The sequence below is a fragment of the Nicotiana tabacum genome, chromosome 15, assembly GCF_000715075.1.
Source record: "Nicotiana tabacum cultivar K326 chromosome 15, ASM71507v2, whole genome shotgun sequence".
Classification (NCBI taxonomy): Eukaryota; Viridiplantae; Streptophyta; class Magnoliopsida; order Solanales; family Solanaceae; genus Nicotiana; species Nicotiana tabacum.
In genome coordinates this window covers 94,367,500-94,439,588 of record NC_134094.1, presented here as the reverse complement: position 1 = coordinate 94,439,588, position 72,089 = coordinate 94,367,500, and the positions used below count along the sequence as shown (strand labels likewise).

At 39.2% G+C, this 72,089-nt stretch overlaps 3 protein-coding genes across 3 annotated transcripts; 2 read left to right on the top strand and 1 right to left on the bottom strand.

The window, feature by feature from the left end:
* Positions 1-19,706: 19,706 nt before the first annotated feature.
* Positions 19,707-23,902, top strand: LOC107779737 (mechanosensitive ion channel protein 8-like). Its single transcript, XM_016600217.2, has 5 exons — positions 19,707-21,466; positions 21,801-21,924; positions 22,425-22,718; positions 22,804-23,006; positions 23,336-23,902. Exons 1-5 carry the CDS (start codon positions 20,085-20,087, stop codon positions 23,619-23,621), a joined length of 2,289 nt encoding a protein of 762 aa, XP_016455703.1. The 5' UTR covers positions 19,707-20,084; the 3' UTR covers positions 23,622-23,902.
* Positions 23,903-25,116: 1,214 nt separating this feature from the next.
* Positions 25,117-28,439, top strand: LOC107779739 (glutathione S-transferase). The gene is made up of 3 exons (XM_016600219.2): positions 25,117-25,332; positions 25,412-25,460; positions 27,773-28,439. The coding sequence occupies exons 1-3, from the start codon at positions 25,180-25,182 to the stop codon at positions 28,234-28,236; spliced, it is 666 nt and encodes a 221-aa protein (XP_016455705.1). The 5' UTR covers positions 25,117-25,179; the 3' UTR covers positions 28,237-28,439.
* Positions 28,440-28,539: 100 nt separating this feature from the next.
* LOC107779738 (high mobility group B protein 9) lies at positions 28,540-52,117 on the bottom strand. Its single transcript, XM_016600218.2, has 5 exons — positions 51,426-52,117; positions 51,031-51,109; positions 50,774-50,939; positions 29,025-29,407; positions 28,540-28,847 (listed from the first exon to the last, which is right to left on the bottom strand). The coding sequence occupies exons 1-5, from the start codon at positions 51,581-51,583 to the stop codon at positions 28,755-28,757; spliced, it is 879 nt and encodes a 292-aa protein (XP_016455704.1). The 5' UTR covers positions 51,584-52,117; the 3' UTR covers positions 28,540-28,754.
* Between the last annotated feature and the right edge of the window lie 19,972 nt (positions 52,118-72,089).

Genomic DNA, 72,089 nt, shown 5'->3' with positions numbered 1-72,089 from the left:
CAACAATTCATCTCACCCCTCACACAACTGGATTATTAAAGAGGACAGAGTCGAGGGCCCACAACGACAACATTCAAATTTAAAGATCACTATGGTCCAATTAAACCACTCGATGATTGCCAAAGTCAACACAAGAGTCACAAAGTCACTAACTAGAGCTATTTCTTTCAAAAACCTTGTTTCTAACCATAAGCACGTAGTTAAGTGTGTTGGTACCAATTGAAGCATGGTTGACTCTTTGAGCATGACTTAATTAGCTAGGTATTTTTTTCATTACTACTTCTATTATTACCTAAACACAAAAATGGACTTATTCCCTTAAGAAGGTTCTCACGACATCGATCGTTGGGACGAGTCACCCGGTTCACACAACAACTACTTTTGGAAAGAACCGTGGAGTTAAGAAAACCAAAGACTTATTATCTACTAAAATAGAAGAAAAAAAACTATTGAATCAAACAAAGAAGCTACTAACTTAAACAAAGAACTAATAAGGAAACAAAAATAAAGAAGTTAATAAGCAAAAACTACTGACGATATAATGAATATACATAAAGAGAGAAAGAGAGAGAATATATACATAATAATAAAAGAGAAAATAATATCAAGTTATTACAGACCAAATATCTCAAAATGTATCAAATATGATAAATAAACTCCAGCCCCGAATAATGATAAGAATTGTCCCTAATGCTTAATAAAATAAAAGTAAAAGAGGGGAAAGAGTGAAGAAAACTCCCTATGGCTCCTTGGACATCTCTGTGTCCCCAACAATGTCATTGCCCACAGGCTCAGCCAACTGAATCTCATCATCCTCAACTCTGGGTATGGCTGGGTTGGCGAACATCTAACGCACTACCTCAGTAGTGTCGGCAGCAAGGTCTGGCTCTCTAGACTGGCCAACTGGTGCCATCGGTACAGATTGTGTTGTAGGATTTGGGACAGAATGGTCGGGGTCAAGTAGCATGTCAAAGGGGAGATCTCCGGCTGTAGCAAGCTTGGTTACCTGTATCCGAAGCTTGTCCACTGACTTCTTGTTGGCCTGGGACTTTCTCATCTTTTTTACTTCTTTTCTCAACTCTTCGATCACTGACCCGTGTTGTACTAAGGTAGTCATAATAGTGTTCTAGTTCTCTAGGAGCTTATTCAATGTATCTTCAACTGTCGGGGGAAATTGAGGTGCCTGAACAGAAGACAATGCTGCAACAGTACTGGATAAGTCACACAACTTTACAGTGGCTGTTTGCAGCCATTTGTTGAGGCTCGCCAATGTTTGGGAGACTCGCAGCGTAGAAAGTAGGACAGTAGGCTTAGAAACTGGCTTCAAAGCCGAGGTGGGAGCTGTGAAGGGAGTTGTAAAGGGAGCTGCAGTAGGGGCTATGGAGGAAGGCGGAGGCATAGCTACGGCACTGGAGGAAGGTTCGGCTAAAGTGGATGGGACATCAATTGCCTCGGCAGCTACTATAACTGGCTCATCAAACTGGCCCGTTGTGGTAGGAGGCGGAGCTTTCTCTTTCGGATTGTTCGCATCCATCAATGAATACCAAGTAAAAGGCTTCTTCGGCTTCACTTTCGTGTCATAATCCCTCGGCTCTACCCTTGCATCCGTGAGATATTTTGTGATAGTGTTGGGATATAGGTAGGACGAGTCATCTTGCTGAGCAATCACTGAGATGTTGGCCGATATCACAACCCTCACATTGATAGGGTACCCGGCCATAATAGAAGCAACCAGAACTGCCCGAGGAATCGGAAGGTAAGTCTCATTCTGGCTTAGGTCTAGTCTGTTGACGAAGGTTTGCCACCCCTTCGCTTTGAAACTCAGAGTGCTCTGGTGGATAGGAACCCCAGCGACAATCCATGGAGGTGATGGCCTTGGTACTGTTAGAATTTCTTCTAATCAAGGACGAGTTACGTCTCCCAATGCATACTTCTCCAAATATTCCTTTGGCTCAATATCTTCGAAGCCCAAGTACGTGTTGAGTGTATATTGATCAAATCTCACTTTTAAGTTACGTACTTTAGTCACTTTTGTTCCCTTTTTTATGGGAGCCACATTTGCATAGAATTCCCGGACCAGTTACTCTTTGGTGTCCACTACACTTTGAGTGAACCACATCTACCCATTGTGTTCCCTGAACTGTCTCAATACAGTTGGGTTGTACCTTTTTAAATCTTTCAATAAAAACTATCGCTCTAGAGTTAGTGACCTCACTGGCCACCATGTATGAAAGTTGGTGAAGGCAGCCAAGCTAACAAATCGGTCCTCCCAAACCTCTTTCTTCTTTGACCTTTCAAGGCTGGCAGCTGTAGCATCTCCCCCTCTGCCATCATCGGGGATATCCTGAACTAGTGTATCCTGTGCCTCAGGGACAGGTGTAGCCGATGGCTCAGAAGCCTGACTAGCACTCTTCGAGTCCTCGGATGTGCTATGAGATGAGGATGGCTCATTCCTGAGCTGGTATCTCCCTGGAAGCATCGACTGTACGGCTGGCTGCTCATAAACAGATGCTGAGTTGCCCTTTGATACTTCCCTAGACGGGACATATGAGCTCGTCTCAGAGAGATCTGCACCTCTCCCTCTGCCAGTTGTAGCTTTCTTTGTAATTGTCTTTTGTTAGCCAAGGGGTAGACTCTTGCCTCGACCCCGAGAAGGTTCACCCCTCCCTTTAGATGTGTCACCTCGTCCCCTAGATCGAACCATTGTCTGTATCAAGCAAAGGCGATTGTTAGTTACAATTCAATATTCAAACATACCCAGGAGACATGCAAGTAAGATTTAAACCAGAAAAAACACTGAGGGTACACAGTCAAAGCATGCTTGCAGGAAACCAGATCTGCGGTCCGCACAATATTCTTGTGGCCAATGTTTGGACTTGCGGACCACACAATTTTGTCTTGTGGCCGTAAAAGTGAAGTGCGGTCCGCACAATTTCACTTGCGGTCGCACCTCTGAATCCCAAAAAGTACTAACTCTCTGATGACAGAAAATCGGCTGATGTACGGCCGCAACCTATTTTCTGTGGTCCGTACAATTAGACCTGCGACTGCACATTTGAGTCAAAAAAGTGTAGACCTCACGTTTTATCTTGCAGCCGCAGATCCCTTCTTTCACTATGTTTCTCTAAAATAACAATATGTGGACTGCATAATTTCAGGCGCGACCGTAGAATTCACAAACTACGAATAGTCCAGTTATTTCTATATAGATTTTGGAATTTTGTGCAAATTTTGACATGGCAATAGCATAGAGGCATGAAATTATGTTGACCCAATCCCCATAGAGCACGTCTTAGTTAACCCATTACAAATTTATCCCCACATGAATGCACAATTGAATTCTATTGACAAATGTCCTAAAAATGACAAAACATATACAAATTAAAAGAAAAAGATTAACAAGAAATTGAAGCATACCATATGAATGAGTGTGATGAGTGACTGAACAAAGATGTTGTGTATGGACAGATAGATTCACCAAGAATGTTCAAGAGAGTGATATTTTTGTGCTTAGAGAGTGAAAGTCGTAACTCTTGCTCCTGCTCTTCTATTTATACTTATGATCTATGAAGGGGGAAGAAGGTCAAGTGCGGCTGCACATTTTCATGTGTGGTCCGCACTCTGTTACCTGGGGCATTATCTTCAGCATCTCATATGCGGTCCACACAATTTTGTGTGTGGCCGCAGATCTCATGCGCGGTCACAGATTTCCATTGTGGTCGCACATTGACCTCTTCTCTGACAGGCTCAAACTTCAAAGAGTTTGTATTTTCCATTTCTCATTTGTGCGATCCGCAAGATAATTGTGCGTCCACATTGCTCTTTTTCTACAACATTCCAAATTGTGCGGTCCAAACTTCTTTCAACACTTAGCCACATTTTTCTCCACAGTTCCTGTAAGTCACACTCAGTCCTGTAGCACACTTCAAATCAAGTTAGAATAAAAATAACACCTAACTACCAAAGGAAAAAGAAAAGAAACATTGGTTGCCTCCTAAGAAGCGCCTAATTTAACGTCGCAACACGACGGAGAATACCATTAATTGAAATGAATGACCGCCACGACGTGGCTATCTCAAACCTTTTCCAAGTAGTTCTTCTCCCGGTGACCATTGACTCGGAATACTTCATTGTTTTTGTTCTTCAAGTCCAATGCACCAAAAGGTGTCACACCCACAATTTCAAAAGGACCACTTAATTTAGACTTTAGCTTCCCGGGAAACATCCTCAACCTTGAGTTAAAGAACAATACAAGATCGCCCACCTTGAACTCTTTGTTCCAAATGTATTTGTCATGAAGATATTTCATATTTTCTTTGTACAAGGACGAACTTGCATAAGCATGGTACCAGAACTCATCCAATTCATTCAAATGTGCAACCCTCAAGTTAGCGGTTACATCCCAATCAAGATTCAACTTCTTTACAGCCCACATGGCCTTGTGCTCAAGTTCCACTGGAAGGTGACAAGCTTTCCCGAACACTAACCGGTATGGTGACATTCCGATAGGTGTTTTGTAAGCCATCTGATAAGCCCATAGTGCATCATCAAGCTTCTTGGCCCAATCCGTCCGATTAGAATTCACCATTTTTGACAAAATACTCTTTATCTCCTTGTTGTAAACTTTCACTTGACTGCTAGCTTATGGATGATAGGGAGTAGTGACTTTATGATTAATACCATACTTGCTAAGTAAAGTGTTGAAAGCCGTGTTGCAAAAATATGACTCCACATCACTTATAATTGCCTGCGGAGTACCATACCTTGTGAAAATATTCTTCTTCAAGAACGCCACCACACTTCTTGCCTCATTGTTGGGTAGAGCAACGGCCTCAACCCATTTGGACACATAATCCACCGCGACCAATATGTAGGTGTTTTCACAAGAACTCACAAAAGGACCCATGAAGTCAATACCCCACACATTAAAAATATCAATCTCCAAAATGGTAGTGAGAGGCATTTTATTTTTCTTTGAGATTCCACCGTCTCGTTGACATTAATCACATCTTTTCACTAGATCACTAGCATCCTTGTAAAGAGTGGGCCAATAGAAACCAAAACTTAGCACTTTGGCCGTCGTTCTTGCTCCACCATGATGACCACCATATGGCGAAGAATGACAAGCCCCAAGAATTTCATCTTGCTCTTCTTCTGGTACACATCTTCTAATCACCCCATCCGTACAAATCTGGAAGAGGTATGGTTCATCCCAATAATAATCTTGACAATCCCATTTGAGCTTCTTCTTTTGGTTTGAAGAGAACTCATCTAGGATGATTCCACACACAAGGAAATTTGCTATATCTGCGAACCATGGCACTTCTTTCATTGAAATAGCCAAGAGTTGCTCATCGGGGAAAGAGTCATTGATTTCAAGGCCATTATGCGGCCTCCCCTCCTCCTCCAAACGAGACAAGCGGTCCGCCACTTGGTTTTCACTCCCTTTTCTATCTTGGATGTCAATATCAAACTCTTGCAACAAAAGTACCCATTTCATCAACCGAGCTTTGGAGTCCTTCTTGCTCATAAGATAACGAAGCACCATATGATCCATGTGGACAATGACTTTTGCACCCATCAAGTACGGGCGGAACTTCTCAATTGCAAACACAATGGCAATGAGCTCTTTCTCCATAATGGTATAGTTAACTTGAGCACTATTCATGGTCTTACTAGCATAGTAGATCGGATGAAAATTTTTGTTGATGTGTTTCCACAAAACAACCCCAACTGCTACGTCACTTGCATCACACATGAGTTCAAAAGGGCCACTCTAATTTGGAGCGGTGATGATGGGAGTAGTTGTCAGCTTGAACTTTAATAATTCAAAATATCTCATGCACTCATCATTTAAGTTGAACTTAGCATCCTTCTCAAGAAGCTTGCACACCGGATTCACCACCTTAGAGAAATCTTTGATGAAGCGCCCGTAGAAACCCGCGTGGCCTATAAAACTCCGCACACCCTTTACCAAATTTGGAGGTGGAAGTTTAGAAATCACCTCAATCTTTGCCTTGTCAACTTCAATTCCATTCTATGAGATTTTGTGGCCAAGGACAATGCCTTCCTCAGCCATGAAATGACACTTCTCCCAATTGAGCACCAAATTTGTTTCGTCACATCTTGCCAACACTTTATCTAGATTTGTAAGACAATCATCAAAAGAATCTCCAACCACCGAGAAGTCATACATGAAAACTTCAAGGTAGTCCTCCACCATGTCCGTGAAAATAGCCATCATACACCTTTGAAAAGTCATCGGTGCATTGCACAAACCAAATGGCATCCTTTTGAAGTCGAAAGTACCAAAGGGACGTGTAAAGGTTGTCTTCTCTTGATCCTCCGAATCAATAAGAATTGGTTGTAGCCCAAATACCCATCAAGAAAGCAATAGAAAGCATGGCCGGCCAATCTACCAAGCATTTGATCTAAGAAAGGAAGTGAAAAATGATCCTTCCTTGTGACTTTGTTGAACTTGCGATAGTCCATACAAACCCTCCATCCGGTCACCGTTCTTATAGAAATCAACTCATTCTTGTCATTGGTGACCACCGTTATGCCCTTTTTCTTTGGGACACATTGAACCGCGGAAGTCTACGAACTATCGGAGATGGGGTAGACAACCCCGGCATCCAACCACTTGATAATCTCCTTCTTGAAAACTTCTTGCATAGCCTCATTGAATCTCCTTTGATGTTAAATAGATGCTTTAGCGCCTTCCTCCAAGTTGATCTTATGCATGCAAAATACGGGGTTTATCCCCCGAATATCCACAAAAGTCCACCCAATAGCCTTCTTCCTCTTTTGTAGCACCGCCAAAGTGGAGTCTACCTGCACGTTGGTCAAACAAGTGGAAAGAATAACCGGTAAAGTTGAACAAGGACCAATAAATTCATACCGAATATATGGAGGCAATGGCTTCAAATCCAAGATAGGAGGCTCTTCAATAAAAGGCTTTGTAGGAGGAGTTGTCCTATTTTCAACATCCAAGGACAATTTTTGGGATGCATAGTTATACGACCCCATTCCTTGCAAAGAGTTCACACATTTCATGAAGCCATCCATCTCGTCATCATCAAAGTTGAGCAAGATGGCCTCCAACATATCACCAACATTGATCATAGCACTTGATTCATCAACAATAACATCGATCATCAAGTCCACAAAAGAGCACACCTCATTGCTATTTGGGGTCCGCGTGAACTTACACACATGGAAGACCACCTTTTCATCACCAACTTGGAATATAAGTTCATCGGCTTCAACATCACGAAGAGCCTTCCCCGTAGCAAGTAAAGGTCTCCCAAGAATAATTGGCACCTCATAATCAACTTCACAATCTAGAATGACAACATCCGCTGGAAGAAAGAATTTATCAACACGAACCAAGACATCTTCAATCACTCCCAAAGGTCTCTTCATAGTATAATCGGTCATTTGCAAATCTCATAGAGGTGTTTCTTGGTTTCCTAATTCCCAAGGTCTTGAAGATCGAATAGGGCATCAAATTGATACTTTCCCCAAGATCACAAAGAGCTTTTGCAAACTCAGCACTTTCAATTGTACAAGGAATTGTGAAAGCACTGAGATCCTCCAACTTAGAAGCCATTGAATGCACAATTGCACTCACTTGATGAGTGACTTTGATTGTTTCAAAATTCATTGACCGCTTCTTTGTCACGAGATCCTTCAAAAACTTTGCATAGCCGGGCATTTATTCCAAAGCTTTAACTAATGGTACATTTATTGAGAGACTCTTCATCATTTGAATGAACTCCTTGAATTGATTCTCGCCATTTTGCTTGGCAAGTCTTTGAGGATATGGAGGTGGAGGCATAGGCAATGGTTCCTTATCCTTTTGCACTACCGGCTCCGGTATGCCAATAATGTGATCCCTAAACGGGTTCACCTCCTCTTGAGTCTCTTCCACATTATCATCAATATCAATCCGAACTTCATCCTTTGATTGCACCACATTGTTCGGGACCTCTTCTTCTTGTACGACTTGCTCATCATCCACAAGTTGCCTTTGACTTCAGGTGGGTGCATTTCCACATCTTCCAGTTCTTATAGTAAAGGCCATGGCATGCCCCATGTTTTTTTTCACCCTTTGGGTTTAATACTATGTCACTTAGTAGTGGCCCCTAAGGACAAGAATTTAGATCTTGAGAGATTTTCCCCATTTGAACTTCTAAGTTGCAGATTGATGTGGTGTGAGAGGCAAGTTGGTCATCCGAATCGGCATTCTTTTCCAACATTTGCTTGAACATATTTTCAATATGCCTCATCTTATTGCTTGAAGAACTTGGACCATGGGAAGGATAAAGAGGCTGGTTGCTCGGTTGTTAATACATCGGGGGCCTTTGAAAACCCGACCCCCGGTTTCCTTGATTATTGTTCCATATGCCTTGATTGTTCCCCCCCCCCCCCCAATTTTCTTGATTATTTCCACTCAAATTTCCTTGATTATCGTTTTTATTCCAATTTCCTTGATTGTTGCCACCACTCCAATATCCTTGGTTGTTAGAATTCCAATTGCCTTGATTATTTTGAGGTCACCATTGTTGTTGGTTTGGGCCTTGGAAGTTGTTTCTTTGCCCTTGTAAGTTGTTCACATATTGCACCTCCTCTTATTGTTCATTATAAGAATTATCTTGATCAAAACCACTATCTTCTTGCACATAATTCTCCACTCGATTTTGCACTTGTATACCTTTGGACCTCCTCTTGTTCACCATCATGTTCACTCCCTCCATGGAATTGACTTTCTTGGTATTTTGCACTTGATTTAGTTGGGCCTTTGCTAGTTGCGTCATGATGGTTGTCAACTCGGCAATGGCTTGCCCATGGTCTTGCAATTCTTTGTGAAGGTGAATCATATTTGGGTCACCTTGTGGAACATTTGCACATGATTGCCAAGCCGATAATGTTTCTGCCATCTCACACGCTTCCGCATAAGGTGTAGTCATGAAATTCTCACCGGCAAGTTGATTTACTACACATTGGTTGGTTGTGTTAATCCCAAAATAGAAAATTTGTTGAATCAAATTCTCCGTCATATCATTATTGGGACATTGCTTAACCATTATTCTATAGTGTTCCCATATCTCGTGTAGTGGTTCATTTTCCACTTGCTTGAATGCCAAAATTTCATCCCGAAGTGTAGCCATGTGCCTTGGAGAGAAGAACTTAGAAATAAACTTTTCTGCCAACTCATCCCAAGTGTGAATGGAATGGTTTGGCAATCGTTCTAACCAATCTAAAGCTTTTCCCCGTAAATAGAAGGGAAAAAGCCTTAGCCTCAATCTATCCTCGAAGACATTTGTTTGTTTACTCTCCTAACAAGTGTCCACAAACCCCTTCAAATGTTTGTACGCATTTTGAGTTGGAGCACCGGTGAAGAAACCTCATTGCTCAAGCAAAGTGAGCATCATATTGGTGATTTGAAAGTTGTCCGCCCTAATATGGGGAGGGACTATTGCACTTGTATATCCTTCATTGAGTAATATCCGGTGTGGAGCCACTTGTGGTAGAGGTGGGGGTAGAGCGGGGACATTGTCATGAGGCACTCGACCTCTTCTATTGTCTTGAAGTTCAAGAGGAACCTCATCAACTTGATCATCCTCGACATCCACATCCCCCAAAGGTAAATTTTCGAACTCATTATTTGCCATGGTTGTACCTACGATTTCTCAAATAAGTTAGTAACACTGAAGGAAAAGAAGATATTCCAAAAACACACTCAAATATATAGCTAACACCATTTTAACTCCCCGGCAACAGTGCCAAAAATTGATCACATCCACAACACACCTCAATAAGAGATTTGACACGGTCGTATGCAATAATAACTACCCAACTAGGAGTCGGGGTCGAATCCACTGAGAGTTATGATGGGAGTTAGGACTATATATTTGAAGCAAGAAAATGGGTTATCTAAGATTGCACTTCCACAACAAGGTTTTGTTTTCTATTTCTACTGTTACTCTAATGAATACAAGATAAAAAAAATATATCATAAATAAATGTTTTTGAGGTTTTTCCAATTGGATTAAAGGCCTAGGGATGTGACCATAACCTAGGTATTTTCCTAATGGGATAAAGACGTTAATTCTTATTTTGTTGATTGGGGTATCTTATAGCTCTCAACTCTATGTTACTCACTCAATACCTCTCGGTCAGAGAGTGATTTTTCCCAATTTGGCTTTCTTAAATCCAAATGGGTATCAACCAAAACAGTTGATAAGAGCTCAAGTCTGATTATTACTATCTCTAGTTTGAACACTCAATCATAAACAAGCACTAAATTAGATACCCATAAAGTTTACACACTAGGGTTGGGTCACAATCCTAGTAAAAGTCTAGCTACTCATAATGGAAATTGCAGAAAATAGAGAAGAAAAGCTAATTAAACTCATAATGGAAGATTAAAATGATGCAATTTTATGTTAAAACTCCAAAATAATGTAAACCTTCCTAAAATAGTAAAGAAAAACAGCTACAACAGCTTCAGATGTTCAAACTTGACCTAATTTTGTGAAACTCGTCTATTTATACAGGGCTGAAAATTACGGTAAAAAACGCCCCTGAGAGGTTTTGCGGCCACACAATTCTATATGCGGTCCGCAGATTTCTTCAGCTGGCAAAAAGTGGAGTTTTGCGGCCATACATTTCTGAACTGCATGCGCGAGGCAATCTTTTATGGCCGCACATTTATGAACTGCAGCCACGAGGCAATCTTCCGCAACGTTATAACAATAGGTATCGTATTTAGTGATGAAGGAATTTTTTCTTTATCGCCCAGGTCCATCGAGATTTTGTTGTACCCGGAATAGGCATCGAGAAAGCTGAGTATCTCGTGGTCGGTCGTCGCATCGATCATGCGATCGATATTCAGCAAAGGAAAAGAGTCCTTAGGGCATGCCTTGTTCAAGTCTTTGTAGTCTATAAACATTCTTAATTTATTTCCCTTTTTAGGCACTACCGCTATGTTAGATAACCAATCCGGCTACTTAACTTCCTGAATGGAACCTATTTTAAGGAGTTTGGATACCTCGTCTTTGATGAATGCGTGCTTGACTTCGGACTGAGGCCTCCTCTTTTATTTAACCGGGTGGAACTTCAGATCCAAGCTCAGCTTGTGAGTAGTTATTTCTGGCGGGATCCCTATCATATTAAGATGGGACCAAGCGAAACAATCTATGTTAGCCATAAGGAATTCAATGAGTTTTTTCTGAGGTCGGGAGTTAATCTCGTGCCCAGGTATACCTTCGATCGGGTAAGTGTTCGATAAATATGACTTGCTCCAGCTCCTCAACCATTGACTTGGTGGCATCAGAATCGTCAGGGGCAATGAACGACCTGAGAACTCCATAATCATAATCCTCGCCTACTTTTTGCTTTTCTGGTTCGGTTAGGGCCGGTGTCGGGGATTGTTATTTAGTTTCTTCTTTCCTAACTGAATCTGGGTTCTTTGATATCGAGAGGGCAGACACCGAGATCACATCATTGACCTCGAACCTTTCTTTTACGGCCGACTGTTCTCCATAAACTCTTTTAATCCCTCATGGTGTGGGGAACTTCAACGCTTGATGCAAAGCCGAGGGTATTGCCCTCATGTTGTGAATCCATGGCCTTCTGAACAGAGCGGTGTACCTCATATCCCCCTCGAGGACGTAGAACTTTGTTTCCTGAATGGTTCCGGCGGTGTTCACCGATAGGGTTATCTCCCTTTAGTAGTTTCACACACCATGTTAAATCTGTTTAAAACTCGGACTGCATGCACTATTTGGTCTTGTAAACCCAGCTATTCCACGACCCTCGATCTGATGATATTGGCTGAGCTACCTGGATCAATCAACACACGCTTAACTCGAGATTTATTTATGAGTGCAGAAATTACCAAGGAATCGTTATGTGGTTGCACGATGCCTTCGGTGTCTTCATCATTGAAAGAGATAGTGCCCTCCGACATGTAATTTCGGGTTCGCTTTTCCCATGTAATGGACACCTTATTGCGCTTCAGCATTGGCCCCTATGGGATGTCGACTCCACCGATGATCATATTGATGACGTGTTGAGGTTCCTCTTGCTCGGTCTGCTTGTTGAAGTCCCTTTTCCTGAAGTGATTTTTAGCTCGATCACTCAGAAACTCCCAGAGGTGTCCGTTAATGAATAATCAGGCCACTTCTCCTCTCAACTGTCGGCAGTCTTTGGTCCTGTGACCATGGGAGACATGATACTTACACATTAGGTTGGGGTCTCTTTGGGCAGGATCAGACTGCAACGGCCGAGGCCCTTAGTATCTTTGATACGTCCGATGGCTGATACGATGCTGGCAGCATCGACGCTGAAGTTGTACTTTGATAACCTCGGTTCCTCCCTAGACCCGATTGGTCTGTCGAAACAGTTTTTGGTCATGGGTCCCTGGTTATTATGACCTCGATCGCTTTTTTTTTTTCATTCCTCGATGAGTTACGTCTGGATCCACTGCCCCTTCAATCTTCGCTATATGGTTGGTACTGATCTCTGCTCGGTCTTGGATCATGATCGATGGCTCTTTTAGACGTATCATTAGTTCTGATGGGATATACGGACCCAAAGGGGGCCCCAAACTGATCATCCTCTACTCTGATTTTTGATTGGTACCTGTTATGGACGTCAGCCCAAGTTACCACCGGGTACTCTATCAAATTCTGTTTCAGTTGATGTGAAGCAAAATAGCTTCGGGGGTTGAGTCCTTGAGTGAATGCTTGAACAACCCAATCGTCCGCAACCGGGGGAAAATCCATCTTTTCCATTTGAAACCTCGACACGAACTCCCTGAGCATTTTGTTATCTCTTTGCTTGACTTTGAAGAGGTCTAATTTTCTGGTCTCAACTTTGATGGCCTCAGCGCTTTTACGAAGTCATCCGCAAGCATGGCAAACAAATCAATGGAATTAGGGGGTAGGTTGTGATACCATATCATTGCTCTTTTAGACAGGGTTTCCCCGAACTTTTTCAGGAGAACCGATTTAATTTCGTCATCTTCCACATCATTTCCCTTAATGGCACACGTGTATGAGGTCACGTGTTCATTCGGATCCGTGGTCCAGTTATACTTTGGAATTTCGAGCATACGTAACTTCTTCGGGATCAGTTTCGGAGCTGCGCTCGGAGGGAAAGATTTTTGGACGAACTTCTTGGAATCCAAGCCTTTCAATATTGGGGGTGCTCCTCGGATTTAATCAACCTGGAGTTATAGGTCTCCACTTTTTTGTCATTGGCTTAGATTTTATTTTCTCCTGATTCCACCCATTTTGTCAGTTCCTCAAGCATATTTATTATCTCAGGGTTGGTTCCGGGTTCAACTTCACCCGGGCTTTCTATGGCCGATTCATTTCTGCAAGTATTTTCCCGGGATGGATCAAGCTCGACTCTACTGGGGGCACGGCTTTGGTTCTGTAACTGGGCTATCGTTTCATGTTGAGCCTGTAACATTTCGAAGATCACCCGCAAATTGATCCCATCACCTTCGTCGTCAATGTGTACTCCGAGTCATCGATCGGTCTTCCCAACGAATGTTGTTTTCGGGGTCGGTAGGCAAGTTTGCATCGATAGCTACATGTGAGTTAACATCGATCGGGTTCGCGACTGGAACCCTGTTGGGGTCAATAGGGGGGACCTTGTTGCTGGGTACTACATTATTGTTCTCGTACTGGTGGCCAGACTCAACACCAGCGTTCAAAGGAGCAGATTGAGAGTTCGACAATTTTAATTTGACCTGAAATTAAAATCTCAAAAAATAAGTGTAAAATTGAGTGTGTTATGAAAATTTATATCAAATTACCACTATTATCCCTAGCCCTATTATGGGCGCCAAACTGTTTACCCTAAAAAAAGAATAACAATTGAATTTGTATGTGGTTTTAAGGATATGCAGATTAATTCAATATAAATGATAAATGGCGTTAGATTAAACAAGTAAAAGACGTAATAAATTGTCAAACCAATATAGAGAATGGTCCCGAACTCAGTAACGGCTCAACAAAGTGCTTGCCTTCGATCCCGGGCTCACACTAATGAAAAACTGATGAACAAAAGTAAGAATTTTGGACAATAGAGAGAATAATAGTATATTGTCTTGATATGCGTGTAACAATATCCTTTATGAATAATAATCTTTCCCCTTTATATAGTAGGAGAGTTATACCCTAAGTACAATTCTAAAAAAAGATAAAAATCTTCTGTTTCGATGATCACTGATTTTCTGCCGATACGAGCCGAGATTCACGTCGTGATATCCGGTTAGGTATGGATATCACGTCCCTTTGTTAGTCATGTGCAGCTGCTTCGTAATGCTCTCCGAAGTCTCAATCCTTAAATCGGACCTCGAGGATATGGCCCCGATATCCCCAAGGGTAGGTGTTTGCCCGAGCCCTGATATGACGCGTTCTTCATTCTGACTCCGATACATTACGGTCACCTTCCTTCTCCGCTTGGCTCACCGGGAAGTCGAGTTATGTAGCGGGCTCGGTTTTACCCGTATACAAAATTTATTTACATGTGATAATTTTGAAAAGAATTGAATTGAATTATTTTCTAATTAGAAGTTTAATTAGTTTTTCTCAACAATAAAGAAAATAATCTATTCTTTCACTGTTAGGGCTTAATGATTTTATAATAATGTAGAAATAGATAATTTTTATACTCCTTTGTTCCAATAATATTTTTCTTTTTATCGACTTTTTATGTAATATTTGAAAAGTACATGTTTTAATTTAAATAAATATTTAATTTAGTACAAACATCTCACCTTTGTTAGTAACATTTAGAAGCTTACTTTTAGAGCTATAAACGCTATACAAGAAGAACGAATGTAACTAGGAGTGTCAACGGATCTTTTAAAACCGATTAAAATGATTGAATCGAACTGTACCGAACCGATTATTAGGTTTCTTTTAATAAAACTGTAAGTTTTCATATAAATTTATAATTGTACCGAATAATAGATAGGTTTTTAAATTTATAAAAAAAATTAAAAAAATACTGAACCGTACCGAACAAATTTATATATGAAAAATATATTTTATATAGTACTAAGTTTAAAACTAACAAAGTATTAAGTTTTTTTTTTCTTAGGTCTTGGGATTATGGAAATGGCTACAAGTGACTAGATAATTAATATTCAAAGTTCCAACTTCCATACCTATTCTACTATCCATATCGAAACTAAATTAGTTCTAACATCTTGAGTAGCAAGACACTAGGTATTCTAGCGATCTTCAATAGGAAACCACAAAATATTGTATATCTTTCCTCTCGTATGATTTGAGTTTCTCTTGTTGGATATTAATCTTCTAATAAGCTCTATTCTTGAGTCCCAACTTGATTAGTATCCACTCCTATAATTTATATTTCTCTTGTCTTTGCTTAATTTGTATTACGCTATCATAGAATAGTGGAATGAATCTCTATTCTGGACATCTTTTATGTTCATTTGATCATCACTTTTAATATAGTAAAAATATCTAGAGAGTTTTTCTAAAATCCTATGCAAGTACACATTTATTGCATACTAACTTCGACTTGAGACTCTTGATTGTCGTTTTGAAAAAATTACCAAAAAATTAACTGATCCATACCGATATTGAAGAAAAATCAAAATGATTGGCACAATTTTAAAAAATCTAATTTTGATTATACAAAATGTGATAACCGAAAAATTGATATGGTATAAATTTAATAAAATAACCAATCGAACTGAACCATTAACACCCCTAAATGTAACATATTCCAAATAGAAATTATCGTGAACAAATATAAGGAAACAAAGTAGTACTCCTACTTCTCCCAAATAATATTATTAATTTTAAAATCCTAAATATTATGATTTTTTACGTAATTCATATAAGTAAAGATTAAATAATTAAAAAAATGACTTCAAGTACTAAATATTAGGATTTTCTTCCTAATTCAATAAGGAATGATTTAATAACTAAAATTTTAGTTGATTCAAAGTACTAAATATTAGAAAAATAATTAAATTACGATTTTTTCTAATGTGAAGTTTATTTTTTAAAAGCAAAAAAGACGAACAATATTTAAATAATTTCGTGCTATATATATATATATATATATATATATATATATATATATATGGATAATAACACCTTATAAAAACTAGATGACATGGTTAACAACCACATATAAAATTATCACTTTTAAATATGGTAATTATATGTCAATTTTATGATAAAAATTACGTATTATAAAAAACCTGAAAAAAAATTGATTAGTAACATGTTATCATAAGTTGGAATATGATAAATGATGATTGATGATAATAATGTAATAACTTAAATTTATCCTTTATCAAATTTGGCAATTATGAATGGATGATGTTGTGGGGTCATGTAGAGACAAACTATGGATATCCTCAAATTTCAGACCATGCTCCTATGCTATTATCCACATGGAAAGGTAGAGTGCCTTTCAGATTCTTTAGCATATGGGAAGAACATGATGAGTTTTCACAAATAGTTGATAGCATATGGAGTTCACATAGTCCACAGGGTACTCTGAAATCAGTTTGGGCAAGATTGAAAGATTTGAAACCTGCTTTGAAAGCTCTAAACTCTAAGGAATTCAGGGGCATTACTCAGAAAATTAAGAAGGCTAGAATAAAGCATCCAAGGGAAAATTTCACAGGGCTGCACTGATGCTTTACATGATATGGAGAAAAAAGTACTACTGAACTTTGAGAAGTAGTCTTTAATTGAAGAGAGTGTCTTTTAGAAGAAAGCTAAAGCAAAATGGATACAACTTGGAGATTCAAACTCTAAGTATTTCACAGCAGTGATGAAGGATATAATTCAAAAGAAGCAAATCACAGAAATTATAACTTTGCTAGGAGACAAGGAGATTGACCCTGATGCTATCAAAAGAGAGATTGTTGATTTCTATAAAAGCTTAATGGGAACAACTGTCAATACCTTGCCTACCATCAACAGAATGTACATGAAGAATGATCCTACACTATCTCACCAACAAAGGGTTGATCTTTGTGCAGAAGTAACCAACCAAGAGATTGTTGAGAGCCTCAAAGCAATTGGTGATGATAAAGCTCCAGGTATTGATGGCTTTAATGCAGTTTTCTTCAAGAAAGCCTGGGACATTATCAATATTTAGATCATAGATGTTGTGAAAGAGTTCTTCTCGACTGGAAAACTCTATAAGGCTATACATTGCACTACTGTTACATTGATACCTAAAGTGAATAAACCCACCATAGTCAAAGAGTACAGACCAATAGCCTGATGTTCGATCCTATTGGTCTGTACTCTTTGACTATGGTGGGTTTATTCACTTTAGGTATCATTATTCACTTTAGGCTCAAGCAGGCTTCATTCTTGGTAGAAAGATTGCTAATAATGTCATTCTAGCTCATGAGCTAGTCAAATCTTACACTAGAGCCTAGATATCCCCTAGATGTATGATAAAGGTTGATCTCCAGAAAGCTTATGACTCAGTAGAATGGATCTTCTTACAACAGGTGATAGAGGAGCTTAGATTCCCTGACAGATTTATCAGATGGATAATGGAATATATTAAGACTGTCAACTATACTATTCTTGTGAATGGAGAAACCACATAACCTTTCAATGCTGCCAAGGGTCTTCGACAAGGAGATCTCATATCCCCTTTTCTCTTTGCAATAAAGATGGAGTACTTGAGTAGATCACTGCATCAACTTAAGAAGGAGCCTCACTTCCAATATCATCCCAGATGTAGGAAGCTGGGCATTATTTATGAGTTTTGCTGATGATCTTCTGTTATTTACTAAGGGTAATCTATCCTCAGTGGCCACATTCTATAAATGCTTTTCTCAATTCTCTCAGGCATCAGGCTTACAGACTAATCTAGGAAAAAGCTATGTATATTGTGGTGGGGTGAAGCAGGCTATGAAGGTCCAGATATTGACACACCTGGGTTTTGAAAGTGGAACATTACCCTTCAAGTACCTAGGCATTCCTTTGTCTACAAAGAAAATAGCTCTCATATAGTGGTAACCATTTATTGAAAAGATCACAGCCAAGATTTCTTCGTGGACTGCTAAAATTCTTTCTTATGCTGGCCGTGTGCAGCGCTGGTCACGTCTGTAATCTTTGGCATACAAGCATACTAGGCTCAATTGTTTATCTTACCTGCTAAGGTACTGAAAATGATAGAAATATTCTGTAGAAGCTACATCTGGTCTGGAACTAACACAATAACCAAGAAGTCCTTAGTAGCATGGGAAAAAATCTGTTCTCCCAAGTCAGCTGGCGGACTTAACCTCATTAACCTTCCTTTGTGGAACAAAGCAGCAATTGCCAAAACTTGTTGGGATTTAGAAAACAAACAAGACATGCTATGGATAAGGTGGATCAATGCATATTATATCAAACAACAATAGCTATAACAAATGTCAATACCACGGCAAGGAAGTTGGATGGTGAGACGAATAATTGGATCTAGAGCAACTCTGCTGCAGACACAGAGTATAAATGATAACAACAAAAGCATTATTAGACAAATATACTTGCAGCTCCTAGGTGATTTATCAAGAGTAAGCTGGAAATGCCTGATTTTCTAGAATACTGCTAGGCCAAAGGCAGTCTTTACTATGTGGTTGTTGCTCCATGAACGATTGCCAACTAAAGATAGGCTAGCCAGCTGGGGTATAACTATTATCCCTCAATGTGTTATGTGTCAAGATCAAGATGAATTAAGGGAGCACCTCTTTGTTACATGCCCATACACTAGAGAAATGTGAAAAAAAGTAATGACTTGGGTTCAAAGATCACATATGTCTACCACTTGTTGGGATCAACATCTTCAGTGGATCATCAAGCAGGGAAAAGAAAAATCCAAGAAGGCTAGCATCTTCAAAATGATCTATGCTGAGATTTCACATGCAATATGGATTGAAAGAAACACACGTATATTTGAGCAAAGGTACCGAGGGAGTGATGTCCTTGTGCGGGAGATAGCATACATATGCAATGTTAGAGTAGCTACTCGAGCTAGGAGCTACATACAACAGAGTAGATTCATTAGTTTTGTTTGTAAATAGGTATCCTTTGTTTTGTCTTTCAGCTTTGAGATAGTCAGCTGAGTTAGCATGACTATGGTTTGTACAGTTTCTCTTTGGTGATTAATACAAAAGAAAGTTAATTACCCAAAAAAAAATACTATCATGAAAATGAAACAGTAAATAACAAAGCTCTATAACTTGTTTGATCAAGCTTCTAAAATCAGCTTATTTTGAAATGTGCTATTTTTAAAAATATTTTTCAAAAAAGTATTTTTTATGAAAAGCAATTTGTGTTTGGTTAATTAATTTAAAAAATATTTTTTAGTAGCAATTAGCATTTGGCCAAACTTTTAAAAAATACTTCTAAATATTAATTACTTTTTTCTACTTCTCAAAAACTACTCCTAATTGTATTCAAAAGTTTTTTATTCTAAAAGCTTGCCAAATATCTAAATTTTGAAAAATATTTTTGACCAAAAACAAGCTTGGTCAAACAGTCTGTTAGTCCGAGAAAAGGGAAGCAACCGATGCCGGATATGTCATTGAACAGCAGGAGTCTTCCCTGATCTTTTGCTTTTTTCTTTTCTTCGAGAATCTTCCTCCATGTTCGTAACCACAAAAAAAATGACGAAATAATAGTAGTAGTACATTTCGTTCAAACACTACAAAGAGAACATTTGCCTCACTGTTTCTGTACAAAAATCCCGCTTTATTCACAGCCAACTTTTCAACATGTCATTAGCTTGTTCTTTTATCAGTTATCACCCCCTTTAAAGTACTATTCCTTCTTCTTTAACTTTTGTAATTATTCTTTCTGGTCATAAGTAGTGAATCATCCAGAACAAGCCAAGAATCACCTTCCCCTTTTTATTAACTTCTTGAAACTAAACACCACTTCTCTAAATGGAAAAAAAAAACTAACCCCACTTCTCTTAAGTACAATACAGTTGTAATCCTACTTCATACCCTGAAGAATAACACCAAATTACCTTACACCAAACTCAAAATACCCATTCTTGCCATGGGTACATCCGAACCAGAGGACTCTATTCTGAAAATAAATAGCAGAGAATCCCCCAAAACACCTAAAGAAACTGAATTGTCCTTTTCTTCAAAACCCCATTTCAACAAGAATGACAGCAACAACAGTAATAAAGATTTAAACATAGTGAATGAGTCACCAGTTTCACAACATTCACCATTACACATTGCCCAGGAAGAAGCTTTACACTGCAGTTCCAGCTCTTCTTTAAGGAAAAAATCTAGTCTTTTGGTGAGTAGGACCAAATCAAGGCTATTGGACCCACACCCACCTGAGCAAGATCAGAGGTCTCAGAATGTTGTAATGAAATCTGGAGCTTTATTAAGAGATAGTGAAATTGAAGATGATGACGCTTTTTCAGATGAGGATTTGCCCGAGGAGTACAAGAAACTGAAATTTAGTCCATTAACTGTACTTCAGCTGGTGAGTTTGATTGTAATTATTGCAGCTTTAGTTTGTGGTGTTATATTTAAAGTATTGAGGGGAAAAAAGGGTTTTGGGCTTGAATTGTGGAAATGGGAAGTAATGATTTTGGTGTTGATTTGTGGAAGATTGGTTTCTGGTTGGGGGATAAGGTTAGTGGTTTTCTTGATTGAGTGTAACTTTTTGTTGAGGAAAAGGGTTTTGTATTTTGTGTATGGGTTGAGAAATTCAGTGCAGAATTGCATTTGGTTGAGTCTGGTTTTGATTGCTTGGCAATGTATTTTTGACAAGAAGGTTGATAAAATGACTGGTGGGAAGGTTCTACCTTATGTATCAAGTATTTGGGTTTGTCTTTTGGTTGGTGCATACATTTGGTTACTGAAAACACTTCTTGTGAAGGTGCTGGCCATGTCATTTCATGTTAGTACATTCTTTGACCGGATTCAAGAATCTTTGTTCAATCAATATGTGATTGAGACGTTGTCTGGGCCGCCGTTGATTGAGATTGATCAGCAGGAGCAAGAGGAGGGAGAGAAGGTTATGGCTGAAGTGCAGAAACTTCAGAGTGCTGGGGCTACATTGCCTGCTGATCTAAAGGCGAGCATATTTGCAAAGAGACCGATTCGAACACCACGCAAGACACCTACGTCTGCTACTCCGAGGAGTTCTGCATTTTCGAGGGTTATTTCTGAGAAGGTGAAAGAAGAGGAGGGAGGAATCACTATAGATCATTTGCATAAACTGAATCAGAAGAACATTTCTGCTTGGAATATGAAAAGGCTGATGAATATGGTTCGAAATGGTGTGCTGTCAACTTTGGATGAGAAGCTACCACAGTCGACTCATGAGGATGAATCGGCTGTGCAGATCACTAGTGAAAAAAAGGCTAAAGCTGCAGCCAAGAAGATATTTAACAATGTGGCCAAACCTGGCTCCAAGTAAGTTAATTTCCTTAAAAAGACAAGTTCAGTTTCCTTATTGTACCTTACCTATCTCTTTGGACTGCTGATGTTAACAACAATTAGTTGTTGCCTTTAAATTCCTATGTTATCATAGCTCTGCAGTTGATATCTGATATCTCTGCTACTATTTCTGAAACTTATCGTGTTAGTAAAATACAATAGGATAATATTAAGTGCCCGCTTCACCGAAAGCTGGACCAGCATTTATAGTCCACAATTCTTTTATATTCTTAGATCTTGTGTTGTTCTATAATCTATTGTTTTCCAAGCTCATTGGTTTACTTAACTAGTGATCTGTGACTGCCATCAGGTTCATCTATCTGGAGGACTTGATGCGCTTTATGAGAGAAGATGAGGCTGTGAAAACAATGCGCCTTATTGAAGGTGGAACTGAAACCAGCGGCATAAGTAAAGGGGCTTTAAAAAACTGGGTGGTGAGTATGTAAGGCCAATTTGCCTCTTCTTTCCTACATTTTCTGTACTCAGTTTTTTGCTGATGCAGAATATGCAAGTTGTCCTTGAATAGTCAACCTTTTTTCTTGGATAAATTAGTACGAACCCATCTTAAAATGTAGCAAACAAAAAATTTTGGTATTCATTTCAAATCATAGCTACAAAATGAAGAAAGATGGCTAGTTTCAAGAAAACATTCTTTTTTCACTTTCACATTTCACTTTCACATGGAGATTAGCATGTGAAGTAAGAGTGCCCGGGTATGAAAAGATGTGTTCTAGCTGAATGTAGCCCAACGAATTTAAAGCAAAAGTAAATGAAAGACTTTGAAATATTGATATCCGATGAGAATGCGAGCTTTAATCGAAAACCTAGACTTGAGGCGGAATTTGGCCTTTCTTGCAATTTTTTATTTTTGGATATCCTAAATTAGCACAAGATTTATAGGATTATAATGTTTTACTTTATATTTCCCTTCCAGGTTAATGCATTTAGAGAACGAAGGGCTCTTGCTCTGTCTTTGAATGACACTAAGACTGCTGTAAACAAACTTCATCAAATCTTGAACGTCCTTGTTGCAATTATCATATTGGTCATCTGGCTCCTTATTCTCAGAGTTGCCACTACACATTTCTTGGTCTTTTTGAGTTCCCAGTTTCTTCTGGTAGTATTCATCTTCGGTAACTCAGCCAAGACAACATTCGAGGCAATCATCTTTTTATTTGTGATGCACCCATTTGATGTAGGCGATCGTGTTGAAGTTGATGGAGTTCAGGCAAGAAATTCTTGCGTTTCAAAGCATATGTTTGATTGTGTTCTAACTTGTATACTAAAGAATTTCTTTAATGCTTGTGTTTCAGTTGGTAGTTGAAGAGATGAATATACTGACAACAGTTTTCCTAAGATACGATAACCAGAAGATCATATATCCAAACAGTGTCCTATCGACAAAGCCCATAAGTAATTATTACCGTAGTCCAGACATGGGAGATTCAGTTGATTTCTGCATTCATATCTCAACTCCCATGGAAAAGATTGCTATGATGAAAGACAGAATAACAAGGTATATCTACAGATATGTGTGGAACTTCGAGCTATTGTAGTCTCACTTGCTTTTTCACTTAGCTAAGCATTAGAAAAACATGCTCATCATAATAGTGTGGAAAGGACTCTGATTCGTCATATTCGTCCATAGAATTCTTACTCTTATAGGTGCATATATGAGAATCAAGATTGCTGTTATAACTAGTAATAATATAATTGGCTTGGCATGCTAATGGTAAACTGCACAAAGCGATAGTACTTTTGACTTTCTTCTTAAGCTTGATCACGAGGAGTTGTTAATATTCTTGAAGTTTTGATTAGTTATGGTTATGGCTTCTGCACTGGCAGGTATATTGAGAACAGGAGTGATCATTGGCACCCAGCTCCATTGATTGTAATGAGGGACGTGGAGAACTTGAACGGAATAAAATGGTCAGTGTGGCCCTCACACACAATGAATCACCAAGATATGGGAGAGAGATGGGCGAGGAGAGCTCTTCTGCTTGAAGAAATGGTAAAAATATTCAGGGAGCTGGATATCCAATACCGTATGCTACCTCTTGATGTCAACATTCGTACCCTGCCACCATTGTCATCAAGCAGAGCTCCCTCTAACTGGACACTTTGTGCTTAATTGATCGAAAAGGTCACACATTTGAGAATCATTATAGATCATTCAAGAGGGTTGTGATGGTTTGTTGCTGGAGCAATTTTCCACAAATGCTCAAGAAGGGTGTAGGCCGAAAAGTATTAATCCAACTGTGAATGATCCAGTATTTTTGTTTCTAATCTAATACTAATAGCCAATGGTTGTGTACATAGTTAATTTGATGTCTTTTTTCTGTTGAAAATGTTGTAATATGAACCTGAGACCCTTTACTAATTTATAAGTCCGAACTGTAATTAGATGTTCAAGAGGCCACAAGCTCATTGTCACTAGTTGATTGTAAGTAGTAGATGTTATAAGGCCATAAGATCATCGTAATAAGATATTGTTGGGGCGAGTATTCACTGTCCTAATTAATTAAAATTTGTGCCGCAAGGCTAACTTAAGGGGAATCCTTCTAATAAGAAATCATGACTCAATTCAATACCTTTAATTAAAGACGAAAAAATCTCATTCATTCCCTCACAATGTTGGTAAAATTAACAAAGGTTGTTGATGGTATTCCTTTACTAAATATTAAGCGATTGACTTGGTCGATTTTAGCATACGAAATTACAATTACCGTGGTGAGCTCAGAGCCACAAAGTTTAACTATAGCTTTCTTTGACAAAATGGACACGAGGAGCACTTACAATCCACAATGTTAGTTGTATCACCCTCTGTTTTAAAAGGCGTTTTTGGGACGAGGCGTACCAAAAACGCCCCGGGGCGAAAGTCTCAAGAGGCGTATGTCCGGGCATTCGGGGCATACGCCCTTACGTTCGGGGCGCATTGTTTTAGTAAGGAGTAAGCCCCAGAGACTTTTTCAAATTAAAATAAAATTTGGTTAATTAGTCTTTCATATAATACCCAAATTCTCAAAAGTCATTTTAATAATTACTCAAAAGGTTTAAAAAGGAACTCAAAAGTAATAAATTTAAAATTAAAGACCTTTTTTATTGATTTAAGCACTAATTCATGATTTTCCCAAATTTTTATCTTGTCCACTAGTCTGCTAATATCTCCCAAAAGCAACGAATATTTAATTTTTTTTACAAATAGAAAGAGAACTACATTTTTTTTCATAGCAGCAAACTCAAAGTTCAAATTGCAGGTTAATCATCTTTTTTGTTCCTCCATATAGAAAACTTTATTCTTTTAGACTCAAATTACTTGTGCTTGTAAATAACGTATAATAAATTATTTTGATTAGTTTTGTGTGGGGATGGAGCACACATATATATAGTTTTCTTCAATTTTTATATAATTTTACATATTTATAAATATTAATTGGGGCTTACGCCCCGCTGAGACATATGTAAAACGGGTCGCCGTAAGCCTTACGGCCACGCATAAAAACGCTGGTATCACCTTAATATTTTAGCGTAACCAGACCTATCACCTATATCGCTTTAAAAAATTAAAATTGGTGGTCCCCGCTCGTAAAGAAAAGGATAAAGTGCAAGGAATGTAGCCCACTGAAGAGTATAAGAGCATAACATAATTCACAAAACTCACTACTTTCTTGATTTTATAGCTTTTTCAGATGGCTAGTCCAGTGAAAGTATATGGACCGACCTTGTCAACTGCAGTTTCAAGAGTTCTAGCTTGTCTTCTTGAAAAAGATGTCCAGTTTCAGCTTCTCCCAGTTAATATGGCCAAAGGGGAACACAAGAAACCTGACTATCTCAAAATTCAGGTAAGTGTTTAGACTCATTTTTTTCTTAAAACAATTTGTCTACTCTATTTATCTCTTATTTTATCCTAATTTTAAACAGCCCTTTGGACAAGTCCCAGCTTTTCAAGACGAGAACATCACTCTGTTTGGTAATTACACTTCTAGTCCTTTATCTTCCCCATTTTCTAAAATACCCATGTCCTCCCAAACTTGCAGCATACACTCCTGGAAGTAGGGGTGGAAAATTCTTTTGGTAGTTCCAGTCTAAAATTTGGATTTTTAAACTGCATTTGCCAAGAATTCTTCGATTATATGGTAGTATGTACTGGTGCACAATTTGGGTCTTGTTCTTTTTGTATGGTTATACTAAGAAGGAATTTGGGTCTTACACTGTTGTTGATGATGCTTATTCTAACAAGCAGGGGCGGCTCAAGGATATGCGGGCTTAAGGCCAAAGTTTAATATGTGACCTAAATTTTTAAAAGATAATTATAATATACGTTTTATTTGAAATATATTCTTCTAACTTTTTGAAATACAAAGTTGTTAATAATCTTTTTTATAATCGATTTTCTCTAATTATCTTTATTCAATTGATAATATAGTCAGCTCATTTAATTTTTCTTGAGATATTATTGATATTAGATAATATTTTATAGAACAATAGAAGTATAGAATTATTGGAAGCTTAAAAGTATTGTTGAACAGTGGAGCTAATGAAATCTTGTAGAAAGAAAGTGAGTAGTAAAATATTGGAGAAAGAAGGTGAGTAAGAATATTAAAGAGAAAGACAGAAAATATATAGGGGTTTCTGAAATATAAAGAGATTGGAGAAAAGAAAGATTGACTTGGACATATTAAGAAAGGGAGAGTGAATTTTTGTATACATTATCTAATGAAGGAGTAAAACTGAAACGTTGCGAAAACTATTCATCTATCCATTTTTAAATATGTCAAATTATTACTTTATTCACATATCTAAAGAGTTTTATTTTCTTTTATATTAAAAACTCTAATTTTGTATTAAAAAGTACTAAATATTATTTTTTAAATACCTATAAACCTATTCTTTTTAAAAAATAGGCCCTCCCAAACCCCAAATTTGGGGGCCTAAGGCACATGCCTTACCCCTCGTCACATTAGAGCCGGCCCTGCTAATAAGCAATAATGTTTTATACTTCAGTACGACACAAGAGTGGTGATTTGTGTTGTATCCAATTTTCGCATTGAAGAACCTGATTTTTCTATGTATTTCTTATACTACAATTGCGGAATAAAGTAATGCAGAAAGTAAAGAACACAATGATTTTTACGTGAAAAATACCCCGCTCAAAAGGTGAAAAAATCGCTATCTATTACCCTGTAGGATTTTTCCCAAACACTTCATTAAACTCACTAAACACTAAGTTAAAACAAAGTTTATAAAACTCTTGCAAACCCAAGGATTAAACTCTAACCTTGTAGCAACACACCGGAGGTTGTTGCGTCTACTTCAAGTTAATTCTAACTCGAATGTAACAACTCAAGTACCTAGTACACTTGCTTCTAAAGAAAGCTGAAAGGTACAACTTGAAACACCTACTACACTTTGAACTAGAAATAAAGACAGACACAACTCTTTACGAAACTGATTCTTCAATCTGGTTCGTGTAGCTTAAGGATCGCACCCTAGAATCTCACAAGAATTGATCACAAAATGCCTTGCTATTTTGCTTTCAATTCTTGGTTTGCTTCAGTATGTGATCGTAAAAGATAACACCACTTCTGTTGCTTTCAATTCTTGGTTTGCTTTCGTATGTGTTCGTAAAAGAGAACATCACTTATGTATATGGAGTTAGTAAATAAAAGCCTATTGTCTTACACTTCCTTGGTGGAAGAGTTCTAGTTAACTTTAACCTCTTACCCTTTCCTTATTTTGGGTAAAGTTCTCTTCAAATAAGAAGTCTTGCTCCTTATCACATATGCAATCTTTTGGTTTAGGGTTTATCAGAAATAACCACTTATACTTCTCCCTTTCACGTGCATACCTTTTGCTTGTTTACAACTATAATCTGTATACTGGGGTTCATGCATGTGTTCCTTTGTCAGATCATCAAAACCTATAATGCCCAAGTCAACAAGAAATTTGGGTTTACTTTCCAAAACATGATACTACTTGATGATGGTTATCCTATATAGCTTATACTAGTATGAATGGCCCGGTCTTGCATTGTTGTTCATGATGCTTACACATACTAGTATGCAAATTTGGGTATTTAAACTGTTTTATAACGCTTATATATGGAATTTAGTTCTTTCGTTGTTGCTCAAGATGCTTATGCTAGTGTGGAATTTGGGTCTTAATTGCTGTTCATGATGTTTATTAATATAGAATTAAGGTCTTATAAAGTATTGACGATGATTATAATGTTATGGAGTTTGTTTTTTACATTGTTTTCTGTCTTGTGTTTGGTAAACCCAGAATCCAGATCTATAAATAGGTACATATGTGACAAATATGGACATCAAGGGAACAAGGGGCTGTACGGAACAAACCCGTTAGAGAAAGCATCTATAGATCAATGGATAGAAGCAGAAGGACAAAGCTTCAATCCGCCAAGTTCAATTCTCGTATTCCAATTGGCTTTTGCACCGCGAATGAAGATCAAACAAGACGAGAACTTGATCAGACAGAATGAAGAGAAGCTCAAAAAAGTGCTTGATGTGTATGAAAAGAGGCTCGGAGAGAGTCAGTACTTGGCCGGAGATGCATTCACATTGGCTGATCTCTCTCACCTTCCAAACATCCAATATTTGGTGAACGGGACAGACAGAGCAGAGCTCTTCACTGCAAGAAAGAACGTGGGAAGGTGGTGGGATGAGATATCTAGCCGAGAATCGTGGAAGAAGGTAGTTGATATGCAGACCTCACCCCCTCCCTCCTAAGGCTTGTTGAAATCGTTTGTTTTCATGGATTGTATTGTTCTGTTGTTTGTGATGTTGAGAGTTTTATTTTCTCCAATTAGACTAACTACATCCCCATCTATGGGTTGAATAATGATTAATAGTTTAGACTACCTACAGCTACATTTGTCATTTGTGAGTTTAATAATCTTTTGTGGATATATAAAAGACTCCATTTTCTTTTATATAAGTGTCAAAATGTGGACATCAGGTGGCATCCTAATGCTAAAAAAGATCTATTTTTGCTATAAGTTGTAGAACTTTAGAATTTTATGATGCCTCAAGTTTGATAAACAAGATCATCTTATAAGCATGAGGTTAGTCTAGGAAAACACATGCAAAAAGCTGCATTTTTCAAAATAGTACTGGACTAGTTTACATCACAGCTATAACAATGTTTGATCCACGGAAAAGCTGCACTTTTGAACTACGTTGGAATGCAAAATTTACATGTTGATCTCTTCATGCAAAATGAAGTATACCTTGCTTCTTTTCTACCTTTAGTAGCAAGATGTAATCTGCATTCTTTCCTTATACTCTTTCATCTCCTTCTGGTACCTCTCCTTGTCTTTCACCCCATAGTCTTGATATACCTGTATAAACTAACAATCAGCATCAAACTCTCTCAATGCTCCTAGGTAGTGAAAATTCCAAGGAAATTGGAGTCGGCTATATGAATTCTCATTGTCCATGTCACTTCATTTAAGCACGTTTGAGTCCAATATTATAAAATTTTAGTTTCTCTAATGATCGAGTTTGAGTATGCTTACCCTTTTTTCTTCGGGAGAGAGATTGTTCCAAGATTCTCCTATCATCTTTGTGAATTCCCTCTCTCTACTTGGATAGAGAGATTTGAGCATGGAATGTTTTTCAGCAAAGAAGAAGTTGTATCCACTCCTATTAGGTTTCGGGCGATTTGGATCTCCTCCCTTCCTCCTCCTGTTCCTCCGTCCCGAGTGGTGGTGAGGTGGTGGATTGTAAGGTACAATTGCACTGCAATTTTGTGCAGTTGATTTAGAAGAAGAGGGAGCAGCAGGTTGGTTTGGATGGTAAAGTACTCCATTGAGAACCTCAGATCCCATTTTGATGGACACCAAATAACCACAGTCAAATTTGCCATCAATTGTCCCTTCGGCTTGGAAACTCTGTGAAACTAAATACACAAGAAAATTCAGGATATCCAATGTGATCAACCATTGAATATTGTAATAGTAACATTTTCCCCCCCAAAAAACAAGATATTCTATTAATTTGAAAGACCAAGGAAGGTGATTGTAAAATTTTGAATCTACACCCGCAAATACTATTAGGGGTCCTTTGGACTGTAGACAAGTTATGTTGAGATTATTTATGCTGGAATTAGTTATACTATCATTAGTTATGCTTTAGTTATCCTGATATTATTTTTTTATCCTGGGATAACTTGTCCTGGGATTAGTATTCCATCATCTGACAGTTATAAGTTATTCATGTACTATTTTTAATCCTGGGATATCTTATCCTAAAATTAGTAACCAAATAAGGGATAAGGAGATACTAAATTTTTATATCAGGATTATTTTTGCTTATCCATCATACCAAACGACCCCTTCGGTTAAAAGTCTTTGTTTTGCTTAGTTGTTTTAACAAGCACTCCATTCCAGCAGACTTTGTGATCCTTGATTGTGAGGTTGACTACGAGGTGCCTATTATCTTGGGTAGACATTTCCTTGCTACGGGGAAGGCTCTTGTTGATGTGGAAGCCGGTGAGCTCACTTTCCAAGTGGGTGACGAAAAGGTAATTTTCCGTGTGTGCAAATCGATGAGGCAGCCAAATAGCAACGAAGTTTGTTCATTCGTGGGTTTAGTGACCGAAGTAATTGTTGATGATGCTAATGCCACAATGAATGTTAAGGATAATTTGAAAGCCGTATTGCTCAACTTTGATGATGATGAGGAGAAAGAAGGCTATGTGGAGTGTGTCAATGCATTGCAAGGAATGGGGTCGTACACTTATGAGGCCCGCAAGCTATCTTTGGATATTGACAACCGGAAGAATTCTCCAACAAAGCCCTCAATCGAGGAGCCTCCCACTTTGGAGTTAAAGTCATTGCCTCCGCATCTTAGGTATGAATTACTTGGCCCTTCTTCTACTTTACCGGTTATCCTTTCTTCTTGTTTGACTAGCATGCAGGTAGAGTCCACATTGGAGGTGCTACAAAGGAGGAAAAGAGTAATCAGATAGACCTTGGCAGATATCTGGGGCATAAGCCACGCCTTTTGCATGCACAAGATTATATTGGAGGAGGGTGCCAAACCCTCCGTTGAACATCAAAGGAGGCTAAATGAAGTAATACAAGAGGTGGTCAATAATGAGATCATAAAGTGGTTGGATGCCGAGGTTGTTTAGCCAATTTCCGATAGCTCATGGACTTCTCCGGTGCAATGTGTCCCAAAGAAAGGGAGCATGACTGTGATAACAAATGACAAGAATGAATTGATCCCCACAAGATCTGTTACCGGGTGGAGAGTGTGCATGGACTATAGGAAGCTCAACAAAGTCACTCGGAAAGATCATTTTCCGCTTCCATTTCTTGATCAAATGTTGGATAGATTGGCCGGACGTGCTTTTTATTGCTTCCTGGATGGATACTCCGGCTACAACCAGATTCTTATTGCTCCTGAGGACCAAGAGAAGACTAATTTCACTTGTCCATATGGTACCTTTACATTCTTGAGGATGCCATTTGGGTTATGTAATGCACCAGCGACTTTTCAACGGTGTATGATGGTCGGTCCTTCCATCGGGATAACACCCATGCCACCACTGTCGTCTTCTATACCACCAGCTTCATTCTCAGTGCCATTATCAGTGCCAGCTTTATCCACTTATCCACAGACTGCGCTGCGAGTCTCAACAACTAGATGCAGGCAGCTACTTCAAAGCTGCCTGACATATCCAGTGTTGTTCAGTCAGCAGCCCCAGCAGCACCAAAGGTACCTCTGTCAGTGAAGGAAACATTGAAGAAGATTCTGGACAACCAGAAGACTATTATGGAGACTCTAGTGGCACATGGGGAGGTCATTGAGGAGTTGGGAAAGCAAACAAAGAAGATGCTCTCAGGCATCGAAGAGATCAGTGGACAAGTTGAGGAAAGTGGTTGCCAAAATTGCATCTGCGAGAGATCTACCACTGGACTTACTTATGGAGGGAGCACCTTCAGCACCAGCAGTACTAGAGGCATCACATATAGCAGTCGGCCAATCTGAGGAGCCGGTTGCGACTGCCCACACCGCTGAGGAGATGATCCAGATGCTCAAAAACCCTGTTGTCCCTCAGCCAGGTGATGATGAGATACAGCTAGAGGAGACAGAGGGTGTTGCGGATCCCATGCAGACTGAGATCACATAGGGAGTTATCTTAACTCTCTAGCCTTCCTTGTTTTTATTTTTATTAAGCATTGGGGACAATGCTTATTTTTATTCGGGGGTGGTCTATTTTGATTGATTGACATGTGGCCTGTAATAACTCTTATACTATTTTTCCTTTATCTTTATTTTCTCTTTGGTATGTATATATTCTCCCCCTTCGTTTGGTGTATATATTCAGTCTCTATTATGTATATATTCATTTTACTTCGGTTTGTATATTCATTTATCTTGCTTTCCGTAGTTTATTTCATAGCTTCTTTACTTTGTCTTTCTTAGTAGTATAACTTCTTATTTACTTTAATAATTTCTTTTTGATTTGTTAGCTTTTTTTTATGTCTGAGTGATCAATAAGCCTTTGGTTTTCTTAATGCCATGGTTCTTTCCAAAGGTGGGTTTTGTGTGAACCGGGTGGCTCTTCCCAAACGATGGATGACGTGACAACCTTCTTAAGGGATTGAGTCCATTTTCTTTTATGTTTAGGCAAATATAGTAGTAATGAATAAAAAAGTCTCAAGCATGCTTCACTTGGTACCAACATATTTACCTCCGACCTTATTGTTAAAAACAGAGTTGTTAGCATAAAATAGCTCTAGTTCTGACTTTTTGACTCTTGTGTTGACTTAAACAGTCGAGTGGTTCAGCCGAGCCATTTGTGATTCTCAACCTTAACTAGGGTTGTTGTGGGCCCTCGACTCCATTCTCTTTAGCAATCCAGCAGCGTGAAAGGGGATGTATTGAATTGCAAGTCCAAGTTCCCGTGCTAATAGTCTAGAACTTGCCCCGAATGTTTTTTTAGGCGAAATTCTAAGTGTAGCTTGGCTTGAGAAATGATTGTAGGCTCTCCTTGATCCGATTTGAAGTTTGAAATCAACCATAGCCTACCAATGTGATATCCCTAGTCAACCCATTTGAGCCTAAGCCTTCTTTATTTCAATAACCACGTTACAAGCCTTTATGGCACCCAATCTTTCCTTAGCATTCTTGAGAAATAATTGTCAAAAATATAAGTTTGGGGGAGAGACGAAGAGTTTGAAAGTGAAAATAAAAGGTACCAAGAAGAGAAAGGAAGAAAAGAGAAGGAAAAGAAAAGAAAGAAAGAATAAAAAGAAAAATGCCAAAAAGAAAGTGAATAAGGTAGAAAGTTGAAGGGATTCAAAGAAAACAATGATGAAAGGCATGGAGTAAATAGAAAAGGAGAAAAATGAATGTCATTACCAAGAAAGAGTGACATTACATCTCTCTAGTTCCCCTGAGGAAAAAGGAATTGACTCAAAGAGACGACAAAGTATGAGCCAAAAAGAGAATATGCAGTGCTAAAGAGAAGCTGAACCAATTCCATTCCGATATTTCCCTCCCTAGTCCAAAAGCCTTCATTACATGTCGAAATAGCCCTACGTGATTTCAAGCCGAGCGAGCTTTCATTAGTGGTGATCTACATGAGGAGCAAGTTTATGGTACTTAGAACTAGACTTGTGACATTCTTTTGAGATAGATGAACAAACTTTTCACAATTTTTGCATTGAGTGTTACATTCTAAAGTGAGATATGTTAATGGAGAGTAGAGGAGGAGGAGTTTGGAATCCACAATGACCTAAATGAAAGAGCGAGCTTCCTTGATGAATAAAGTCAACTCTTGATGCTCTAGTGTCACATTAGAACTATTGTACTCAAAAGGTCAAATCATTGCATTGTTGATAATTCATGCGTGTTGTCGGTAATTGTTGGTCCCAATTGATGTGTGATTGATTCATCTTAGGCCAGCTGAAATATCCATTTTTCTAGTAGAGATGGGAATTGCCTTAATTGCTTGAGGACAAGCAAAAGCTTAAGTTTGGGGGAGTTAATAAATATGGATTTTGACCGCTTATTTATTCTCTTTCACTTGCGTTTTAGCTCAAAAATGCTTAAAGGTATTCTCGAGAACTAATGAAATGAGCTTTCTTACAGGAATATTGGGAAACGAGCCGAAAAAGTAAAAATTAACTCAAAAAAAAGTCAAAATTGGACAAAGACCAAAATAAGGCAAAAATGCTTACAGTGCGGACCTCACAATACTGTGTGCGGCTGCACACAATGAATAAGCCCTGTCAGATTAGCTTCATAGTATGCGGACCGTATAATTTTGGTGCGGCTACAGAAGAGAGATGCAGAGAGTTGGAATTTTGGGCAAGCTGAAGAAATGCGGACTGCACCATTATTGTGCGGCCGCACTCACTATTATGCGGCCCGCAAATGACCAGAATCAGAGAGCCTTGATTGAAGCTATGCGGATCGCACTATTATTGTGCGACCGCGGGATTCAAAGGTGCGGCCACATTCATAAGTATGCAATCCGCAGAAGAAGGCCCAAGTCAAGTGTGCGGCCGCACTCAGAAATGTGCAGTTCGCATAATTAGATAAAGTGCGGTCGCATCCCACTTTTATGCAACCGCAGAAGGCCCAGTTGACCAGTCAAGCTCAGAGTGCGAAGCGCACTCAGAATTATGCGGCCGCACAACCTCCACAGGGGCATTTTTGTCAGATATTTTCAGCTTAGTATAAATAGAACTTTTTGTCATTTTTAGGGCAAGTTTTGTTTTGGGAGAGCACCTGAGCCGTTTTTCTTTACTGTTTTGAGTAATATTGTACTAGATTAGCTTCTAAACATTTGATTTTCTTTCCCTAATCAATTATTATGCATTCTATCTTAATTTCTTCTTGTATTTCTTCATTTTGCATGAGTAGCTAAATTTCTAGCTAAGGTTGTGGCCCAACCCTAAAGTGAGTACTTAATGGGTGTTTGATTTAGGACATGTTTGTGATTTAGGACCGTATACATATAGTCCCCTCGTTTCTCGGAAAGAATGTAGCGAGAAACGATATGATTTTTCAACCTCTGACTAGATACACACTGACGTCTGCGTCGAGCCCGATTATGACGTATGTGACAAATGTCTCGTCGGTTCAGTTACCAAGGCATTAAATATGCGTCAGACGATGGTCGGCCACTGTTGATTTTGAACCGTCATTGTCAAATATATAAATAGCCCCCCTTCTTTGTTATTTTAAACCTTTACCTTCAACTCTTCTCATTCCAACCTTCACAGTTCCTCGCCTTCTCCAAAGTTCTCTATTTCCAGCTTTAAGAATTTCTTTGCTTGTTCTTCGTCAAACACCAAAATATTTCAATTTCCCATCTTCTTTGTTCTTGAAAATTTAGATGGCCAAGATATCTAAAACCATTCCTCATAAAGAGGCTGCTTTCTCATCTCGGTCGGCCGGTGAGAAACCGATGGTGGAACCACGCCTCGAAGAACTCATTCCCGGGGGATGTGTTATCGATTCTGACTTTAAGGTCGAGAAACCTTCGTCGGTTGTTAGTCGATGTGAGCCAGTATCGAGATATATATGCTCGATACCTCAAAGCCTTGTTGATTTGGTGAATAAAGACTGTGGTTGGGAGAACAAAGAGGTTGTGATACCGGTATCGGAGGAAGCGATCACTACCCACGTGGAAGGGTACTTGAGTGTTTATACTTATCCTTTCGCGCTAGGTCCCCTCAATCCAATCATCATCGGCTTCTGCAGAAAGTACCAAGTAACCCTCGGCCAAATACATTATTCTTTCTGGAGGATTTTAATACTATTCTGTTTCTTTGTGAGCAAAATCGACGAGCTCCCCTTCACCCTCGACCTCCTTGTAAGATTATATAGCCCTCGTCTTTACCGAGGTGGGCTGATAAAGCTTCAACGCCGGGCCACCAAGGCGTTCACCTCGAGCATAGATGAAGATAAATATCGGGGTTAGATGAGCCGGTTTGTTTGAGTGAAGACCTCGGACTTAATCCCGGCTGAGAGTATGCCATTTCCCGAGAAATAGAATATGAACCGTGAGTGTGATTTCGTTTTTAGCTTTTGTTGTTTTTACTTCTTCATCTTTACTTATTAGTGCTTTTCTTGATACAGTCGTTGCTTGGATACTAGGAGAGGTTCCCATCTCTAGAACTGGGTCAGGAGCCTGGTTTCGACGTCGACATATGCCGAGCGCGCATGGAACAATTTGTTAAAGGTCCGGTGGGAAGCTCGTACTCACGGTAAACCTTCTTCTTGACTCACCAATTTGCTTATTGTTCAATATGTTTTCAAGCATAACTTTTACTTACTTTTCTTTCTTCGTAGGTATCGGAAAAGATGCGGTTGTGAGACCCCCATCAGGTGATGAAAAGGTTTTACCGCCTTTCTCAAAACCGGAGAAGGCGATTAATAGAAAAATGGCCTCGGACTTTGAGGGTCAAAAACCCAAAAAGAGAGCGGCTCGTAAACCCAAGGTGAACGTAATCCCTTTGACCATAGAGTCAGTCCTGAGTCAAAGGGATGACGAAGAAGAAAATGATTCCGAGCTGTTGGGCCGTGCTCGGGCTAGTACCAATACTCAGAATCGCCTTGATGAGGTCGAGGAGGGATGACGAAGAAGAAAATGCTCCGACCAGGCTTGATGAGATCGAGGAGGGGGCTTCGACCCAAGTTACCGAGCCGAGGGAGACCGAGGATGTTTTACCTCGGGGTAAAGAGACCGTCAAAGAGGCGGTGAATGCTGGTGCACAAACTGATCTTGGGGACCCCGAAGACGGAAGTGGTGCCCCAAAAGACCTACTCGGGATGATAGAGATCGGGAATTCCCCCTATTTCCCTTATTTTTTCCAATCGATGATACGTGATGCTCAAGCTGTTGATATGTGTCACGGGGAAGGGACCCATGGAGGGGAGGATCCTTTCCGTGGTTATTTTATCGGGGTAGAAGATGTCACCAGCCCGAGTGACTTGGAGGCTCCGGAAAAGCTCGAGCGAGCTGGGAGTGCCTTGCCTATTTAACGAAGCCCAACAGGCTCTGAATCGGGTAAGTTCATACTTTCTTTACCAAATTTCATACTTGTGTTTTCTTTTCCTTGTATAATCCCTTCTTATTTTGGCAGGCTTTTGTGCTTCATCGCGAGGCATTTTTCCAATCCTGAGGGGAGCTGAGCCGGTACGAGGCCGAAGTTCGAAAGCTTACTGAGGAGAGAGATGCCTTAAAGCTTCTCAGTGAGCAGAGAGAGAAGGAGAAGTCAAAAGGACTTCGGACCGAGCTGGAAGCATCTCGGAAAGGACAAGCTGAGCTGGCCGAGCAGGTACAAAGAATCTTTGAATTTAATGATATTGACTCGGGATTGATGGCTAATAATCCGGTCCCGCAGGTCAAGCAAAAGTTCGATGTGATTAGGCAGCTTCGTGCTAAAGTGGATGTAGTGACATCGGAGGCCGAGGAGTGGAAGAACATGGACCGCCTCGCCTCAGAAAAGGAGACTGCCCGAACTCAACTGGCTTCGTCCGAGGCCCAACTTCGAAGCTTAAAAGATTCCTTGGTGCAAGCCAAACAAATCGAGGAGTTCTAGTCTCAATTGAGCTCAGTAAATTCTGACCGAGAGAGATTGGCCATAGAACTTGCAGCGGCCAAAACAGAGGTCGAGAAAACGATGGCCAATGCTGATGCAATGATGGTCGTTTATCGATCTAATGTCGAAGCTGCTCAAGTTCGAGCAAAAGAGGTTGCTGAGGTTGCTCAAGCTCGGGCAAACTGGGTTGCTGAGCATGCTAAATGCCTGTCTCGAAAGGAGACTCTCGAAGAGATTCATGCTCGTGGCTTCGATCCAACAGCCGAGATCGAAAAAGCTAAGGAGCTTTAAGCCGAAGCCAGGGTATTGGCCTTTCCCGATGATGATGATACCGGGAGTACGAGCGGATCTGAAAGTGAAGGGGGCCTCGAGGGCGAAAATGCTGCTCCCGGAGAGGACTAAAAAAATATTTAAATATTTTTTGTGCTTCTTATAAGACCGTGTTGGTCTTTTGTAAAGAAATATGATCGGGCCGTCTTTCCCTTGTAAATGATTTTTACATGAATATAAAAACTTTCTTCCTTTCATATCTTCTGAATCTTTCGCCTTTAGTTAACTTGTACAAAGGTCAAAAGTGCCTTAGCATTGAATAATTATTCGAAGGTCCAAGATTGAGATAGTAAGAACTGATAGTAAGTACTCCATTCGACCGTTCCTTATAGGTAGCCCCCGAGTGAATGCTCGAACTCGAACTTGAACTGAGCTGACCCTTAGGCTTGATAGATAGATGTCAAATGAAATGATTTGCTCAAACTCGAAGCAGAGTAGCCTTTTTAAGCTTGACACGTAGTCTCTGGTTCAGGGTAATAGTTCGAACTTGAATCAATGTGGCCCTTGGGCTTTGTGGTTGAGTGAGAATGATTTCTCGAACTCAAAGTAAGAGTAGCCTTTAGGCTTAATGGTCGAGTGAGTGTTTTCTTGAACTCGAAATGAGAGTAGCCCTTAGGCTTAATGCTCGAGTGAGTGTTTGCTCGAACTCGAATTAAGAATAGCCCTTAGGCTTAATGGTCGAGTGAGTGTTTGTTCGAACTCGAAGAAAGAGTAGCCCTTAGGTTTAATGGTCGAGTGAGTGTTTGCTAGAACTCGAAGAAAGAGTAGCACTTGATAAGTTGGTATTTTACCCACTTATCTCTTCTTGTACTTAGCCTCTTGTATGATTTTGTTGAGAAACTAAGGCATTTATTGAGATTTATTGGCATATTTCAGGTATCAAGTGATTTAGAAGTGATGGTGAAGAAATCAAGTGAAAACGAGTCAAAAAGAAGCTAAAATGGACAAAGGGGATCTGCCCAGTGAATTACCCTTCGCGTCGCAAAGCATCAGGACAACAAGCCTTCGCGAACGCGAGATGCTGTACGCGAATGCGAAGAAGGAGGAAGCCAACCTTCGCTAATGCGAAGGTATAATCGCGAACGCGATGAAGCGGGAGACAAACCTTCGCGAACGCGAAGGAGATATCACGAACGCGAAGTATTGTTCGCGAACGCGAAGAAGAAACTGGGCGAAAAAATTGGGCAGTTATGGAATTTCACAATTTTGACTCCAAACCATTTTAATACACAACCTAGCTCATTTATCAGGATCATATCATATCTTGGAGGATTTTTGGATTATTTTCAGTCCATATACTAGAGAGAACAAGTTTTTGGAGCTAGGGTTCTTGCATACACACTTGGGTCTTGAAGATTTGAATCTTTTGGTTGAGAATTTCTTACTCCTTTATGCTTATTTCTTCATTTCCTTGCTTTGTATTGTATATCTAAGTGTGTAGTATTTATTTCCAACACTTGAATCTTGTTTATGAAAATATTCATATTTAAAGTGTGGATTAAATACCTTATTGTGCTTATGTATTGAACGATTTTTATTTATTATGAAGCGAGCTATTATTTTTTTAATTATTCTTGTTCTTAAATGTTTCCAAAGGGATTAGCTAACCCTATGACTCGCCCATTTACTTCGGATTAATTTTGGAAAAAATAGTTCGGGATTGGAAAAGATTAATTAACAAGAACTTGAGGCGTTAACCCTCACTTTATAGATTCTACCTAGGAATAGGAATGAACTACTTGTAGCCATATTCGGGTGTGCTTAATCTCTTCATTGTTTTAGGGATAATTCAATTAGGAAGTCTTGTTAGTATTCGAGAGAAGCTAATATAGAATTAATATCCGAGGCTAATAAATAATAAACTCGTTCATATTTATAAAATTGTGAAATATATTGGATCGTTACTTGAGTGTAAATCCCAATGCACCCATGCTCGTAGCCATTGATCATTTTACTTGCTTTCTAGGTTAGTTTACGTTTTCGCATTTAGCTATAATATTTTCTCAACAACCATTTTAAGTATTTGGCATTACATAATAAGTGATAATTTTCTTACATTCCTAATCGCCTATATATTATTCTCTGTGGGATTCGACCCCGACTCATAATTGGGTAAATTATATTGCATGCGACCGTGTCCATTTACTTTTTATTAGTGGATTTGGACGTCATCAAAATTGGCGCCGTTGCCGGGGAACAATTTGGCGTAATTTAGGTTGTTTGAGAAATAAGCGTAAGTACTTTGGTCCGAACTTGTGAATATTTGTGTAATTATCTTTCTTACCTTGGTCTATTTTTCTTGTTTGTTTCTTGTTTATTTTCTTAGTTTTAAAAAAAAAATGGCATCACATAATGAAAATTGGTCGGATGGTAGTTGTTCATACTTTGATGACCCCTGTCCTTATTATGGAGGACCACACTCGTGGCAAAATTATTTAAATTCTCCCGGGGGTGGATTGTGTGCACAATCTCAAACCCACAAGTGGAGTATTTGTGATAAGTGTGATCGTCAAAATGGTTATTGGGATGATTGTGCTTATTTATCCTTCCCTTCCCCAAGCCCCCGCTATGATGATTCTACTTTTTGGAATGAAAATTATAGGGATATGGAAGTGGAAGAAATAGAGCATGGTCAAAATGGAGAGTTTAAGCTCATGTTAGAATGCCTACTTGAAGGAGGAAACAAAGAGCAAAATGCCTTGGAGGAGCTTTTGGAAAATAGTTTTCAAAATAATTTGGTGCTTGAAAGGTTAAACTTACAAATGGGAGAAATGCTTGAAGCTTTAGAGGTCCAAAAAGTCTCGAAAGTGGATAATAGCCAAGAACCTTCCTTAGATGTGAAAGCCGAAAATTCTTTCTTGGCACTTGATCAAAACCAAGAAGAACTCTCAAATGCTCAAAATGAAAGGATGATGCTCATGTTAGAGGCTATTCTTGAAAATGAGGAAAAGCAAAGCTTGGCACTCGATGACTTAAAATAAGTACTAACTCAAAATGATGATAATATCCGCACCATAGAAAATCAAATAAAAATATTGGTTGAGGATCACTATGCTCACCACCTTGAGAGTGTGGAAAGATATCAAGAAGAGTCTAACATCGAGGAAGAAAGTGAGATTTATTTTGAGGAATCAAGCATTGAACTTCCGCTAACCGACTCCATGAGTGTTAATGATGTCAAGAAAAATATGAAATTAGAGTCAACCGGTATAATTGAAAATATGATTGAGATTGACTCTAGTCCAGGGGAAAGGAGGATGTCAAAATGCGGTAAGAATTGCAATTTGGAGGTTTGATGTCACATTCCAAGCACTTTTCAACATTGGACTTGTGCGGTGATATGGGATTTGAACTACACGAGTCAATAAGGGATTGTGAGGAGGAAAGGCAAAGACCATACATCTTACAATTTGAGGGAACAAGAAGGCAAAATGACACTCCTCACATGAAAGTCAAGAAGTTCAAAATGATAAAATTAAAGTTTGGCTTGATCATTTATTTACCACCACCCCCCATTGCTTGTGGTCGCAAGCTTGATTCCAAGTTAGGTACCCAATTCATATCGTCCAAGTGGCGAGAAAAGTGGTTAATTTGATCTGTGTCGTGCCACGACGTTAAATGCGGCGCTTGGTGGGAGGCAACCCATCGTTTTCAAAGTTTTTTCGGTCATTTTTGAAATTTTCTTTTTTAGAATAGCTTAGCATATTGTTTTTGACTAATCTGCCAAGTTTCACATTTTTTGGAGTTGTTTTGAGCAAGTGGCATGGTCCGAGCAGTCCAAACCAGTAACTGCTGGGAAATTGCAGAAACGGGTCTTCGCGTTCACGACAAAACCTCGCGTTCGCGTCCAGTGGTATTTTCTAATTCTTCTCGTTCACGTGGTTTCACTCGCGTTCGCGACTGTTGGCCAGAATTACTCTTCGTGTAGGCGACCGTGCCCTCGCGAACGCGTAGGGTCAGGTAAGTTTTAAAATTGTTAAACACTGGAAACGAACAATTTACCCTTTTGTTCCCTTTTGGCTCAAGAACAACTCTCACTACTCCTTCACCATAATCTTCAAGTCCATAATCTTCAAGCTCATTTGCAAGGTATGTAATTTCCTCTCTTGTCTCTTAACTCTTTCTTCTCTTTCTTGGTGTAAAAGAATAGAAGAACAACCATGGTTGTTTGGTCCTTAGGGTTCAAATTTTGAGTATTAAAATATCAAATTCGTGTGTGAAATTCGTTGTGCTTGCTGAGTAAGGTTGCTTGAGTGTGTGTGTGATTGTTAGTGTAAATTTTGGGCAAGATGTGTGCTGAAGTTGATTGAAAAACGAGAAGGAAAAGATGGCACACACTGTTTGACGAAATGCCTGAACGAAAAATAAGCCTGTGCGAAGAAGATTACCTTCGCGAACGCGAAGGCCAAATTCTGGGCAAACATTTTTTGACCTTCGCGAACGCGATGGTACGCTCGCGAACGGGAAGGTCTAAATCTGGGCAAAAATTTTTGCTCTTCGCGAACGCGATGGTTCTCTCGCGAACGCGAAGAGCAATCACTGGCAGTCCTTAAATTGGCAAAAAAAGTAACTTTGCACAGCTCTGCCCGGGACCTTTTTCGCCCATATCTTCGGCCTAGCTATTATTTCTTTAATTATTCTTGTTCTTAAATGTTTTCAAAGAGATTAGCTAAACCTATGACTCGCTCATTTGCTTCGGATTAATTTTGGAAAAAATAGTTCGGGGTTGAGAAAGATTAATTAACAAGAACTTGAAGCATTAACCCTCACTTTATAGATTCTACCTAGGAATAGGAATGAACTACTTGTAGCCATATTTGGGTGTGCTTAATCTCTTCATTATTTTAGGGATAATTCAATTAGGAAGTCTTGTTAATCTTCGATAAAAGCTAATATAGAATTATTATCCGAGGCTAATAAATAATAAACTCGTTCATATTTATAAAATTGTGAAATATATTGGATCGTTACTTGAGTGTAAATCCCGATGCACCCATGCTCGTAGCCATTGATCATTTTACTTGCTTTCTAGGTTAGTTTATGTTTTCGCATTTAGCTATAATATTTTCTCAACGACCATTCTAAGTGTTTGGCATTGCATAATAACTGATAATTCTCTTACATTCCTAATCGCCTATATATTGTTCTTTGTGGGATTCGACCTCGACTCATAGTTAGGTAAATTATATTGCATGCGACCGTATCCATTTACTTTTTAGTAGTTGATTTGGACGTCATCAGCACTTAGGCTTAATGGTCGAGAGAGTTCTTGCTCGAACTCGAAGAAAGAGTAGCCCTTAGGCTTAATGGTCGAGTGAGTATTTGGTTAAACTCGAAAAAAGAGTAGCCCTTTGGCTTAATGGTCGAGTGAGTGTTTGCTCAAACTCTAAGAAAGAGTAGCCCTTAGGAGTGTTTGTCCGAACTCAAATTAAGAATATACCTTAGGCTTAATGGTCGAGTAAGTGTTTGCTCGAACTCGAATTAATGTAGCCCTTAGGCTATATGGAGCTTGATCTCATTGATTTTTCGGTTGGCAGTCCCCGGTTTATGGGGTAATCCGATTTATGGGGTTATTATTCAAACTCCGGTCATGGTCGACCCTTAAGCCTATTTGCATAATAGATCGGGAACATGAAGTAGAAGAATCTTTTTGAGATATGAGATATCGGTAAAGAAGAAATTTCTCTTTATAAGTCATTATACATGTGTTCATGTTTTGTGCCAGGGCTCGAGCAAACTACGCGGGTATGGTTCGTTTGACCATTTAACCCTTACAAATTTTTCCTATCGAGACCTTGTTGCCATGAAGTAACGTTCTTGCATCGAACTTGATATATTCGAGGACAATGCCCCCAGTATTCGAGGTTGATTGTAAAGAGGCCTCGGATACTGTTGAATTGTTCTACGTTAGCACAATCAATGGTTGCCTCATTAAAACCTTGCCAAAAACCCCATTTGGGACAAAACCGGTCTAAGGAAAAAAGAGTGCAATGCGTGCTTTCAGACCTAAAGGCTTCGAGTTGAATAATCCATCCTTGTTTCTGGTCGTAAACCTGCAAGGGTTAATTTCGAAATAAACAAATATGGGAGGATCGTACCTTAGCAGTAGTATCGTTTTAGGTGTGACACATTCCAATTTCTTAGTAGTTGTTTGCCGTTTATCAAGCCGAACTTGTAGGATCCTTTTCCGACGATTTCGAGAACCTGATATGGTCCTTTCCAGTTCGGACCCAGTTTCCCTTCATTCGAATTTTGGGTGTTGAGGGTGACTTTCCTTAGTACCAAGTCCCCGATTTTAAAATGTCGAAGATTGATTCTTCGATTGTAGTATCTTTCAATCTGTTGTTTTTGAGCAGCCAATCGGATGAGAGTGGCCTCTCGTCTTTCGTCAATAATTCTAGGCTCGTATTTATGGTCTCGTTATTCGACTCCTTTGTTGCATATCGAAACCTGATGCTAGGTTCTCCGACCTCAACCGGGATCAGAGCTTCGGCGCCATAGACCAACTAGAATGGCATTGCTCCGGTATTGGATTTCGATGTTGTGCGATATGCCCATAGGACTTCGGGTAGTATTTCTCTTCACTTTCCATTGGCGTCGGTCAATCTCTTCTTAAGATTTTGGATGATGGTTTTGTTGGTCGATTCGGCTTGTCCATTCCCGCTAGGATGATATGGTGTTGATAAGATCCTTTTGATCTTGTGATCCTCGAGAAATTTAGTTACTTTACTGCCAATGAATTGTTTTCCATTATCACATATAATCTCAGTTGTCACCCCGAATCGACATATGATGTGGTCCCAAATGAAGTCTATCACTTCTTTTTCTCTGACTTTCTCGAAAGCTTGTGCTTCAACCCATTTAGAGAAATAATCAGTCATAAACAAAATAAACTGAGCTTTACTTGGGACCGATGGGAGGGGGCCGACTATGTCCATTCCCCATTTCATGAAAGGCCATGGAGATATGATCGAGTGGAGTAGCTCTCCGGGTTGATGAATCATGGGCGCATGTCTTTGGCATTTGTCGAATATTCGAACGAACTTCCTCGCATCTTTGCCCATATCGGTCTAATAATACCCTGCTATGATTGCTTTGTGGACCAGCGAATCGGCACTGGAATGGTTTCCACAAGTGTCTCATGAATTTTTCGTAGGATGTAATCGGTATCTCATGGTCCCAAACATATTACCAATGGTCCATCGAACGTCCTTCCATACAACGTTCCGTCTTCGGACAGGGTGAACCATGCTGCCTTTATGCGAAAAGCTCTCGATTCCTTTGGATCTGATGGAAGCTTTCCATTCTTGAAGTACTCTATATATTTGTTTCTCCAATCCCAGGTTAGACTTGTGGAGTTTATCTCGGCGTGACCTTCTTCGACGACCAATTTTATGAGTTGTACGACAGTCCCCGAGTTGAGTTCATCATCTTCGACCGATGAACCTAAGTTTGCAAGAGCGTCGACCTCGCTGTTCTATTCTCGGGGTACATGTTGCAAAGTCCATTCTTTAAATTGATGTAGAGTCACCTGTAATTTATCCAAGTACCTCTGCATTCGATTTTCTCGAACTTCAAAAGTCCCGTTAACTTAGTTTACCACGAGGAGGGAATCACACTTAGCCTCTACGACCTCCGCTCCCAAGATTCTAGCTAGTTCGAGACCTGCAATCATGGTCTCATACTCGGCCTCATTGTTAGTCAATTTTGTAGTTCTGATAGACTGTGTGACTACATTACCTGTGGATGATTTTAGTACAATGCCTAATCTGTACCCCTTCGCGTTCGAGGCACCGTCCGTGAAAAGGGTCCAAACTTCCGAAGAGGGCCCGATTTTATCAGTAGCTCTTTTTCAATCTCAGGTACCAGGGCTGATGAAAAGTCAGCCAAGATTTGAGATTTGATAGCGGTTCAAGGTCGATACTCAATATCGTATCCACCGATTTCTATGGCTCATTTGGCCAATCGACCCGAAAGCTCAGGTTTGTGCAAAATATTTCAAAAAGGATAAGTTGTTACAATATGTATCAGATAGGGAATATCTAGTTTCGGCCTCGCCTAAGGTCCGACTAACATAATAGATAGGGAATTGCGTACCTCGTTCTTCTCTAACCAGGACTCCACTTACCGCTACCTGTGGACTTCACTTAAAGCTGTTCGTCCACTTTCGGGGTATGAAGCAGAGGTGGGCTCGATAAATACCGCTTTATTCTTCCAAAGCCTGCTGGCATTCCGGAGTTCATGCAAAGTTGCTTTTCTTCTTAAGAAGTAAGAAAAATCGATGGCTCCTATCTGAGGATCTCGAAATGAATCGTCCTAAGGTGGCTATCCTCCCTATTGACCTTTGCACAGCCTTCAAATTATTTACTACCGTGATGTCCTCGATAGCTCTCATTTTATCGGGGTTGATCTCGATTCCTCGGTTTGACACCATGAAACCAAGAAACTTGCCCGAGCCAACCCTGAATGCACATTTTTCGGGGTTGAACTTCATATTGTACTTCTTTAGTACGTTGAAATTTTCCTGCAAATGCTTTAATTGGTCCTCTGCTCCCAGGGACTTAACTAACATGTCATCAATATAAACTTCCATTGATTTTCCTATTTGTTTTTTGAATATTCGGTTTATTAGGCGTTGATAAATTGCACCAACATTTTTTAGACCGAATGGCATTACGTTATAACAGTAGGTACCGTACTTAGTGATAAACAAGGTCTTTTACTGATCCTCCGGATTCATCTGTATTTGGTTGTACCCGGAGTAGGCATCGAGAAAATTGAGAGTCTTGTGGCAAGCAATGGCATCGATCATACGATCGATATTGGGCAAATAAAAAGAATCCTTAGGGCATGTTTTATTCAGGTCTTTATAATCTATACACATTCTAAGTTTGTTTCCCTTCTTAGGGACCACCACCACATTTGCTAGCCATTCAAGGTATCTTATTTCTCCAATGGATCCTACTTTAAGAAGTTTGGTTACCTCATCCTTGATGAAGGCATGTTTGACCTCGGACTTGGGCCTTCTTTTTTGCTTTATCGGATGGAATTTCGGATCCAAGCTTAGTTTATAAGTGGTCGTTTTTGGTGGGATCCCTGTCATGTCAAGGTGGGACCAAGCGAAACAGTTCATGTTAGCTATAAGAAATTGAATAAACTTTTTCCTGAGCTCGGGATCTAACCCCGTGCCCAGGTATACCTTTCGCTCGGGCAAATGTTCAATTAGCGTGATTTTCACCGGTTCTTTGACCGTTGATTGGGTAGCGTCAGAATCATCGGGGACCACAAAGGATTAAGGGACCCCATAGTCATCATCTTTGTCAGTCTTTCGATTCTTTAGTTGGGTCGAAGCTGACATTTGTAATTTCTATTTAGCATCATGTTCCTCCTTCGAATCTGATCCCTTTGTCAATGATAGTGAAGATATCAGAATCACTTCATCCACGGCAAACATTTCTTTTGCATCTGGTTGCTTCCCGTAGACCGTTTTGATTCCCTCCGATGTTGGGAATTTCAGAACCTGGTGAAGGGTCGAGGACACTGCTCTCATGTTGTTGATCCATAGCCTCCCGAACAGGGCGTTATATCTCATATAGCCCTCAATTACGTGGAACTTTGTTTCTTGGATGATCCCGGCCACGTTTACTAGCAAGATTATATCTCCCTTAGTAGTTTCACATGCCATATTAAATCCGTTCAGTATCAGGGTAGTGGGTACGACCTGGTCCTGTAGACCGAGTGGCTCTATGACCCTTGATCGAATGATGTTGACCGAACTACCTGGATAAATTAATACACGCTTAACTTGAGTTTTATTCATAAGTATAGATATTATCAGTGCGTCGGTGTGGGGTTGCACGATTCCTTCCGCATCTTTGTCACTAAAGGACAAGGTTCCTTTAGGTATGTAATCTTGAGTCCGAGATTGCTTCTCTCTTACAATAGACATCTTAGTGCGTTTAAGCACCGGTCCCTGGGGGACATCGATCCCTCCGATGATCATGTGGATGATGTGTTGTGGCCCTTATTTTTCTTTTTGTCTATTGAAATCTCTATTTTTGAAATGAGTTTTGGCCCGGTCACTTAAAAATTCTCGAAGGTGCCCTTCATTGAATAAACGGGCTACCTCCTCTCTCAACTGCCTGCAGTCTTCGGTTTTGTGGCCATGGGTATCATGATATTTGCACATTTGATTGGGATTTCTCTGGGCTGGATCGGACTGCAGAGGTCGAGGCCACTTACTATCTTTGATGCGTTCGATAGCTGACACGATGGCGGATGCATCGATGTTGAAGTTATATTCGGATAACCGTGGTGCTTCCTTAGGTCTGATATGCTTGTCGAACCCATTCTTGTTCAACAGCCCCCGAGACCCTTGGCCTCGATCACTTCTCCTTTTGCCTCATACGGAGTTGCATGTAGGTTCGCTACCCCTACGATCTCCGTTATACGACCGATATCGGTCTTCGTTCGACCTTGGTTCTCGGTCGATGTCCCAACTGGTCGTCTTCAACTCTGATCTTCGATTGACATCGATTGTGCACATCGCCACAGGTAACAGTCGGGTACTCGACCAAATTCTGCTTCAACTATCGTGAAGCTATCGAGCTTCGTTCGTTCAGTCCTTAAGTAAAAGCTTGTACAGCCCAATCGTCCGCGACCGCTGGTAGATCCATTCGTTCCGTTTGGAAACGAGATACGAACTCTCTTAGCATCTCGTTATCTTTTTGCTTTACCTTGAAAAAGTTTGACTTCCTGGTCTCGACCTTTATGGCTCCGGCGTGTGCTTTTACGAAAGAATCTATAAGCATAGCCAAAGAATCTATAGAGTTAGGCGGTAAATTATGGTACCATATCATTTCCCCCTTTAACAGGGTTTCCCCGAACGTCTTCAATAGTACGGATTCAATCTCGTCGTCTTCTAGATCATTCCCTTTAATGACACATGTGTAAGAGGTGACATATTTATTGGGGTCGGTCGTTCCATTATATTTAGGAATTTCAGGCATGCGAAATTTCTTGGGGATCGGTTTAGGAGCCGCGCTCGGGGGGAAAGGCTTTTGTACAATTTTTTTGGAATCCAAGCCCTTCAATACTGGTGGTTCCCCCGTGATCTGATTAACCTTGGAGTTATAAGTTTTTACTTTTTTGTCGTTTTTTCAATCCTCTTTTCTCCTGACTCAATTCGTTCCTCTAACATCTTAATAATTTCAGGATTAGTCCCCCATTCTTGTTCATTTGATCTTACTACAGCTGGCCCCGTTTCATGGGTGACTTCTCGGGGTGGACCGGGCTCGCCCCTGCTCGGTGCCTGGGTTTGGCTCTACAACTGAGCTATTGCTACATGTTGAACTTGAAATATTTTAAAAATCATATGTAGGCTGATCCCGTCTTCTCCAACATTTTGGGTATTTCGAACTACAGGTTGAGTTCCACCATGAATGCTGTTTTCGAGGTCGGAACTTTGGTTCGCCTCGATGGCCACATGTGAATTAACGTCGATTGGATCTGCGGCCCGAGTTCCAATAGGATCGACGAGTGGCTTTTCATTTTCGGTCGTCGGGTTATTGTTCTCATCTTAAAGGCAAGCTTCGTTGTCAATAAGTAGGGCCATTAATTGAGAGTTCGTCGTTTTTAACCTGAAATCAAAGACACTTCCAAAAGCAAGTGTAAAAATGGCGTGTTTTGCAGAGATTCATACCAAATAACTACTGTTATTCTTAGCCCCATAGTGGGCGCCAAACTGTTTACCCGAAAAAAGGATAGAGTTAAATTTATACGTAGCTCTAAGGATACGTGGTATAACTTGGTACAAATTAGAAAAATAAGTAGAAATATATCGAATATTGATTGTAAAAAAGGAATGGAATACAAACTCAAATTGAGTGGAGAATAATTTATAAACGAGCAAGATGAATCAATGCCCAAAGCCCAAAAAAGGATCATCTTTACTATATGTGTGTAAATCTCAATTATCTTTGAAATATGAGAGTGTCTTGATGTTTGAATGTTAAAATGTCCCTTATAGAAATGATAGCCACTCTTCATATAGTGGAGGAATCCTACTTTGGATATAATTAAAAATACATAATGGGAATTCCATGATAGATTAGTTAATTAGCTTTTTCTTAATTCCCGCCGAGATTCTCTCCCCTAGTGCGGCTACAACGACTCTTTGTCTTTTAGCTCGATCTTGGTCGGTCTTGGTATTGGTCGATCTCTGGATTTCGAGCTCGGTATTGATCATTCTCTGGCTCTTGAGCTCGATAACACCACTTCACATCATAACTCGATATTGACTCGAGCTCGGTATTGATCGGTCTGGATCTCGAGCTCGATAACCCGGCTTTACATCATATCTCGATATTATAATGACGACCCCCGATCCATTATTTTTCAATCTTGACTAATCATATGAATGGCAAACTCGATTTTGACCGTATACAATACACCAAGATAAATGCAAGATATTATGAAACATAACTCCTATTTATACCATTACAAAGTTAAATATCGAAGGGTTGATTTGACTTGGAAGGTACTCGAGTTAAATAGGATTTTTTAGAGGCAAAAAGGTCGAGTCAATGAGTAGGATCCCAAATAGAAAAAAATCTATTTCAAAAGTAGAAAATTACCGATCAGAAAATCTGCACCTCAAATGTACAAATCCACGAGAACAATTTAGCACCACAAGCCATAGACGAGAAGACAAACAAAAATAACGAGGTATGAAATTCAACAACATTTTACTTTAACCCAAGTATTTATTACTGTACGTGTCCTAATGAATTAGCTGACTATATACAAATTTTTGAAATACAATTGGCATGAATTTCCGTTACAAAATTTTAGTAAAGTTTGAAATACAAGGGTTAAATATCATATTTTCGATCTTAATTCGAACATTCATTCTTGAATTTTTGAAATAAAAATTTGCAATTTTATAAACGACATAGAAGTATTTGTAATAATTTTAAAATAAAAAATATATAAAAGAATTTCAAAAGACTCCTAGTAAAAAATTAAAATAGTACTACTAGATGAGTAACAAAAATAATACTCCACTTTATGCACGCCAGAATTTAAGCAATAAATTAAAGTTTATATCCCATGTCTCGAAGTCTATGACACATGACACGTGGCAGAATGAAGATCCTCTAATTAGTAATTACTCATCCGAGGTATTGCGAAGAGAGGAGAGGAAATGACTTGGGGAGAGGTGGAAAACTGGAAATTGAATGCATCTAATTGTAGTAAAAGATCAAATTAATCCTTGAGCTTTATCATTAATGGGAAAAATGCTAGTCACTTAATAAGGACAAAAAATTATAAGTACACAAATGAACACATATTGGAAATTTACTAACCTGGAGTTTTGTCAAGCAAGGGAGTTTCACGTCTAAAAAAGTAAACTTGTTCAAACCGATGAAGCAAAGTGAAATAGTGTTTCCTCAGTGCATATGAAGCACTAGTTGTGGTTGGAGAAAACTTGAATACTGAACTCACTTCTCTCCATTTCTTCTCTTCCACAACCTATATATCATTAATAAAAAAAGGTGTATCTAAATGAAATGTAAAATATAAGAATAAAATAAAAGCAAAATATTTTTAGTAGAAGCTGAACCTTGTCAAAGCCACCCCTTTTAGTCACCTCTACATAGAGAACATACAAATCTAGCTCCTTCCCTCCAATCACAGGAACCCTTCAACAAAAACCAATTCAAAGATTAAATAAACAGAACCTTCCGTCTCTTTTTCCTTCTTTTTTTAAGTTAGTATTTAGGCGGAACCAAAATTTAAATTATGTAGCTCTTGATATAATTTCAAAATGTATATCTAACTCTATTTATTTTCCGCACACATATATACTTAATTATTTTTCTCACATATATATATAGGATTTGGTCCAGAAAATTGATTTTATCAAACCCGAAAACTCATTGTTGAATCAATCACGGTAATTTCTTGAAGAAAAAAAAAATACACCAGTAAATTAAATATACGGTAAGTTGCGCTTACGTGTACTTTGTACCCATGACAGAGTGGAAATTCTTGAGACACTCCCTGAACAGATTTTGGTCATTAACAATGTTCTCATGTGAAGCCAGTGGTGGAGGATACAGCTGACCCCCATTTCTGTTGCCGGCGCCGGCGGGAACCATAGCTTTCTGAGACATGGGTTCACCTTGCCGCCGGCGACTGATTACACATTCAACAAGCTGTAACCTTCGCCGGAAAATCAAGAAACAGTGAAGGGAGGTAGCTAGTAATGGGTGTAAACTTTGAGGAAAGGGGTTAGTTTAAAAAAAGCTAAAGAAGCCAAATAAAAAGAGATAAAGAAGAGATGAATACAAAGATAAGTTGGTACTTAAGAAGACAATAAAAGCTAGGAGTTTTTGAGACGCGTGTTGAAGCAACGGTTATATGCAGAGATAGTTTTCTAACTTTGGCTTCTTCTTCTTCTTCCTCTCTTGAGTTGAATCTCAATGGGCAAAGGCAAACCACATTAAATTTTTGGCACAGGCTAAGCTTATTCATTAATTAATGCTCTTAATATTTTTGCTTCTCTTGGCTTGTTGTATTGTACAAAGTGTACTTAAAAGACTGTACAATTCTGCTGTAATATGAAAACTCCAAGTCCAACGCGATGATAGGTATTATAGCTAGCAATAATAATAATAGGTTCTGATCAAATCTTTACGTACGCAATAGGTGAATATATGCTGCAGGTTCTTTTTGAGCTCTGCTTACGTAAAAGTACTATGCTTCATCTAATCCAATCAGCTTCAATTAGTACCAGTTATCAGTAATCACTTTTTCCTTTGTATTTTTTTGTACCCACCTGGGCTCGAGCTCTTTGTTTTCTAGTATTAGCAAAGGTTGATGCTTTTATTTCTATTTAAGTTTTTCTATTGCACGACTTTAAAAAAATATATTATTTACACTAAATTATAGTACTGGAAGTCATCTTGAATATTATGTGAAACCTCCAAAGAGGATTTTTGAAAATTAATAAAAAGAGCAAAATCTAAAGAAGATGGGTAATCAGGCAATTTTTTTGTCAATGAAAAATAAATTAAAATAATGATGACAAAAAAATCAAAATAAAAGAAGCAAGCGTAATCTCGCAAACCAACAGAAAAATTTTATTAGTCTGACATTAGAAAATTGTATATACACGAGGCAAAACCTGAGGAAGATCATTGTAATTATCCCTAAAAAATAAAAGAAAAAGGCAAAAACTAATCAATTATATTGGTTATTTCTTTAATTAAATGGGATTTTCATTCTTTCTTCTTTGAGTCGTGGTACTATTCTATCAACTTTTCGTTTACTTTCTTATTCCGCAATTCTATATCTCTAATTTCCTTTTAAAATGTAATACGAGTAACGCCAAAAATACTTTTACGGAAAAACATAAAAGAAGCATTCACTTTAGGCTCATATGGTTCCCTTATTTATTTTAATTATTTACTTTTAGGAAAAACATAGTAGATGTTTTTATGGTTCCTCATTTATGCTAGTTTAATCTAGTTTCAATCTTATTAACTGTATATATACAAAATTGTAATGTCAGTCAGACTAACAGTATTGTAAAAGAAATAGATTATTCAAGCCACAGAAGGACACATAATATTATACTTTTATTAAATGCATTTCCTTTTCTTTTTCCTTATAACATCCAAAATGAAGGGTTTGGCCCTCTTGATTGTTACATATTTCCTTGAGAAAAAATGAAGGAGATGGCATTAATACATTAATGAAGACCATAAATATGTAAAATTCGTTGAGCCTTTCAAATGTGAGCAAGTTTGGGTGGTTAATATTGTCTTTGGGTTGATGCTTCAACGTCACTCATTTTTAATATCTTATGCTCTTATCAAAATATGTATATGTCATCTTCATGGGATTAATTTGCAGCCTTTCAGCTAAGTGGTATGACATTCGTATTATCCTATTTGGTAAATTAAATGCAGTTTCTTAAATCATGGACATAGCTTATTCAGAACTCCCTCATTTCATTACAAGTACGCATTTTTTACTTTTACTTTTTGTGCCATACAGTATGATAGTGTATGTTTGACTTATATGCATAGATAATGTAAAATAATTTATAGTATTGTTGCTTTTAACCAATTATGTAGGTAACATGTCTTATTTTTCGTGTAACGAATTTCACCTAAAATAAACTTTTACGTGATAAAAGAAATTTATACTGTTTCTTTATACAATTTAAACTTCTAAACAAACCAAAAAAAAACTAAACCCCAATTTTCTATAACTGTATCAACTCCATTTTTAAATAAATTTCAAACCCAACGTAACTTCTATAAAAACGTTTTCTTTGGGAGATTTTCCTTTTTCGTTTTAATTGTTTTGGGAGATTGGAGATCTAAAATACTTCATTTTAGTATCTTTTAATGAGACTGTTATTTACTTCTAAAATCTCATGTTATAACGAACAATAGTTAAGTATTGGATGGTAATCAGTTAGATTTCCAATTAATGTAGATTATTATTGAAAAAATTGTAATTCAATTTTTATTTTGGTACACAGCATAGTTTTGTTGGAGAATACCATTGGATTATAGACCACGAAATGGTGAGGCCCAACAACCCCTTTGCAAATCAAGCCTGCTTAGTTTACACCCGCCCAAAACATGGGGGACGAGAGTCCAAATTAGCCCAATTCAGCCCAGTAAGTGAATCTAAGAAGGCTGAAAGGTGTTGTTCCGCCTCACCATTTCTACACCAGCCCATTTCCTAGAACATGCCAAATGTTTTTTTTTTGGTTGAAAAAATTTGGAAATTTTACCTCCTATAGAAAAGGTTTACACCCTATTTATTATAAATAAAAACCCTTTTAAAATATTATTTTCTATAGCTACCTTTTATTTTTTATAGCAAAATATGTATTTATGGTATACACTACCGTTAAGGCATTAAATACGTTGTCTAATATTTTTCTCTCTCATTCTTTCAGTTATTCCCTCCCAAAATCACTGCACAGTATATCTAATTTCTCTCTCCACGATCTCTCTCTCACAACAAGTTTGTCTTCTCCATTGTTGAACCACGATTCTCCCCATCGTCTTCCCCAAGCTTTATAGTTCTCTCACAACACCATTGTCTCTCTCAATTTTTAACTTTTTTTTTCTCCAAAAAAAAGTTATGGTAAGTGTTAAAGTTTTTGGGTTTTTGGTCGGTTAAAGCTTCTTCTTTTTCTCTTCAACAGTTTATTTTAAAATATTCACCATTGTTAGGTTTTCTACAGAATACTTTAAATTTCCTCTTCAATGGCTGATTCAACAACTCCGAAGAGGGTTACCCGAGGTATACCCACTAAAGCACTCAATTTCGAAGGGCCATCTTTCGATTTGCAAATCACTCAAGAGGAACCTGTATTTACAGGTTCATCAACAACTATTGAAGCTGAAAGGAGAACAAAAATACGCAATGACCCTATGAAACAAGGTCAAGATGAGAAATCTTTGAAAAAATCAACACTTCCTGATGTGGAAAAGAGAAGAAAACTTATGGATGATGCTTCTGGGAGCAAGGAAAAAGGGGTCGCTAAAGGATGTAGCTCGGAAACACAGAACGATAAGGTAATTGTAGATGTATTTATATGTATTCGAGTTCGCTTACATTGATTTTTAGTTTGTACAGTGATTTTCTCTTCTTGTATTCATATGTATTTGATAAGGGCATACACTGATTTTTATTTTGTACAATAATTTTTAACTGTTGTATTTAGATATATTTATATGTATTTGAGTTCATACAATAACATTTTTAAATACATTGCTAGTTCTATCATTTTGATGTTATTTATCAATTAGTTATGCATTCAATCTAACTGTATTCATCCGTATATTCAACCTATCTATATCCATCTGTATTTAAAACAACAGTTATTGCCATAACTCGCAGTTTTTGTTGTAATTATCAGTTTACTATGTTGTATTCATGAATGAGTTATGTATTCAACCTAACTGTATTCATCTGTATTTTCAGCCATATATTTTATCTTTTTTAGTTATTTTTTGTATGCAGAAAATAAAATTCTTTGTTAAACACCCGCCTATTTTATCGCCGCATATCAGTTCCTATACTGACATAATCTCCGACCTTAAAGAAAAGTTTACTCCAGATCAGTACAAACTATTTGGTACTACTTGTTTTGGAGGATTCCTCGATATGAAGCACTGTGAGGTTCAACATCAGTTGTTCAGGTGCTTCATGGTTCTGCAGCTGGAAGAAAGTCCTATTGATTCATTTTTAATACATGTGAATGGTACAACAATATGCTTTTCAATCAGGGAGTTTGCGCTAGTTACTGGTCTCAATTGTGTTAGTGACGCTGACGATTTTGAGTTTAACAAAAAGATGCCTAACAGGATTGTGGATACATACTTTAGCGGTGCAAAGAATGTCAAGAAGAAAGATTTGTTGAAATGCTTTGATGACAAGAATTGAGGTTTTGACAACGATGGAGATGCCATTAAAATAGTTGTGTTGTATTTTTTACATGCATTCATATTATCCACTGAGAAGAACTGCACAACCATCCCAAGACTACATTTTGATTTGGTCGAGAGCGGGAGAGGATAGTCCGAGCAATAATCTTCCGGCATTAGGAACTTGCTTTTCAAGACAGCCAAAGCATGGGGGCATGGTAACTCATCAACTTGGAACCTGCCACAACTGTAATTTTTCTTTAGGAGGCAAACGGTGTAATGCATTCCTTCTTCATTCACCATGTGCAAGTATTCAGTCGATGGTACAACCTACATTAAACGGAGAAATATTAGTTTTGGATATTTGTACAAAATATGTATCTGTCAATGAATACATGGATTACATACATTATACATGAATACAAGAAAAAAAACATTTGAAATACATTGAATTCAAACAGTATACAGTATTTGAGAAATACAGTAATATACTCTCAATACAAATATAAAATTAATGGATACAACCAATGAAATATACTCAATACAGCAGTAATACCATGTATTAGGAATAAATAAAATACTGTAAATACAAAATAAACTTGAATACATTGAATACAACTATTAGATACAACAGAATACAAGCACTAGGTTTATTATAAAATTTGCAGGCAGTAGGTTACTATTACAACTTGTATCCGGCATAAATACATAATGTATTCATATATTACATATTACAGAAACATATCATGAAAGAAAGCATATATTATGAATACAACATAATATATGTTGTATAATAATATGCTGCCATGAATACACTATAAAACTATTACGAATACATATACATACAGTTGAATACAACATATTGGTGAAGAGTTTGTAAGTAATAACACTCAAACGTGATAGCATTTGACCTATCAACATGAAATTGAAACCTTTTAGCAATTGCATATTCCTCCATCAACGCCTTCAATGTGGCCTTGTCCTTAAAGACTTGTCCAACCATCACTTCTTTTTTATTAGTATTTGAAATAATCAAATCCCTTTTCGATTCGAAAACCTCAATTGGTTCACCTGAGTTTAAAGATACAAGTGCAAGTGTATCAACTGTATCAAATTTATTCACCCCATCGGTTGCGTCAAGTTGCATTAGGTTTATTTGAAATAAACTTCCTCCATCTACAATTTCTTTATCCAATGTAGTTATACACAATGGATACATCCCGAATTCTCTGTTCTCCTTTTTCAACTCTACATATACCTTGTAACTCATGTCATTGTGTATTTTCCTAGGCGTGTAATTTTTTTCCACTTTGTATTCAATTTTAATTGACTTGGAGCTCAAATCTATGCCAAGTTGCTTCGAAATTAAAGCAACCAAATAATTGTACGACGCATACTCCTTTATCAATATTCCATCAATCGAATAATCGACATAACAATTTTCAATGTTCCACTTGCCAGAATGACGAATTAATACTGTTAAACTTGCCATCTAGAAAACTAAATTTCAAAATATTTCTGTAGATACTTGTATCAATTCCGAGCAGAATCTCGAACAATATCAGGAAAACAAAACCTCAAACTGTGTCAGAAAAAAAAGGGGACTGAAACTCTGAAGAATACTCTATTTTTTGGTGTTTAGCATCTGATAAATCTTCTCATTAATTGGATTGATAATGTTACGTATTATAATTGATTTAGTTAAGTTATATTGGGAGTGTATGACGTTAAATTAGCAGCTTTTCGTTATTAAACAACTAGAGAGACCTATTATTACGTTGATTGTCGTTACTGTATTCATGAATACATGACACGAATACATGCCGTTATTGTATTATTCTTCTTCTTCTTCTTCTTCTTCTTCTTCTTCTTCTTCTTCTTCTTCTTCTTGTTGTTGTTGTTGTTCTTCTTCTTCTTCGTCTTCTTCTTCTTCTTCTTCTTCTCATCCTTCTTCTCCTCCTTCTCATCCTCTTTCTTCTTCTTCTCCTCCTCCTCCTCCTTCTTCTTCTTCTTCTTCTTTAAATTTGAAAACAAGTTTATATTTCAGAATTTAAGATTTTATATTTGACATTGCATTGAAGAGATTGAACTAATTAAAATTCGAAAAGATAGAAGAACTTAACATTTGATTTCTGAAGTTGCATTGAAGAGATTGAACTATTTAAGATTCATATTTTCTAAAGTTGCATTTTAAAGATAGAAGAACTTAAGATTTGATTTCTGGAGTTGCATTGAAGAGATAGAAGAACTTCAGATCCCAGTAAATAATTTTTGCAAACGTTTGTGCAATGCATGTATAACTTTAATGACGACTCCAAAAATGAGTATATGTGAAAATGCCCTAGTATTTTTTTTAAAGTTATACTATCATATAACTCAAAAATAAATTGCAAGCACTAGCTTCATATAGTAAATGTAGACGGCTTCGTTTTATCTTCGATTCACAAAAATTTACTACACATGTGTGATGGTTTTTGAACTTGGATATTTATCCACTGTTTGAATTTGATGGTTAATCTCTTTGAGAATCCGACGGACGCATTTTGAGAAAAATAAAATACTTGGGTTATATAGTGTGTGTGTATATATATATATATACATACACACACACACACATACACACACATTGTTTTGCCTTAAAATCGGACAACAATTAAACTTATAAATGGTTTTAAGGATATGTGATTTCACTTGGCACAAACTGATAAATGTCAAAATTAATGCTAGAGATTTATTGTAAATAAAGCTAACCAATATGATGAACAACCACGGCCCTCAAGCTAGACCGCCCTCGAACCAGCTAAGTATGCTATTAAAAAGTATGGACTTTAACAACAGAACCTGCAAGAGAAAATATGATATATTGCCTTGTTGTGCGTGAATGTATATTGGTTACATAATGATTAAGACCCTCTTTGTATAGCAGAGTAACCCTATTTATGGTATATTTCTAATTACAGAAGTAAATCTCATGATAGGCTAAATATTCGATCCTAACTCAATATGTGCCGATATTCTAGCCGCTATCCTCGCCCGATCATGGATATCTCGACTTTCCGTTATTCGGCGTAGCATGCCTCCTTCGATCTTGCTCAATCTCTTTCTCGCTTCGGTCTCGAATTGACCTCGATCCCAATCGGCCAATGATCCACGAGCTTACCAATCCATCTCCATACCATGTTCCGATATAACTAGGGTCGGGCCTTGGTCTTCCGTCCCGATTTCGATTAGTCGTATGAAGTTAGGCAAGCCCGATTCTGACCGTATACAGATAGTCCCCTCGTTTTTTGGAATGCAATGACAAGAAATGAATTGAGTCTTCGAATTCGATTTATCATGTCATAAGCATCGTGACGTAAGTGGCAGGGGTGACCGAAACGTCCCATCGGTTCAGTTTCCCAGGCATTTATGGTGCGTCAGTTATCGGTCGGCCACTAGCAACTTTGAACCGTCGTCGTGGAACCCATAGATAGGCCTTTTTTTCACTCCTTCAAATTTTACTTTCAATCTCTTCTGCTCTATTCTTCAAAGCTCCTTGCATTCCTCAATTTCCTCATTTGCAAATCTTCAAGTTTTATTGCTAACCTCTTTTTAAAACACCAAATATCCTAATCCCTTTTCTTCCTTGTTCATAAAAATGGCTAAGACCTCTAAAACTGTCCCTCATAAGGAAACTGCCTCTTCATCAAAGTCCGCCGGCGCCGCAGCCGCAGCGGAACATCCCCTTGAGGACTTTGTTCCGACGAAGTGTGCTACTGCTGCTGATTTCAAGGTGGAGAACACACCCCCGATTCTGTGTCGATGTGAGCCGATGTTGAGGTACGTCTGTACGATTACGGAAGGTCTCCTCGAGAAGATGAAAGATGAGTACAACTGGGTAGAAAAGGATGTAGTAATTCCTGCCCTCGAGGAATCCAACACAACTCACGTGGAGGGGTATCTTAGTGTCTATACTTACGCCTTCACGATAGCTCCCTTAGATCCCATCATCGTCGCCTTCTGCAAGAGGTACGATGTCACTCTAGGCCAAATCCATCTTCTGTTCTGGAGGATCGTAATCCTTTTTCGATTCTTTGTAAGCAAGATCAAGGGCCATCCTTTTACCCTCGATCACCTAATGCATCTTTAGGGTCCCCGACTTTATCGTGGAGGCATGATCAAGCTTCACCGCTGATCCACAATACCCTCGTTCTCGAGCATAGATGAGACCCGAGACCGAGGTTGGATGGGCAGATTTGTCGGAATAAAGACTTCGGATCTAATCCTTGCCGAAGATATGCCGTTCCCCGAAAAGTGGAACATGAAATGTAAGTACAGTTTTTCCTTTGAATATTCATTTCGCCGTTTTGCTTCTTGCCTTCCGCTTATCTAAGGTTTTTGTGTTGTAGCTATGGTTGTTATGCTGGAAGTAATCCCCGACCTGAGACAATGGGTCTAGGGTTTAGTATCGCAAAAATCTTACTCCGAGCGTGCCTGGATGGATTTATCAAAGGGCCAATGAGAGGACCGTAACCATGGTAATATTCTTTCCTTAGAAAGGTTTCTATTCGGGTTTTGTTATTATATTTACTTATATGTGTCATTTTGCAAGTCTCGGGAAGGATGCGCCCATGAGGCCCCCCTCTTCTGAAGGAGAGGCACTTCTCCCCCCATCCGCCCCGAAGCAGATCAAAGAGAAGAAGAGAAAAGAGGTTCCGAGTCCTCCAGGCTGGGAAAAGAAAAAGCCGGTCAAGAGGCCCCGTAAGCCTAAGGGGAATGTCATCCATGTATCTCTGGAGTCCGCCAAACGGATAATGGATGGGACCGAAGAAGAAAACAAAGAAGAAGAAAAATCTGAATTGATGTCTCGTGTGTAAGCTGGCACCGAGCTTCAAAGAACTATTGGACAGGTTGGAGCCGAAACAGCTTTGCCCCGATTCGACAAGCCCGATCCAGAAAGAGTCGAAGATGCCTTACTTCGAGGTGGGGAGGCTACCAAGGAGGCGATCGAGGCCGGTGAAAAAACCGAGCTCGAGGCTTCCTGGAACGAAGACGATGCCTCTAAAGACCCACTTGGGGCAATAGTGATCGGGGACTCCTGCTCATTCCCTCCAGTTTCGGATTCGATGATATGTGATGCTCGGGCTACGGAGACTTGTCACGGAGAGGGAGCCCATGGAGAGGAAGACTTTTTCCGTGGCTATTTCGCTGACGTGGAAGATGTCACCGGTTTGGGCGATTTGGACGTACCGAGGAAGAACTCGAATGAGGCATCCTCGATCGTAACCGGCCCCCAGCGTTGACCCCGATCGTAAGCGGCCTCTTATAATCTCGATCCCAGAAGATACTCAAGTTTTCTCTGCCCTCGTAGGGGTGGCAAGCTATCTTCGATGCTTGGTCACTGAAGAGGACCGGGAAAAAATGGATGTAGTGGACGTTGCCTGTTTGTTCAACGAGACCCAGCATGCTCTGAACCGGGCAAGTTTAAGGGCCGGTATCTTTTTATGACTTTGAATTGCATATATCTCTAAAATTTTCTTCCTTTCTCATAGGCTTCGGTGTTGCACCATGAGGCCTTTCTCCGAATCCGAGAGGAACGAAAGGCCGAGGTCCAGGGCCTCACGGAGAAATGTGATACTTACAAGCTTCTTAGTGAGAAGCTTCAGGTAGACCTGGTCGAGGCTCGAGAAGAGCATGCCGAGATGGCCGAGCAGGTATTCTGAGTTCTTTGTGATAGCGAGGCTGAGTTAGAGATAACGACTAATGATCCATTTCTGCAGGTCCGACAAAGGTTTGAAAAGATCAAGGACTTCCAAACGCAAATAGATGAAGTGCGAGCCGAGGCCGAAGAGTTCAAGGGATGCATGGACATTCTGGCCTCACGGAAGGAAACCTCTCAAGCAGAGCTGGATTCGGCCAAGTCACAGCTTCGATATGTAACAGAGAATGCCTCGGTTCAGGAGAAGAAGGTCGAGGAGTTCGAGTCTAATTTAGCCAATTTGGTCAAAGAGCTCGAGGTTGCCAGATCTGAAGCGGCCGTGGCCAATTCTAAGGCCCAGGCTACTTAGGCACAATAAGAAGTCGACGCCGAAGCCACTCTCGATCAGGCCAGGAGCATGGTGGACCATTCAAAGTGGCAGGCCCTAAGGTAAGCTCTCGAATGGGTCATTGAGCAAAGTTTTGACATATCTGCCGAACTCGAGATCGCCAAGGCTGAGGAAGCAAAGGCTCGGAAGTTAGCATTTCCTGACGAGGGTTCCGAGAATGCGAGCGGATCTGGTGGAGAAGACTCTGAGGGTGAAGAAACTTCCTCTGATAATGATCGTGCTGCTTAGGCCTAGTAATTTTCGTTTTTCCTTCGAGGCCGATCGACCCTTGTAAAGAATTTATTTTTTGATCGGGCCATGCAGCCCTTGTAAGAAAAACTTTTTATATATGAAAACTTTTTTCTTTCCATGGTTCCCAAATATGTTGTCTTTTAGTTATTTTAAGCAAATGTTAAAGTACTTTAGCGCACAGCTATATGGTTGTATTCAACGGTCCCAGATCTGACATTCGAACTTAACCTTAGGAGTTTCTGATAAATCGGAGCCGAGTGAGATCATTTATCCGGACTCGGAATAAGGTAATCTTTGAGTTTGATGTTCGAGTGAGAATGTTATCTCGAATTCGAAATCAGGTGGCCCTTAGGCTCGAAGAACAGTTCCCGAGTGGGAATTTATTTGAACTTGAGTTAGTAGCCGAGTAAGAGTGATATTTCAAACTAGAAGTGAGAATAGCCCTTAGGCTTTCGTATTTGGCCGATATGTCCTTTGTAGAACAATTGTTTTAACATATATAAGGCTTTTTACCCCCTTTTTGGCTTTCAAGAATTCATGTTCGCAAAGGTTGTAATGCCTTAGCATGAAATAATGAAGTCGTGTTCGAGAGTTCGAACAAATTCTTGCTTTAATTGCCTTTCTGGGTTAAGGTGTTATCGGAGTTCGATATTTATCGACGTTTTTTCTCAAAAATATCTTAAGTATTAGGTTCCGCCGAGGGTAGGCTTTTAGAACCGGTTGTAAAAAAGTTTGAAGGCCTGTTTTGTTACGGAATTCGGATATCTCCGAGCCGTGTTAATTTGTTCGTAGCCTTTTAATTCGAGATTTGCCCCTTGGGCTTATTTTCCTGGTTTACTTTGAGCTTGCCTGAATTATCAGTCCCCGAGTGGGTCGGCTGTGGCTTATAAAAATCGAGGTTTGCCTTTTTAAGGTCTTATAATCTCGAGATTTTAATAATTCGATCTCTTCTATTTATCTCGTATATTCTTCAGATGACAGTCCCCGAGTGTGGGGTTAGTTGTTCGAACTTCAGTTGTGATCGATCCTTAAGCCTGTTTACAAAATAGATCAAAAGTATGAATTTGTAAAGTAAATATTTATTTAAGGCATGAGATATTTGGCAACGAAAAATTACTTCTCTTAATAGATACACGCATACATGTTTGATGTCAGGGCTTGAGAAACCTATATGGGCACGGTTCACTCGACCATTTGGCCCTTACAAAATTTACCTATCGAGACCCTGCTGTCACGAAGTGATTTCCTTGCAACAAAGTTGACATTCGGGGGTGATACCCCCAAGTATTCGAGGTTGATTATAGAGAAGCCTTGGATATTGTTGAATTGTTATACGTTAGCACGAATAATGGTTTCCTTGTTAAAAACCTCGCTGAAAAAACCCACTTGGGACAAAAAATCGGTCTAAGGGAAATACGCGTACTTTCAGACCTAAAGACTCTGTGTTGAAGAATCCATCGCCGTCCTCGATCGAACACCTGCTATTGGTTAACTTAAAATATAAATGAAAATGGATAAGGCCATACCTTAGCAATAGTATCGCTTTAGGAGTGATACGTTCCAAATATTTGGTAATTGTTTGCCGTTCATCGTGCCGAGCTTGTAGGATCCCTTTCCGATGATATCGAGGACCTGATATGGCCCTTCCCAATTTGGACCCAGTTTTCCTTCATTCAGGTTTCGAGTATTGAGGGTGACTTTCCTTAGCACCAAGTCCCCAATTTTAAAGTGTCGAAGATTGGTTCTTCTGTTGTAGTACCTTTCGATCCGCTGTTTTTGTGCGGCCAATCGAACGAAGGCGGCCTCGCGTCTTTCATCCAATAATTCTAAGCTCGTATTCATGGCCTCGTTATTAAATTATTCTGTTATATATCAAAATCTGAGGCTAGGTTCCCCGATCTCGACCGGGATAAGAGCTTCGGCACCATAGACCAAAGAGAACGGTGTTGCCCCCGTGCTGGATTTCAACGTCGTGCGGTATGCCCAAAGAATCTCGGGAAATATCTCTCTCCATTTTCCCTTAGCGTCAGTCAATCTCTTTTTAAGATTTTGAATGATAATTTTGTTGGTCGATTCGGCTTGTCCGTTCCCGTTGGGATTGTATGGCATTGATAGAATCCTTTTAATCTTGTGATCCTCGAGAAATTTAGTCACTTTGCTGCCGATGAATTGTTTCCCATTGTTGCACACAATCTTGGCAGGCATCCCGAATCGACATATAATGTGGTCCCAAATGAAGTCTATGACTTCTTTTTCTCTGACTTTCTCTAAAGCCCGTGCTTCAACCCACTTAGAAAAATAATCAGTCATAAATAAAATAAACTGAGCTTTACCTGGAGCCGATGGTAGAGGGCCGACAATATCCATTTCCCATTTCATGAATGGCCATGGGGATAAGACCGAGTGGAGCTGCTCCCCGGGTTGGTGAATCATCGGCGTATACCTTTGGCATTTGTTGCATTTTCGGACGAACTTTTTGGTATCCTTTTCCATATCAGCCCAATAATACCCTACTCTGATAACTTTGTGAACCAGTGATTCGGCACCGGAGTGGTTCCCACAAGTGTCTTCGTGAATCTCCCGAAGGACACAGTCGGTGTCTCCCGGTCCCAAACATATCGCCAATGGCCCATCAAACATCCTCCTGAATAGTGTTCCATCCTCAAGGTGAATCGTGCTGCCTTCGTGCATAGAGTCCTTGACTCCTTCGGATATGATGGGAGTTTTTCGTTCTTTAGGTATTCAATGTACTTGTTTATCCAATCCAGGTCAGGCTTGTAGAGTTTATTTTGGCGTGGCCTTCTTTGATTACTATTCTCGAGAGTTGTACGACAGTCCCCGAGTTAAGTTCGTCATCCTCGACCGATGATCCCAAGTTTGCAAGGGCATCGGCCTTGCCGTTCTGTTCCCGAGGTATGTGTTGTAAGGTCCACTCTTTAAACCGGTGCATAGTTACATGTAGCTTGTCCAAGTATCTCTGCAGTCGATCTTCTCGGACTTTGAAAGTTCTGTTGACTTGGTTTACCACAAGTAGAGAAGCACATTTGGCCTCGATGACCTCTGCTCCCAAACATTTAGCCAGCTCGAGACCTGTAATCATTGCCTCATATTCGGCCCCATTGTTAGTTAACTTCAAAGTTCTGATAGATTGTCCAATTATGTCACCCACGGGTGGCTTCAAAACGATGCCCAACCCGGACCCTTTCACATTCGAAGCGTCGTCTGTGAAGAGGGTCCACACCCCGATGATGTACCCAATTTTAATAATAGTTCTCTTTTGACCTCGGGCACGAGGGCTGGCATGAAGTCGGCTACGAAGTCTGCCAAGATTTGAGATTTGATGGCCGTTCGGGGTTGATACTCGATATCATACCCGCTGATCTCGACGGCCCATTTGGCCAGTCAACCTGAAAGTTCGGTTTTGCGCAAGATATTGCGAAAGGGATAGGTAGTTACAACACAAATCGGGTGATATTGAAAATATGGTTTTAATTTCCTAGAGGCACTTATTAAAGAAAGCGCTAATTTTTCTAAGTGTGGGTACCGGATCTCGGCCTTACCTAAGGTTCGACTAGCATAGTAAACAGGGAATTACGTACCTTGCCCTTCTCGAACTAGGACCCCACTTATTGCTATTTACGAGACTGCTAAGTATAAGTAGAGTTGCTCGTCCGCTTTCGGGGTGTGAAGCAGTGGTGGGCTCGACAGGTATCGTTTTAATTCTACCAAGGCCTAGTGACATTCTAGGGTCCATGCAAAATTGTTCTTCCTCCTAAGCAACGAGAAGAATCGATGACTCTGGTGTGAGGACCTCGAAATGAATCGCCCCAGGGCGGCTATGCGCCCGGTTAGCCTTTTCACGACCTTTACATTATCTAAGATCTTTATATTCTTGATAGCTTTGATTTTATCCGGGTTAATCTCGATTACCCGATTGGACACCATAAAGCCAAAAAACTTGCCCGAGCTAACCCCGAATGAGCACTTTTCTGGGTTGAGCTTCATATTATACTTCCTCAGTATATCGAAGGTTTCCTGCAAATGCTTTAAATGGTCCTCTACTCGCTGGGATTTAACTAGCATGTCATCAATATAAACTTCCATAGATTTCCCTATTTGTTCTTTGAATATTAGATTCACTAGGCGTTGATAAGTTGCACCAGCATTCTTTAGTCCGAACGACATTACGTTATAACAATAGGTGTCGTATTTAGTGATGAACGAAGTCTTTTCCTGATCCCCCTGGTTCATCTATATTTGATTGTATCCGGAGTAGGCATCGAGAAAACTGAGAATCTCGTGGCCGGCCGTGGCATCGATTATGCGATCGATATTCGGCAAAGGAAAAGAATCCTTAGGGCAGGCCTTGTTTAAGTCCTTATATTCTACGCACATTCTAAGTTTATTTCCCTTCTTCGGGACTACCACTACGTTTGCTAGCCATTCGGGATACTTTACTTCCCGAATGGATCCTATTTTGATAAGTTTGGTTACCTCGTCCTTGATGAAGGCATGTTTGATCTCGGACTAGGGCCTTCTTTTTTGCTTCACCGAGCGGAATTTTGGATCCAGACTCAACTTGTGAGTGGTAATTTCCGACGGGATCCCTGTCATATCGAGGTGGGACCAGGCAAAACAATCCAAATTATCTTTAAGGAATTGAATAAGTTTTTTCTTGAGCTCGGGACTGAATCCCGTGCCCAGGTATACCTTTCGATCGGGCAGATGCTCGATCGGTATGATTTGTTCCAGCTCTTCGACTGTTGATTTTTTGGCGTCAGAATCATCGGGGATTATGAAGGATAGGGGGATCATATAGTCATCATCCTCGTAAATTTCCCATTCCTCCGGTTGGGCCGAGGCTGGCGACTGTGGTTGCTATTTGACTTCCAGCTCTCCCTTTGAATTCGATCTCTTTGCTGATGAAAGTGTTGATACCGGTGTCACCTCATCGATCGTAAATATCTCCTTGGTGGAGGGTTGCTCCTCGTACACTGTTTTGACTCCCTTCGACGTCGGGAACTTCAGAACTTGGTGAAGGGTCGAAGGCACTGCCCTCATGTTATGGATCCAAGGCCTTCTGAGCAGGGCGTTGTACCTCATGCCACCCTCGATTACATGAAACTTTATTTCTTGGATGGTCTCGACCACGTTCACTAGCAAGATAATCTCATCTTTGGTGGTTTCGCTCGCCATATTGAAGCCGTTAAGTACTCGAGCTATGGGCACAATTTGATCTTGTAGGCCGAGCTGTTCTACGACCCTCGATCGAATAATGTTGGTCGAGCTACCTGGATCAATCAAAACACATTTAACTTGAATTTTATTCATAAGGACAGATATTACCAATGCGTCATTATGAGGTCGTTTGATCCCTTCTGCATTCTCGTCGTTGAAAGAAAAAGTCTCTTCTGGTAAGTAATCCTGTTCTCGCTTTTCTCTTATGATCGTCACTTTGGTGCATTTAAACACTAGTCTTTGTGGAATATTGACCCCTTCTACGATCATGTGAATCACGTGATGTGGCTCTTCCTACTCGTTCTGACTGTTTGAATCTATGTTTTTAAAGTGATTCTTGGCTCAATCACTTAAGAATTCCCAAAGGTGCCCCTCGTTGAACAATCGGGCTACTTCCTCCCTTAGCTGTCTGCAATCTTCTGTTTTATGGCCATGCGTACCAAGATACTCGCATATTTGGTTGGGATTTCTCTGGGCCGGATCGGTCTGCAGAGGTCGAGTCCATCTAGTATCTTTGATACGTCTAATGGCCGACACTATGACAGAAGCATCTACATTGAAGTTATATTCTGACAATTGAGGTGCTTCTTTAGATCCGGCATTACTATCGAAACCATTCTTGCTCATAAGCCCTCGGGAGCTCTGTTCTCGATCATTCCGAATGGGGTTTTGTACAGGGCAATTATCTCTCCGATCTTCACCGTATCGATCTCTGTTCGACCACGGTTCCCGGTCGAATTCCCTTTTAACTCTTTCCACGGGCCTGTTAGGATAAATTGAACCAATTGGAGCCCCCAATTGATCATCCTCGACCCTGATCTTCGACTGATACCGATTATGCACATCGGCCTAAGTGACAGCTGGATACTCGATCAAATTCTGTTTTAGCTGTTGTGAAGCTACGAAACTTCGAGCATTGAGGCCTTGAGTAAAGGCTTGAACGACCCAATAGTCGGTGACCGGTGGCAAATCCATCCGTTCTATTTGGAACCGAGACACAAATTTCCTGAGCATCTCGTTGTCTTTTTTCCTTACCTTGAAAAGGTCTAATTTTCTTGTGGCTACCTTGATAGCTCTGGCGTGTGCCTTTACAAAAGAATATGCAAGCATATCGAACGAATCAATAAAATTAGGTGGTAAATTATGGTACCATATCATAGCTCCATTCGATAGAGTTTCCCCGAACTTCTTCAGCAACACGGACTCAATCTCGTCATCTTCCAAGTCATTTCCCTTAATGGCGTACATGTATGAGGTAACGTGCTTGTTTGGATATGTTGTCCCATTATATTTCAGGATTTCGGGCATACGTAACTTCTTGGGGATTGGCTTTGGAGCCGCACTCGAGGGAAAAGGTTTTTGGACAAACTTTTTGGAATCAAGTCATTTCAACACCGGTAGTACCCCCGGGATTTGGTCGACCCTGAAATTATAAGTTTCCACTTTTTTATCGTTTTCCTCGATCCTTTTTTCTCCTGTTTCGATTCGCTTCGTCAGATCCTCAAGCATATTTATGATAGCAGGATTGGTCTCCGTTCTCCTCCATTCGATTTCTTTGATACCGATTCGGCTCTATGAACAATTTCTTGCGATGACTCGATCTCAATCCTGCTTGGTGCACGATTCTGATTCCGAAGTTGTGCTATTGCAGCATGTTGAGTCTGCAACATTTCGAATATCATTCGAAGGCTAATCCCACCTTCTCTACCGCCCTATGCGTTCTGATCAGTTGTTCGAGCATCTCTGCGGACGCTATTTTCAGGATCGTCGCCCAAATTCCCATTAATAGCAATATGGGAGCTGTCGTCGATTGGATCCGCGGCCGGAGCTCTATCGGGGTTTACTGGAGGTACTCCGTTTCTTGGGGCGGCTATGTTGTCATTCTCGCCATAGAGACCGATGCCATCGTTTGTGTATGTGGGTGCTACTTGAGAGTTTGACATGTTGATCCTGGAATCAAACACACTTCAAAGAACAAGCGTAAAATTATGTGTGTTACGAAAATTATACCAAACAATCACTATTATCCTTAGCTCCACGGTGGGCGCCAAACTGTTTTGCCTTAAAATCGGACAACAATTAAAGTTATAAGTAATTTTAAGGATATGTGATTTCACTTGGCACAAACTGATAAATGTCAGAATTAATGCTAGGGATTAATTGTAAATAAATCTAACCAATATGATGAACAACCACGGCCCTCGAGCTAGACCGCCCTCGAACCAGCTAAGTATGCTATTAAAAAGTATGGACTTTAACAAGAGATCTTGCAAGAGAAAATATGATATATTACCTTGTTGTGCGTGAATATACGTTGGTTACAAAATTATTAAGACCCTCTTTATATAGCAGAGGAACCCTATTTATGGTATATTTCTAATTACAGAAGTAAATCTCATGATAGGCTAAATATCCGATCCTAAATCAATATGTGCCGAGATTCCCGCCACGATCCTCACCCGATCACAGATATCTCGGCTTTCCGATATTCGGCGTAGCAGGCGTCCTTCGATCTTGCTCAATCTCTTTCTCGCTTCGGTCTCGAATTGACCTCGATCCTGATCGGCTAGTGATCCACGAGCTTACCAATCCATCTCTGTACCATGTTCCGATATAACTGGGGCCGGGTCTTAGTCTTCCGTCCCGATTTCGGTTAGTCGTATGAAATTAGGCAAGCCCGATTCTGACTATATATATATATATATATATATATATATATATATATATATATATATATATATACACACACTAGTTTCTTTGTTGAGAATTATAATTCAATCCTTTAAATACTAACTTGACACTCACAAAAATATATGGAAAAATGCAAGTTGAGCGAAGCAAACCAGTTATTTGATTTTTGTATAGCATACAGGTCTATTATTTTTTTCAAATAACTGATACCTATTAGTTAAGATTACAGTTTATTCATATTGGTACATTAATTTTAGATCCACTGTTCGCCAGGAATTTTTTTAGCCTTATAGAGATTTTATAGGACTGTAAGAAATATGTTCTTTAAATATAAAATTAAGGCGAATTTAAAGGAAATGATATAAATAATGAGAATTCATATTCTGATGATTTCTTTTCTTTTTTTCCCCTCACTTGGTGTTCTATATCAGTATTGCGACTCCGATTAATTTGGATTCGTATAGTATAAGACCAACTAAAGATAGAAATGCTTTCCATCAGATATTTTTTATTCTAGGAGTTTCGATTACAAGAATCCTATTTATCGGACCACAAGTTGGAGGTTATTGTGATGGTCTCTAACAAAACTGAAAGTGGCGTAGTTATATATAGTTGGATGCAAACCTATCATTTGTGCTATTTGGTTAGAAGAAATTATTAGAGAGTGGACGAGAGGGAGAAAGGCCGGGGGATCACATGGCAAAGAGTTCAAAAAAGAGAGATTCTCCCACATCTCAATCATAGCAATTGTCATCTGCCTCATGATTTATGTCTTGAAAACTCGACGCCCATTTCTCCCTGTCTCTTCCCCGAACCCCTTTTCTTCTCTTTAATCAGACAACAGAAACCTCAAACTATCATTAATTTCCTTTTCCTCTCCTCCATCTAATCTCACGTGACACACACTCCATGTTTGAAGATTTATATATTGTCCGTTATTTATTATTTTGTAGTCTATTTTCGTCCTATGATAATCTCCTCTAGCTTGGCATAGCTTAGCTTCACTTTATCAGGTTCATTCTCGAAAAGGAGAAAAAGTAAAACAAGAAAAAAGATTAAATTTTTTCTTATAGTTATCTTAAACCTTATGGGGTCGAAAGTCAAAGGGTAAAACATAGGGTTGAACTTTGATTCTGGTCGATGCTACATTTTTATGAAAAAAATAATGTACCTTCTTTATCAATAGACAATAATGGCTAAAGGAAAGGCTGTTTTTCTGGATTTCTAACAAAGGCTTTTTGGTTTAAATCCTTTTCTTTTTTTTTGTCTTTAAGTTGATGATGCATCCTTAACCTGTTTAAGTAGAAATAATCATCATCTCCTTGCATGCATCATGCACGGAATTTGGATTAATTCACCACTTCTAGAAAACCCATAATCATTATTGGCACTAATAGGGAGGATAATCTAAACATGTACTTCAACATGCATATGTTATTTGTCAGGAAAAAAAAGAAATGAAAGAGAAAGAGTTTGCATGTCCTATTCTCCTTGCTTTTTTCCCGGGTAAAAACTTAGTGGGCGTTTGGACATAAGAATTGTAAAATTCCAAAATAGAGGGAAAAAAATTTCAAATGAAAATGGTATTTGAAAGCCCGTTTGGACATAAGAAACTTTTCCTTTTTTTTCAAAAAATTTTCACTTTTTTTCGAAATCAGCGTTTGTTCATAAAATTTCCAATTTTCACTTGAAGATGCATTTTGGAATTTTTCGAAATTTTTGAAAAACTCCAAAAAGATGTTTTTCAAAATTTTCACTCAGATTACTCATAAAACTTAAAAAATAACCCAAAACTATATTCATGTCCAAACACAACTCTAATACCATTTTCACTTGAAATTTTTTTTTACTTTTTTTTGGAATTTTACAATTCTTATGTCCAAACGCCTTTGTTTGGACATGAATATAATTTTGGGTTGTTTTTGAAGTTTTGTGAGTGAGAATTTTGAAAAACAGCTTTTTAGAGTTTTTCAAAT

Excerpts from the sequence above, each read along its gene's own strand:
- LOC107779739 (XM_016600219.2), top strand. The coding sequence starts at position 25,180 with ATGGCTAGTCCAGTGAAAGTATATGGACCGACCTTGTCAACTGCAGTT. Across the intron at positions 25,333-25,411 it reads CTGACTATCTCAAAATTCAG|CCCTTTGGACAAGTCCCAGC; the intron begins GTAAGTGTTTAG and ends AATTTTAAACAG. Across the intron at positions 25,461-27,772 it reads CGAGAACATCACTCTGTTTG|AATCCAGATCTATAAATAGG; the intron begins GTAATTACACTT and ends TGGTAAACCCAG.
- LOC107779738 (XM_016600218.2), bottom strand. The coding sequence starts at position 51,583 with ATGTCTCAGAAAGCTATGGTTCCCGCCGGCGCCGGCAACAGAAATGGG. Across the intron at positions 29,408-50,773 it reads CTTGCTTGACAAAACTCCAG|TTTCACAGAGTTTCCAAGCC; the intron begins GTTAGTAAATTT and ends TTGTGTATTTAG. Across the intron at positions 28,848-29,024 it reads TCTCTCCCGAAGAAAAAAGG|GTATATCAAGACTATGGGGT; the intron begins GTAAGCATACTC and ends TAGTTTATACAG.
- LOC107779737 (XM_016600217.2), top strand. The coding sequence starts at position 20,085 with ATGGGTACATCCGAACCAGAGGACTCTATTCTGAAAATAAATAGCAGA. Across the intron at positions 21,467-21,800 it reads GTGGCCAAACCTGGCTCCAA|GTTCATCTATCTGGAGGACT; the intron begins GTAAGTTAATTT and ends GACTGCCATCAG. Across the intron at positions 22,719-22,803 it reads TTGAAGTTGATGGAGTTCAG|TTGGTAGTTGAAGAGATGAA; the intron begins GCAAGAAATTCT and ends CTTGTGTTTCAG.